The sequence below is a fragment of the Hipposideros armiger genome, unplaced genomic scaffold, assembly GCF_001890085.2.
Source record: "Hipposideros armiger isolate ML-2016 unplaced genomic scaffold, ASM189008v1 scaffold_640, whole genome shotgun sequence".
NCBI lineage: Eukaryota > Metazoa > Chordata > Mammalia > Chiroptera > Hipposideridae > Hipposideros > Hipposideros armiger.
Genome location: NW_017731990.1, coordinates 178200 through 250288, shown reverse-complemented (window position 1 = coordinate 250288; position 72089 = coordinate 178200). Strand labels below are relative to the sequence as shown.

At 39.3% G+C, this 72089-nt stretch overlaps 1 protein-coding gene across 4 annotated transcripts; it reads right to left on the bottom strand.

Annotated features, from left to right (window-relative positions):
- Window positions 1–13425: 13425 nt before the first annotated feature.
- Window positions 13426–63134, bottom strand: SENP1 (SUMO specific peptidase 1). 4 transcript variants are annotated; one of them, XM_019625846.1, is made up of 18 exons: window positions 62639–63134; window positions 58888–58935; window positions 57319–57449; window positions 56058–56142; window positions 50805–50964; window positions 46576–46747; window positions 39485–39588; window positions 39120–39403; window positions 37181–37235; window positions 31877–31915; window positions 30937–31021; window positions 30554–30709; window positions 29552–29683; window positions 18676–18879; window positions 17682–17761; window positions 16673–16757; window positions 16078–16173; window positions 13426–15100 (listed from the first exon to the last, which is right to left on the bottom strand). In XM_019625846.1, the coding sequence occupies exons 2-18, from the start codon at window positions 58889–58891 to the stop codon at window positions 15038–15040; spliced, it is 1935 nt and encodes a 644-aa protein (XP_019481391.1). In that variant the 5' UTR covers window positions 58892–58935; window positions 62639–63134; the 3' UTR covers window positions 13426–15037. The 4 variants fall into 4 exon arrangements, with proteins under 4 accessions (XP_019481391.1, XP_019481390.1, XP_019481392.1 ...); XM_019625845.1 differs by lacking the exon at window positions 62639–63134 and adding an exon at window positions 62009–62626; XM_019625847.1 differs by lacking the exon at window positions 62639–63134 and adding an exon at window positions 62064–62626.
- Between the last annotated feature and the right edge of the window lie 8955 nt (window positions 63135–72089).

Here is a 72089-nt window from a genome sequence, read left to right as displayed (position 1 = left end):
CTTTGAGCTGATGGGTCCTAGAAAAAACACACACTGTTCTCCAATTAAAAAAAAAATTCTTAAAAAACAAAGGTAAATTTAAAAAAAAATTAAAATATGGAGAGACTATAAACGAAGCTGTACTATGGGGATAGACAGCCAGGTAGCACAGCTATCCATCGAAGCTAGGAGAGGGCTAGGGAACTATAAGAGCCATGATCAAAAGCAGGTTGTTGGTACTATAGAGCCTAAAGTGTCCCCAGTGGCCTGAGGCTAAACAGAGGCCCAAGAGAGAAAGAAACAGGGAGTGGGGCTGCTGTGAAATAGAAAGGAGTAAGCTTGGTGATGCTATGGGGACTGTACCCCAAACCAGCCCTCAGCACTGCATTTGGATATGGATTCATGGTATGCGCTCAGGATACTAATGACATACAATAATAGTTACTGAAAAATGGTTAACACTTACTGTGAGTCAGGCACGTTTTAAACACTTTGCATGCATTATTGCGTTTAGCCCTTATAAGTGTCCTCTGTAGAGGACATGTGGTTGCCTCCCCCAGCATCTATCGCACCCCACCCCACTGTGTAGCTGATTTGCACTTTGGTTGGGTTGGTCTCAGTCCCAGTTCCAAGGGTAGGCCCTATAGATCTGGGCCAATGAGGGTAATCTCATCACTTGTGCCAAAGGAACCTCTGCAGGTTGGTCCAAACACAGTGTAGAACAGAACTTGATTTAATGATAAGGGAAGAAGGGACCTCTCTTTCCTTTTTGTGTGAGACTGTGATATATGCAGGTGTGAGGCCTGGAACTGCTGGCAGTCATCTTAGGGTCATAGGTGAACTATATTGAGGATGAACCATCATGTCAGGAAGGCAAAGCAAAAAGAATCACAGAAAACAAGCTGAAGCCCTGATCAAACTGTTCCTGAAACCTTCGTGATCTTGGGATTTTCAATTATGTGAATTAATAAAGTCCATTATTGTTTAAGAGAGTTGAGTTGAATTTTGTTTGTCTGTTTGTTTGGTAACTTGCAATTAAAAGTATGCAGAATATGAGGCCCAGGGAAGTTAAGTAACTTGTCCAAAGTCAAACAATATACATAAGTAAAAGAGCTGGGAATCAAATGAAGGCAACATGAAAATCTAGAGCTTATGCTCTTACAACAGCATCAGCAAAACCAACAGTGGCTGCATACTGACCATATACCTGCTCTATGCTTAATCACTTTTCATACTGTTTCACTGCATCCTCACAAAAGCCTTCAGAGATGGAAACTGCTGTTATCCTTATTTTTACAGATGAGGGAACTAAGGCTTAAACAGTTGTAACATGTAACGGTGACGCCACATAGCTCTTAAGCAATAGAGCGCAATTTGAATCCAGGTCCTTGTGATCAGGCTACTGGTCCTTCTCTCCAATCTGGTGGGCAAAGGCTGCCCAAGGAGGACCCAGGACGGTCTGCTCCACTCTCTTTGAGGATGAATTGATTTCAATTGCTCTATACTGGCTGGTCCTATCTCTCCACGGAGATTGCACAAATAGGTAAGCACTAAGAGAGGCAGGAAGTCAAGTTTTGCCCAATATTAGGAACAGAGTTCCTATTGTTCCAGCAATGGGGTGGGCTGCCTAGGACAGGCCGAGTTCTCCATGGCTGAGAGGCCAGCAGCAGACCAGGAGACAACTGTTTCCTGTATGAGGCAGAAGCTGGACTCAAAGGAAAGGTCAATGTTCTCTATTCCTGAAAGCCTTTCCCGCTTTGGGCCTCAGTTTCCCCATCTGTACAGCGGTTGGGGCAGGAGTAGGTGAGTGAGGACTGAGGTCTCTTCCAGCTCCAACATTCTTGAATTCTGGAATTCCCGGAGGCAGTACTCCAGGCCCCAGGGTCTGGCCGAGAGAACAGAGACGCCGCTGTTTGGCCAGCTTGGTAGAACAGTGGAGCTTATTGAGCTCGAAGTTCCCTGAAACAGAAACAGCCAAACGGTGCACGCCGAGAAGATAAATTCATCTGTGAGTCTGGTAAGAGCAGCTGAAAAAAAATGCAGTGCTGGAGGGCTGTCCAAGGAGAGCCAATTTTCAACTAATAGGCTGCGACTGTGCCCAAATGATAGAAAGAGCACACTGGGCCACATTCTACCCCAGTCAGAAGCAAGACAGTGAGCTGAAGAGATGACAGTCACCATCGACACCACACGGACCAAGGAGCCTACCTGGTGGGGGCTCCCTAAAGTGGGTTCCACTTCCCCTGGAGGTCTGGGAGAGCTGTGCTTGTAATTAGCAAAGGGAGTCCTTTTGGAAATTTGCCGTGAATTAAACTTAAACCATTGTTGTTCATGTAACCCAGAGGTGTTTATTTCAGCTATATAGAGACCACCCCTCACAAAGTTGTGAGGCCAGAACTACACTGAGGGGGCCTGGATATCTTTGGGTTGGATTAGAGGCCGGGATGTGAATAAGATGCCATCATAAAGCTTTGGGCGGTCTCTTCAGGATGTTCCCTCCACCCTTTGCTCTAAAGATGATTAATGTTGATGTAGTGTTTTCAATGTACTTTGACATCTTCAATTCCATTTGACCTTCAGTACAATCCACTGAAGCAGACAGATGGATAATATTATGCTCATCTGAGAGAGGAGAAAATGGAGGTTGGGAGAGGGTAAGCCTAAAAGTGCCTCGGGAGGCAAATGATGACTCTGGGGCTTGAACCTGAGCCCCTTGGCCCCAAATCCTATGCCCTTTTTCTATGGCACACTGCCATCCCTCCACTCCCATTTTGGGGTCCAGGGAGGGCTGACTTTTCCAGGGTAGGAAGCTACCTGTGCTGGAGTAGAAGGTTGCTCCATGAGTGGGGCCCCGGTCAAGCAGGAGGGACAATGCCTGTCTGGGAACAGCCTCCTGGTTGCCCTTGAGAGAAAAGGTGGGCAAGGAAACAAGGCCACAGGCATGGCGGCTCCTGCAGAGCTCTAAGTCATATTCTTCCCGGGCTTGGGAAATGCAACAACGGCTGCCATGCTTACCCTCAGGAAGGAAATAGAGCCCAAATCCAGAAGGGCCAAGGCAAAAAGAGTGAGAAGGGTGGAGTTTTAGGAGTGTCCATCAAGGGGACTAGGGAAGGAATTGGGGATTCCCTGACTCCCCATTCCCTAGGAGAGTTGGCCCGACCCCATCTTCCAGAATTCCTGTGGGCTAGGGCTCCTTCCTGCTTTCTCTGGTTCCTTCTAGACTCTAGTCTGGGGAAAAGAGGGCTGGAATTAAGTTCAGGGGTATCCATCAATAATCCAACTGGCATGATTTCCCATCTTCCCTGCTCCTCTTGATCCCGCAGAGGCTGACGGGAGAGATGGCAAGAATTATGGGAAGAAGAGAATAGGGGATCCGTATCAACAAATGGTTGGGGGAATTCTGAGCTCTAACAGCACATCAATAAGAATTTGCAAAACTCTTTTAATATAAAAATAAACAGCAAGTAAGCCTTTTGATTTTCCGCCAGAATCAAAGAAGTAAAACGTGTTTGATTGTCTGGGGAGCAGCCAGCATACAGCCTTTCCACTCTCATTCTCCCTGACAGTCCCTCCTGCCCACCCCATCTCCCTAGCTGTCCTGTCCCTGGTCCCTGAGCCACCCTCCCCCTCTTTTAGGGACCCGATGGTATGACGACGGCTGTCTGTTCTCTGGGTGAACAGAGGGTGGGGAGGTCTAGAGATCCTTGTGTGTGGTGGGAGTAGCCCAAGGTCTCTGAGGATGGAGATGGAGGACCCTGGGGTGAAGAATACCTTGTAGAGGTCAGAGCAGTGAACAAACACACCTTTGAGCCAGGCTTTGGAGAAAGCTCTGAAGAGCCTTCGACCCAGCCTCCTTGCTGCCCTCATCCTCCCAAGAACTGGCTCAGGCAGACTGCTGGCTCTGGCTCTTTCTCCCAGAAGGGGATTCCTGATGCAGTTTTGTGCCCCAAATTCTGCAGTGTGGTGACCAATTCATCTGAAATGTCACCAGGGAGGGAGTCATTGCCTCTGTGTCCTCTCAAAGAGTAAAGACTTTGGAGTCAGGCAGACCTCCTTTCACTGTTAGTTTCTATCACTTACTGGTCAAGCGATCCTGAGCAACTGACAATCTCCCTGAGCCTCAGTTTCCTCATCTGTAAAATGGGAATAATGATATTCTTCACTTCTTTGGTTGGTTACACAATGTCTGGCACATAGTAAACACTCAATAGACACCAGTATCATGGTTATTATTCCTAATATCCACCCCATCCTCCATTCTCTCTTGCTCCTTGACCCCTGCTGGGCTTGACCCTCCAACCTGACCCCAGTCTGACCTCATCCCAGCAAACGGGTCCATCAGATGAGAGAGTCTTGGCTGAGCCTGAGCCAGGCTCTTCATGGAGGTGATGAGGTATGCAGTTCCCCAGCCTGGGGGTATAGGAGCGTGGGGTCATGTGGGAGAGCTTCAGGTACTAGGTGCAGTGGAAGGTTGACATTGACCTTAGATGATTCAGAAGACTTAAAACGGCCACACTTGCATCACTTGCAAAGCACTTGACTCATATAGAGTCCTGGAATGTCTAAAAAGTTCACTGGTTCTTAAGTTTTGAGGGAGTTCAAGGGACCTAGGAGAAGCTGGCTAAAGCTATGAAACCTCTTCTCAGCAAAAAGTAGAATTCTACATATTTCACATTAACTTTAGTAGGTTTATCTATGGACCTTGGATTTATCCCTACCCATCTCACAGGTCACAGACTGAAGCCCAGAGAGGCTAAATAACTTGTCTGAGGACCAACAGCTTGCAGGGGGCATAGCTGTGACTCGAACTCAGACTTTAATAAGTCATCTCTCTTTGAAGGAAATGCCTCCATCCTGTTCTTTGGCTGAGTTTGTTTATCTCCCCTCCCAGGCAGCCACTGGGAGGTTTTGCAAGCCCATGGCAGTCTCCCTGGTTTCCCAAGGAGGTTGTTCAAGTGTTAACTCAGGTGTGTCCAAGGTTGGGTAGAAGAGATTAAGAAAGGCAAAGCCAGAGCCCAAGTTAAGAGCCAAGAGCCCCCTGCACATGGTGGTGAAGGGTTAACAGAGCTTGAGTGTGGCTTTGTGTGTGTGTGCTCAACAGCAAGGTTGCATGTGCAAAAGCGCACGTCTCTCACTTGCGCGTGTTGGTGCTACAGGACGAGGACTGCAGGCCAGCCTGGGAGAGAGGTGCCACAGTGTCCTGGTATGAATGGGCCTCTGTCTTCAAGGCTGTGTGAGCCTCTGTGTGCACAGGTCCCATTAACTTGCCCACAGCCACGTGTGGAAAGGGGAGGAGAAGCCCAGAGAAGCCCAAACCACTCAGAGTCCTTCTGATTTGAGAATGAAATAGAAGACACAGAAGAAATTTTACAGACCCAAACTCATATATGAATAGAGTACACACACACCCCCTCTGGTACCATGTATTAACCTTGTCATCTCAACCCTATTGTCAATCTCCTGGTACTCATCTGGGTACTTTGGGGGAAGAATCTTCAACTAATGTCCTAAAACAGATTCTAGAGAGCAAACCCCATTTGCTTTAGTGGCTTTCTCAGTTTTACACTATGTGTGTCTGTCTTCTCCTTGTCTCTGAGTCTGGGTGTGGCTTTTCTTTCCCCTGCCTCACCTGCAGCTCCTGCGACCTGCCAGCAGGCCTCACTGCATGATGCCTGTGATGGACAAGCATGGCTCAAATCCTGTCTTGGGCCCCTGTGTTCCCACTCCCCCTTCTAGTCCCCTCTGGGCCCCTGTTGCCCTTGGCTGTGGTTTGTTTAATGGAGCGACTTCTGTCTGGGAGCAACCCAGAGCTCAGGATACAGGGAGATACTTGTCCAAACTTGCTGTTTTTTTCACCCAAGGAGCCAAACCACAGTGATGGGCTCAGTGGCCTGGCTGGGAGCCTTCCTCGTCCCTCCAAACACTAGCCTGGCCTCCATTCCCTGGTGCTGGCTCTAACTACCAGTGGCCTCTGGTTTAGGACTTTGTTACCCATTGGGAGACCTTCTCAGTTAGAGTCTGGACCCCAGTGTGAAGGGAGAAGGGAGATCTGGGTTCTGAGGAAGTATCTGAAGCTGAGAGAGACACCTTGGTATCAAAGGGTAGGCCCACAGAGACCAGCGAGCATACCACATTCATGCCTCTCTCTGCAATGCCTGGCACAGTAGGTCCTAAAAGAGTAAGTGGGTAAATGGTTGAATGGATGGGTGAGTAGATGGGTAGATAAGTAGAGGGGTTAATGATGGATAAAGAAATGAACACTCTTAGGTCCAAGTAGACATTCTGATAAAAACCTAATCTTGTTCCTTGGTCCAAATTTTGGAACTAAGGAAGGACAGACACAGGTCTAGAAGATGCAGCCATCTTCTCTCTGAATCTAAAGGAAATCCCTTAGCCCAGATCCTTTCTAGTGTGTCTTTGAGACTCCCCTGAAGTTCTGGTTGAATAAAACTGGCCTTTTCTCCATCCTCATGTCTACTCCTCAGGCTCCTTCTTGCAGAGGCGCCTTTGCCTGCTAGAAAAGGTGCTCTGTAGCTGCGCAGAGTAGTACTGAGTCAGGAAACAAGTGGGCAGAAAGAGATGAGCCTCAGGCTGATGAGGAGTGCCATGGAACAGGGGGATCTGGGGATAGAATGGTTTGGGCTGAGCGAGAGCAAAGTGCTGTGTGCTTGGACCAGAAGATGGAGGGCATTCCCTGCACCTGACACAGGGGCTTGGCATAAAGTAGGCACTTAGTATTTATTGAATGAATGAATGAATAAAACATTTCTATAGCCTCTTCTCTATACCTTATACCCCCAAATCCTTTTCTAAGGGGTATAAAGATTCTCAAGAGCTCTGGACCACTAAGGACCTCCCTCTGGGGGTAGAATGAATCAGGGTCAACAGCCCTGCTGAGGGAAAAAGGGACAACATATGCATCTCCACCTCCACTACCCATGGTGTGTGTGTGTGTGTGTGTGTGTGTGTGTGTGTGTGTGTGTGTGTGTGTGTGTGTGTGAGGGTCTCAAGCTTTGGCAAAAGGCCTCCTCACCCCATTGACCAGGGCATAGGATGAGGTATGGAGCTGGGGGGTTGGTGGGTGGAGACTGTTCCTCTGGTGGAGAGAGGGGTGGCTTATCTTAATGAAATAGGCAGCTCCATGCCACCAGGGCCAGAGCTATGGGGCTCGGAGACCCCATTTAGGAGTCCTGTCCCCCAGGCCAGACCCAACCCATCTTCTCTGGTGTTAAGATCTTTGTGAAAGGAAATGCTCAGAGCTCCTGAGGACCCTGCTGCTGGGAAGTGCTCCTGAAGTTTGATCACTATTCCTCGCTACAATCTGCCACGGGCGAGTCCCAGTGGATGTCTTTGCTTAAAGCTTATCCACGGGCAAAGCTGAATTACACCTAGAAAGCCTGGATTTGGAGGCCCAAAGCGGCTTGCTTCTGGTCTGAGTTGAGTTCATTTTCTGAGTAGACAGAACTGTTGGCTCAGGGCAGGCAAGGAAAAGCCTTGTGAGCCAAGGGAAAACAATTAGGAGTAATTACCATCAAGAGAGGCTTCAGAGAGGGTGAGGGTGGGAAAGGCTTTCTGTTAAGAGGAAGCTGAAAGCGGCAGACTAATTTTGGGGGAAGAAATCGGAGAGAGGGTGGCAGGGTTGAGAGTGTGTATTGTCTTTCTTCTCCAGTAAGAGAGCAGGACCCCTTCCCCCTCGCCTCTAGCTTGAACTAAGCTCACCTCTCCAGGGGCACTTTGTATGGAGATGGAGGGGGGAGCAGCAGGGCACAGGGCTGTGCATTCCTGAGATTCTCAAACCAGTTGGAATGGAATGGCAAAGGGAACTCCACACGGAGGGGACAGAGCATGAGATGCAGAAGTGAAAAGATCAAATGGAACACTGTGGAGCAGCAGCAATGTCTCCACATCCCCGCAAACACCCCCTTGATTTCTGAGACTCTGCATGCGGGGCTGAGCTTGGTGCCTCCCTACTCCCCACCCTACAATCCTTAGCCCTGCCCCCTTTCTGGGTTAGAACCAGAGGCCTCAAAGAAAAAGTTTTGCTAATGTAGGCAGCCTAGAGCTGGGCAGGACAGTGAGGGAAAGGGTAGTTGTGGGAGGGGTGAGGGGAATTCCTTGGTACCCCTTTTAAGGAAGCCAAGAGGAAATAAACCCAAAGGCAGAGGGACCCCGCCATTCCCCTTGGCCTTCCAAACGCAGGTGAGGAAGCAAGGACCTCAATCCTGCTCAAAAGAGCAAAGAAGGAGGGCTGTACTCTGAAGGTTCCCTTCTCTGGTTTCTCGGTAGAGCCCAGTGATGTCAGGTCAGGGGCACTTGCCCTGCGGACGTGAACATGCCAGCTGTGCGAAGCAGCAGAGCACAGGGCTGTTAAGGGCTCTGGAGACTTGCTCTTGGCTTGAAGTTCCCACTTCCGTCACTGACAATCTGTGAGACTTTGGGCAAATTATTCAATCTCTGTGCTCGTTTTCTCATCTGAGAAATGAGGATAATAATAGTACCAACATCATATACTTGTGAGGATTAAATGAGGTAATGTATATAAAGTGTTTGGCACATAAGGCTGGGGCCTAGGAGTACATATTATTATTATTATTATTATTATTATTATTATTATTATTATTACTGGAAGAAGACAGCTCTGTTAAGTGGATGATGAATTTAAAGCCAGAGACCCTGGAGGAGGATGCCCTGTAAACCAGACACGAGGAGGTGAGGACTGGAATAGGGTGGAAGCGATTGAGATGGAAGGGAGCAACAGCTCAGAGATGTTGAATAACATTCACTTCTTCAACAATTCTCTCCTCCAACTGCTCTAGGGACCTGGGACACAGCATGAACAGAATAGACATTTTAGTGAGAGACAAAACAAATGAGTAAATAAGACAGTCAGATATTAAATGCTACAGAAAACAAATGAAGGTAAGAGAGCGACGGAGAGTAACAATTGGGGTGTGAGGATGACATTCCACCAGCGCCCGGAAGATGTGAGGGAGTGAGGCAGGGGGGTGTCCGGGGGGAAAAGCCCTCCAGACACATGAAGCAGCAGCTGAGGGGCTGTGAGATGGAAGCAAGCTTGGTTTGTTAGACAAACTCCGAGGAAGGCCTGTGTGGCCAAGACCAGGGAGCCTGGGCAGAGTGGTAGCAGATGGTATTGGAGAGGTGGGGGGTCGACGGCACAGGACCTCCTAGGCCACTGTAGGCATAGATAATTAGCCGGTGATGGGCTGATGGGAAATGGGGCACAGGTACACATGGAAGCAAGGCATTTTTCTTGGGGTTCAGGAAGTGTCTAGAACACAAGTTCCTTAAGGAACACGAGCCCCGCCCCCCCCTTGTCTATCTATATCTTTCTGCAGCACCCAAGACCAAACCAGGTACCCCGGGAGCAGTTGGGGATAGAGGCTGACTCTGGCTCATGACAGGGCTGAGGTCCACATGGTGAGGGCATTTTCTCCCCGTTCAGTGACAGCCATGCAGATCCAAGGCAATCACATTCTGGAACCAGAAAATAAGGGTGGCTTGAAGGTTCCCCACTCACTCCATTTTCAAATGGCTGAAAATCTTAGCCAGGCCTAGGAAAAGGTGAGAACTCAAAAATGTCCTGGAGACTACGAGGGGCTGCTCTAACTCAACACGGATAAAACACCGTTTCATCAACACAGTGGGAGATTTTCTCAAACGTTGGTGCTTTCTTATTTTTAATTTTTGGAGCTTTATAGGTAAAGCACGAGACAGCCCTTCTTTGAGGTTAGATTGTGAGGAGAAGGGGTGTAAGACAGAGGCAAGGAGACAAGGGGTGCTGTGAGCAGGGCGGGTTGGAGTCCCGACTGGTGTGTTTGGCTCAGGAGGGCTCTCTGGCCAACTCCACAGACAGACCTGGTTTTGAGAAGTGCCAGGGAGCCATGGATTTGCATGTTATTTGTGTTCAGGATTCAATTCCAGGTATGTGGAATGAAATGAATGAATGAATAGTATTCAGACTCCTGGTTCAGGGGTGGACTCAGGAATCCAGACCACACTGAGGATCCAATCACTGGTTCAGCTTGGATCAGGAGACACAGACACAGGCAGAGACAGAACAAACAGTCAAAGAGACAGAGAGACAGTCTTAAGAGAGACAAACACCATCGAGTCTTTTTTACCAGGGAGTTTCCAGTCAAAGCGAGAAAGCAAAATCCACAAAATTTATTTTAAATAAATTGCCTTTTAAAAACTAGGGAGTCACACATAGATTGGCAGATAAAGGCAACATCATCCCTGCCGTATCTCCACCTCGGCCTCTCCGTCACCCACGTCCAGCTTCACACTTTACCATGTGCTAGGGGTCTGCCTTCCTGATAAGGTACTTTGCTTGGTGTCTGCCTGGCCTCCCAAATAAGGACCATAAGGTCCCTGAGGACCGGTGACTTTATTTCCTAGGCCAAACCATCTCTTAATTCCACTCTTCAGGGCACCCGAGCCGTGCTTAAACCACATGCTTATTAAACACTTAGCATAAGGGGCTCCCCATAAGTATAAGGCAAATGCCCCCCAGGAACTTAATAGGCAAGGCCCAGGCAGCATGTAAAACAGTCCATTTAAAGGACAAGGCAGACAGAAAGGGACCCACAGTCTCGATCTACAAGTGATGTGCAGTATCACTGGAAATAAAAAAGATGGAGAAAAGTGTACATAATAGAAATATGTGTGGTTAAAAGAAATACTTTGATTAGTCCCTTAATAGAGAGCAAGACCCCCGAAGGGCATGAACTGCTGAAGAAGGTGTTTTTGTTAAGGGCAGAGTGGGGCATTAGGTTTGGGATCAGAGATAAACTGTTGGGAACCACGAAGGAGGTACAGCCTTACCACAGGCTGCCATGAGCGGTCCTTCTCCCCGCAAGCCCTGCAATACTGTCTTTCTACAATGTTTAACCGAGTTACCCCATAACTCCTCCCCAGCAGGCCAGCGGGACAGCTTACACTCCTGGCTTCCAAAAAGAAGGCACCAAATCATTCACCTGCCCTCAGTGGTGACACTTCTCAGTTCATCCCTGACGTAAAAAGGCAGATTACAATACAAATACCATGTGGAGTTACCTTATTTTCTGATAAGGGCTGCAGATGTCCAGATAAGAAATGTTAATGTGATCATGGAAGGCTTCAAGGAGGTGGGATGTGGGGGGGTGTGCTCTGTAGGTATTTGTGAAAGGAATCAAAGAGTAACTGAGGGAGGGGGCATCCAGCAGACTGAAGATTTTGGGCTCCTTATGCGCCTCTCGGCCGCACACTTTCCCTTTCCAGAACTTATGTTCCGCGTAGGGTGGAAGGAGAGTCTCCAGAAGTCAAGCAGTTGACGACTCCTCCTCAGCTGAGAATGGAGAAAAGTCAGCAGCAATGATACGTTCCGTTAGGATAGGACTGACCTGGGCCTTAACGCTAAGACCAAGCCAGTAATAACACTGGCCTTAAACTTTGAATCTCTACTTTGACCGATTTCTATTCCAAACAGCAGAGTGGCCCTAACATTTCAGAACCTCAGACTTTGACAAGACCCTGGAATCTGGCCCAACCCCTTACACCTGGAATTATCCCTACCCTGTGACAGGCCAGAGAGGCAGCTCATGCTAGCTAACATTTCCTCGAGGTTTACCTTCTAGTCCAAGCTTCCTAGTTTCTCTTTTCTCTCCCACAGGGGATTCATGTATAAGTTCTCTTATCTTAGTGGGTGACAGCATGACATGTGCTCATGTCCTTTCCTACCTCCAAAGCTGGGAATGGTAGTTGTGGGCTCTTAATAGACAGATGCTAGGATCCAGGGCAGATGAAGTTAAGGCCCTGGACTGTAAGGAAGGAACTGGGCTGAGCCTTATCTCTTCCAAAATTTTAGAATGAATTTGAAATTCTGGATTGTTGCTGGGAAATATGGCAACTTTCCTAGCTCAGCATGTAGCCTGTTTGAGTCAACAGGGCCTGATAGCATTTCACCCCCTTTTCTGATTCTCTTGGGTATGTCAAGTCACAGGGTGAAAGCATATTCCACTTCACCTTGGCCCGTCCCGGTGGTGTAAGGGAGAGGACAAAGCCCAAGTGTCAGTCAGCAAGACACATCTGAGAGCTGCAGGGACAGCACAGAAGCTGAAACATTAAAAACACTGGGCTCGTAAGTGAACCTCTCCCTCTCTGCCCATGAGAGCCGTTATGGGCATGAAAACCCGATGGTGATGGACAGGCAATGGGATGGGGTTACTGGAAGCGCTCTGCTGGGTTGCCTTTCTCTATCCCAAGACCACTAGAACACGGGGCTAATGTCGCCAGGGACAGTGGGTAGATGCTAGCATGACGACAGGGGCTGAAGAAGACAGAAGTTCGTATCCCAGAGAAGTGTGAAGAGCTTCATATACAGAGCGCCCAATTTCCACAGTCTCCAGGCTGGATGAGGAAGAAGTACTTCCATTCAACCCTAAACAGGAAGCTCAGGAGCAACAGTGGGTCCCAGCTGACAAACAGGATGGAACTAGCCGCTGTGCCTTCACCATGTATTTTCAAATGCACAGAAACAGTCTCTCGGACTTTCTCTACACAGGGCCCAGGAGTGACTGTTGGCACTGTGGTTTCTGTTGAAGGCTCTGTATCTGACATCTGGAGCTTATCAACCCTGAAGTGTTCCTTTTTCAGGGCATGTAGGTGACTATGAGCACTGAGCACAGGGGAGAGGAGGGGGGAAATAGGATAAAAGCAAGAGGCTTCTTTAGTTTAAAGCAGGTTAAACGAGATATTGGTTAACGTGCCCTTGGCCATGGAATACAGGAATGTCTCTCTCCTGGGCATCAAAGCCCACCCTTAAATAAAGGAAGGCATAAGTAAGTTTCCAGATGTTGGCTAGCCTTCTGGAAAGAATGGCCCACTCTAACAGTCTATATTTGGTTCCCACTGAGCCACCTAGGCCATACCCTAGGTCTCAGCTTAGCTCACTCCCATCATGAAGGGTGGTCTCAGGAACACTAACTCTAACGTTGCATAAAACCGCATTGGACAGAAAGGGGGGCCGTGTTCAGACAGGCTCAACAATTCCTTATGTATTTTTCAAAGTGCTTTTGTTCCGTGTTTCATTTTCTGCTATACATGGCAATAAATATTTGTTGCTTTGGTCAGTACAAAAAGTGTGAGGGAGGAAAGACAGATGTTACCTAAACGGACAATCAGCACAGAGAACTATCTTGTTCTGAGTCCCCCAGACAATAGAGAGACTGAAAAACTCAGGTCTTTTGACTGATAGTCCAGTACCTATACCATATTGCCACCTTTCAAGTTGCCACTGAAATATATTAAGCACCAAGAGTCAATGTTTAGGAGTCCTACAATAAACCTGCATGCCATTGCTTTCTAAAAGAGAATGTGAAAGGTCCCAGCAACTCATATATAGGAAGCTATTTATTTCCTACAGAAAACACCAAAAAAAAAAAAAAAAAAAAAAAAAGCAAAGAAAAAACAAACAAAAGCTGGTCTTCCCCCAAAAGGCAGGCAGTTATGAAAAAGGTAAGACATCTAGTTGCTGGAGTGGAAACAGTAACATTCAGTTAACAATGGAATATTTAAAAAAAATAGTTTTCTTTTCAAATTGTAACCTGTGGTAAAACATAGAAAAATGTACTAAACAAGCTTGGTATAAAACAGAGTAAAATTTTCAAATAAGCCCAGGGAGAAAGCACAATGCTGGAAAGGATGGGGTAACAAGGGAATAGGAGAAAAGATTTCATACAAAACTACCTATTACAATACAGAAAAAAGTATAAAACGTTCCTATTCTGGAACTTAAGTACAAAAATGACACTGGTATTGGATCATTTTTACTATCTAGCCTGAGGAATGCTCAGAGGGTGGGGGAGATGCTAGAAAGAACACAATGAATAGCAGTTTTTAAATCTCAAGTTCATCAGTCCAAATTCCACCCGTTTTCCAGTTGAAAATCTCACCTCCCTCTGTAACCTCTACCCCTAAGCCAAAGTTCATCCAGGCCTCAAAATATTGTTAGGAAGTCCACAAACACCCTACACATAGGGCTGGGATCTGTGAGTGCTGGAGCTAAATTTAGAAAATGGAAATAAATCTACAGGCTAAAATGGTGAACACATTCAGCCTTAAAAAAAAAAAAAAAGCATATCCTTGTGAAATATATATATATGTATATATATTAAATTCTCTGTGGTTAGAAACATATTTAAACTAACTAGCCACAGACCAAACTAGACTCGCATTCATCCAACGCTGGAATTTTATGCTAAAGACTGAGGTCCTTCTTCTTCTTGGTCAGAAGTAGGCGGCAGTAAAAGTGGTGCCTTGTTGCTCCACTAAACCGCTCCCTGGGTGGGTCTTCCCCATATCATGAGTGTGGCACATGCAAACCCCTGCTTGTACGGAAAGGACTGCCTGGGACTGGGGGCCCACCCAGGGCTCATGTGTTGTGCCTCAGGATGGGAGGAAGCTTAGATGACAGAACAGCCTGTATAGAACCAGACGGATTTCACAAAGGGGAATATAAATAGGAAAAGTCCCGGAGGGACTTACGTGTGCGCCCCAAAGCCCAGTTTACAGTCACTTTCCTGATGACACATCTTAAAGATCATGTGTGCATGTATATGTGCGTGTATATGCTGGTGGTTTTTATCCCTACCTTTTCACCCATGCCCTTTCCTACCTCTTAGTAAGGCCTAACAACAAGAGTTTAAATAAAACCAAGAGTCTTTCCAAGCTTCTCTCAGCCCCCTAATTAGGGACTGAGTGAGGCTGGAGCCCTTTGCAAGCATGATGGCAGAACTGAAGAAGTGAAAAGCAGTCTCTCTCTTCAGCTTAGGGATGTCCCTCACCCCTTTCACAGCACCAAAGTTTCTTTGCAAAAATAGTATCTGAGATACAAAAGGAAAGGCAGATGTGCTTGTGAATGCATCTCGCCAGGGCCTGGTCCAGGATCAAGGGCTTTATAAGAACAGAGGGCTGGGAGCAGCTGTTTCCAAGGTCTCTGGCTGTAGACAACAAAGAGCTGGTCCCCCACAATGTCAATGTCTGCTAATTGAGACAATCTTCACAAGAGCTTTCGGTGGAGGATCTCCCAGACCATCCGCTTCCGGAAGTATGGCATGTGTTGCTGTAGGAACACAGAGACACCTTAATTTTCATTTCTTATCCACACCCAGTACTCCTTCCCCCATACTCCTTTCCCTCTTGAGGTTTTCAACTAAAATAATCTCAGTTGCATTTCTGGCCTTTCAAATTTCTCATTCTTGATTACAAGTGATTTTTTTTTCTTTCTATTCCTTTTTTCTATTGCTATCTCTATTGCTATTTTCCATTGTTGTAGCTTTAGACATTTTACTGGGTACTGCCAGGTGTCCCAGGGGATACCCAAATGTCTCTAAGTCTCAGAATTGAGTCTATCATATCTTCTACATTGAAATCTTAATAGGGTGTGAGATCTGAGGCCTGAAAATCAAAAAGTCACTTTTTAGGTAAAGAGTGATGGGAACTGCAAGAGTCAGTTTCACCCAAGGATTATGGTGCAAAAATCCGGTAAAGCCATTAATTCAAACGGAAGAGTTAAAGTGGAGGACACAGAGTAAACCATAACGTTTAGCCTCAATCCATTTTGGTCTCTGAAGGACCACGTGGACAGAAATAACCAATCAAAAACTAAGAGAAGCCTGATCAGCTGCCATCAAATGAGGGGCCGGGGAGGAGGGCAGCATAACAAATTACACTAGGAGATCTAGGGGTGGCATGTTCCAAAACCTGACTGCTAACCAAATAAAGGGAAACAAGAAAATGTGCTCCTGTGCCAGTTCTTTGTTTCTTATAGGATTTTGAGGTAGGTGCGGGAGATGGGCAGAGAAGAAGGCTCTGCTATTGACCAGGATTCCTTGACTTCAATATGTAATATATGAGAACCCAGGATGTGGCCGATTATTCTTCTTCTTTTTCTTGTGATGCGGCAGTCAGTAACCATCAGTGTTATAAGCTCTAGGCTGAAAAAGAGTCCTCTAAGCAGAGCAAGTAGAGAGAAAGACACCTATCGGGCAGCCTAGAGACAGGGTGGTCACAGAGCTCCCTCCTGAATGCTCAGCTCACCTGTGTGAAGTTGATTGGTCTATCTTTGGTAATGCAGTCAGCATATTTGCAGGCAAACATCCCACAATCACTTCCATTCATCTGCTGTGGAATTTCCTAAAAGACCAAAAACAACAAAAAGGTGACATCTTTCCAAGATTCCTTCCTTCTTATTAGGTTATAAATAAGAACCAAAGGATATAAATGTTACAGAAAGAGATGACCCTTATTCCCCACTCAGAACACAGGCTCAGAGGAAACAAAAAAATACAGCATCTTAGTCGCGTCTATGTACTTTATATTAATCACACAGGAAGCTATCTTAGACTTCCGTGGCACCTAAGGGTATAAAAACTGGTCCCTCCCACAAGGGCCAAACAATCAGCAAACATGTCCCACAGGAGTGAAAAGCTTGGAAAAATAGCTGGGCATTGAGGAAATCTAGTTCTAAGTAAGAAGCACCGTACCAGTTTCCCCACAAATAGCTTGCTCTATCTTCCCCAAGGAACCAAACAACCAAGTCAAAGTCAGGCTAGACTCTAGGATAGAAGGTCCCAGGGAATCAAGCAGTAAAATCCTTTCCTTCCAAATACTGTATCGTCGTGATAAAATGTACCTGGCTTTTCTTGCTGAAGAGCTGCCAGCCATTGGCATCAAACTCTTTCCTTTTCTTGTCAATGCTTTCTTGCTTTAAGTATTGCCTAAAAGTATTGGGAGAGAAGGAGATGAGCTGTGGGGAACACTGATGACAGCTGCCACCCAAAGAATGGGGATGACAATCCTTAGGAAGAGTCTTCATATGCACTTCTGAGGAAAATAGCATATAATGCTGGGCCGGGTATCTTTGGACTGTTAGGCTTCCTTCTATACTCTCACAATTCATGCCCACCTTGTCAACCCAAGAGAAATATGACCTCTGCCTCTGATATCTAGGTCCCTTCTACCTACTGTTACTCCTGAGGAAGGAGTTTTGATTCTTGTCCTTGGTTTATATGATCCTTTAGAACTCAATCTAATGGAAGAAGAATGTTTCTCTAGCAATATCAAAGTATTTATTTCCCATTTTTAGTCTTGAAGTCCTGTGCAAAAATTCAATCCAAATCAACAATCTGTTGAGTGCATACCTCATACAGAGCACTCTTCTTAAGTGCAAACTGCTCACCATTTTGGAACCTACCTCCTCCTGGCCACCAGGGTGGTACAGTGAGGAATAAGCATTTTGGAAAGAGAAACAGAGGAGGTATAAAGAGATTTGCATTCTGGTTCCCAGTTGAGCCACTAACTAGTAAGACCTGGGCAAATCAAAGTCACTCTGTGGGTCTTGGTATCTTCATCTGAAAAATTAGGAGGTTGGGTTAGATGATTTCTAAGTAGTTTCTATATCTATATGTATATATCCACTCTATATTTTAGAGCACTAGGATAGCAATTGTCCCCATTAGGGTATATTTAGTATTATTATATTATCATTAAACTTACTTAGATGTAAAATATCCATTCTTACTTAATATGATGATTTCCTTTATTAATTGCTCCACTTAAGTTATAAAAGAACTGAGGGCAATAGCTTGAAAACACAACATTTTTCTGACACCAAACTCTTCTGTCTTCAACTCCCTACTTACAAGAGGATCCTGCAGGCTTCGTTGTTTATCCCACCCATAGAATCGTAATAGGTAATATTCTTCTTTCTAAAGTCCACAACCTGGGAATTAAAAAAAAAAAAAAATCTGTGTGTTTATAAAATGAAGAAGACTGGTTTCTAGCTTTTCCCTTCCCTGGATCTTAGAACCTTTTGCCAGATTTCCTGTGAAATCATGACAAGTTGATGGGTATTTTGCATCATACCATGCTTAATTTGCAGAGTACAGAAGAAGAACAGGGTGATTATTTACATAGAACTATGGGGGGGGGGGCTGATCAACTGGTATCCCCATTAATAGTCCTGAACTCTTTTGCTGTACTCAGGTTCCCACCTACAGTGTGGGCAACAGTGAAGACACAACATTTTCTTCAGAGAATGTAAGATGACTGAGATCATTTCCACAGTTTCAGAAAGATAGTAACAGATTCTGGGTTTTGTTTTTTTACCTGGAGAATTACTTTCTGGCTTTGTTTTTCAAATCTATCGATAATTCAAAATAGACTGTGAAATAACTTTTACATTTTTATTAGTACATTAAGCTAATATATCCATGTTCTCAGAGTCATAAAAACATTAAATTACCAAGTATGCAAGGCAAGTCATGATTAAGCAGAAAATAAATCACAGAATCTGAGTTGGCAGCATCATTAAGAAGTCACTTTTTCTTCCCATGTCTTGCCTTGAGGCTGCTTAGACTTATAACCCCTTTTGAAATATTTCCAGAAAAGGAAATTCCACAGCTTTCTCAAAGTCTAAGTATCTTCCACTCTTGACAGGAAATTCATTGATCTATCCAATTTTTAGCCAACTAAACACTACTCTTGTCTCAATCATCCAATGAAGATATAGAACTAATTACTCACTACTCTCTGTGTATTCTAAAATTATAGATTTATTTTAAATTTTATTTAGGGCCCTAAATATAATTTTTAAATTGTTGGACTTTAGAAAGAAGAAAACAAAAGGGTACTCACAGCAAGACACCAGTGCACTCCCAGGTGAATGGGCACCAAAAGAATGTCAACAGAAAATACATCCACTTTCTTTGTCCAACGTTTCACTGCTTGATAACCAGCCGTTTTTAACTTAGTGAAAAAAAAGGTATTAAATGCATGTACACTTGGAAATCCCTTCTCTTTACTCCGCTCCATCAGCATATTCATGTAAAAATTGATGATCTGTGGGAAGAAATTCCATGTATTAAAATAGATACTCAGGCTTTTCAAAGTTGTTAGATGAAGGAAACCAGTGGCTGTATTATACAGCATAAGTATTGTTTCCTAATCAATTCAGTTAAGACTCTAACATCCAACATCCTCATGTCCCTATATCAAATTCTGACTAGAAGGAAGAAGGATTGAGGTGGTTATAAACAATGAAAACAGAAAAAGCCGAGATATACATATAATGGGGTTGGGTACACATATGGGCAGAAGCTGGCCAGAAGACTGAGGATTAGGTCAAAAGACTGCAGAAGGTGAGACCTAGAGAAAAGGAAAGGAAGGAGTATAGCAGTTTAAGGAGGCACATTAGCAGTTAATTTAACTTATTGGGACTGTGTGAACAATTTAAATAAATCCTGAGCTCAGAGTCTAGCATTAACAAGGTTAAGACCAAGAGTTCAATCCTTATATGTGGGTCACCTGGTTTTACACAAAGATAGAAAACTGTGCTCCATGGCTAAAGACAGTTTTTTCAGCTGAATAAGCCATCTTGCAAACTGTTTTGGACCCAAGCAGACCTGAGTGACAAGATAAACCATCAATTGCACTGGGAAAAATCCCTCTAAACTGATAGTAGCTCAGCAACGTCTCCTTTTATAGAGGCAGATATGGGTGTGGTATAAAAAACCTGTATTACATGAGACTTAAAGGAAAGTCACAAAGAGTCAAGTTCTTCCCAGAATCTGTATGGTTAGCTTTCTCATTTTTGTTGATTCCATTTATGCCTTCAATATCAAGTATGAGTGAAAAGAAATTAAAATGCTTGATAGAGGAAATCTGTGATTCTTTCTGTTAATGAAACAATGTATTCTCTAATAATGACTATGTTGTCTAGGTTCCTTTAGGTCGAGGACTCTTTGGTATTAAAGCTTGAAAGTTACTGGGCCGGAAGTTGCTGCATACTTACTTTATGTGGTCAGATGAGGCCAGGCCAGTGTCTGTCAACTGCAAGGAATGAATGGGCTAACTGATCCACGGCTTGGAAATATGACTAAGAAAACAGGCACATTTTTCAGAATGCTTTTTGGGGAATGGGAAAATGCCCCCATCCTTTGACAAATATTTACACACTAGGATGCCAGAGCAATGAGCTACTGCCCAACAGTAGGCAACTACATACTAGGCAGGCAGCAGGGACCACTGCCAGGAACACACCGGTGCATGGTCTAGACTAGAGAAAGGGCCTATAGATGAGGATGCCTAGGCAGTTGCAGGGAAACCACAATCGCCGTGAGGCAGAGCGCTGAGGAGGGCAGGGAGAAGCTAGGGTTGAAGAAAGACACTGTTCTGCCTGCTTCTCTGAAGCCTGAGCAAAGGCCCAGCAGGCCCAGAGGATTTGGGCTGTGGCTCATTCTCTGCCTAGTGTGATGCCCAATACATAATTTCAGCTCAGACATTTTAAACAATGATGATGAATCAACACACAATTAGGATTATACATTTCTCAACCTAGGTTTCTAATCTAACTGCCCCCGAGAATAATGGTGCTAAAGATGCTTCTAGGAATCAAACAGGCAGGAATACAGGGGGGTCTGCCCAGCAAGCACAGATTTCTAGGCTATAAACTACATTCTCTAGTGAGAGAAAGTCAGCAAAAAGGGACAGATTCCTCTGGTATTCTACCCATCCCACAGTATTAGCCATGTTATGAGGCTAAGCCATTCAATCAAGGGGGTGAAGTGAATAGGCAGATGACCTGCCAGTCACCATAAACCAAACCTTCCATGGCAGACAAGTTATATAACAGGCAATAAGGACTCAAGGGAGAGGTAGAAGGAATCAGGCAGACAGATAAGAACAGGCAAGTACATGAAAGCTATCAAGATATTTCTCCTCCAGGTGCCGATAAAGGCAATTATGACCTTTGGGATAATTATCCTGAAGTAAAATAGAATGACATAAATGAGTGTCATGCTACACATGACTATCCTATTTTTTTCAGGGGGAAAGAATTCTAGAAACCAATAAAGTTTAGCTGGACTTACACAGCCTGCATGCGCTATTTGGTTTTTTATTTTTATTTATTTTGAGAGACTGGACTATAAAGCTAAAGACCAACCCAGCTGAACAGAACAGAAACCTAGCGATCAGGATACCACACTTTCTGTTTCCTTTGAGAATCCCTCTTCCATTGCTTTTTAGCTCTGTCTCCAACCAAGATGTCTCCACTGAAAGGAAAATGGCCTCCTCCAAAGTCAGCTCATTAATTAGCTCTAAGGAGTAATGTGGGTTCTTTTTCATTTCCCCTATATCCTAGTAGGAGGGAGCTTGGTGACCTCAACGTTCCCTCCCATTAGCTGAGGATGTGTAATCTGACATCTGAGGCAGAATTTAGATCCAAGTTTCTCTCCTCAGTTTTTCAGCTGTTACTCTGCCCAAATGAGGAAAAGTGCCATAGTTCAGCCAAAACACAATCACACCAAAAATACAAGCTAGGAGCTAGAGAACAAAAAGAATTCTACATGTCATCTCACAGAGGGCGAAAGATGAAGGAAAAAGAAATGAGAGACGGGATCACAGCGCTTAAGATGAAAGAGAAGCAGTGATGGTCAGAGCATTTGCTTGTATTTTGTGCAGACAAGGGTCCCTTCCCTCCTATGGTGAGAGCCTTTCTGCCCACAAGACTCTCTTAGCCCCAGAAGATCTTGAACTCCCTTTGAAATAGGGGGCTAAAAGTAATAAATCAGCCCTGGGCCTACTGTTTGTCTGGCCAATATATCAGCATCTGAGGATGATTGCCAGCGTTGGTCCACTTGTCACTCTTTTGGGGCTCACACAGCCTGTTTGCTTGCTGCAGCTCCTGGTGCCTAAGGAGCTGCCCTTCCTGCTGCCTTCACAGCCTTGGCCATGAGCGCCTGCTTGTCTATGCAGTCCTGTCTGGGGGTGGGACGGTTGTTTATAGTGTCTTGTTCCTTTGTGATTTTATTTGAAGAGCTGCCAGGCTGAAGCTGAAAAAAAAGCTTCTCTTTAAAAGAAAACCCTACAATGTTTTCAAACTGAGGACTCAATCCTTTTCCTGTATGTTACCACAATGACAGAAATGACCACTGCTATTTGTATCTTCCTTCTTGCCCAGTACACCAGCCTAACTATTGTTTTCTCATGCATTTAGAAGTAAAACATTCTACTAACAGTAAAATATTGACTTGTCTGAACCCTTCTAATTAGCTTAGGAAAAAAATGTTCTAAAAGTCCTGGGCATGACAGAGCTCCTGAGCAGAGACAAAGGCAACTTTTACAGGAGGTGGGGGAGGCGGGGGCCGGGGGGAGCTGGTTTTTTCCTATTTTACCTCTGGATTTTCACCCTGATCTCCCATTCTGGGTTCTTAAATTCAATCTGTCCTAGTCAACCACAAAGCTCAAAAGACCAACCACGCAGCAGCACTTGAATATCATGAGTCAGAAAGTCATTCACTTCTAAGCTTTAGCCTAATAATATTACAAAAACCAAGAAGGCAGACTCCAGGTAAGCTCTGTGTATTGCATTCCTCGTTATAAACACGTACCCAGGATTTTTCTTGCATGCAAATTCAAGCAACAAATTATTAGAATTACTGCTAAAGTTTTAGAGAAAGATAGGCAGGCAACACCCATTTTTATGGAGTCATGACAACTGTAATAACTATTCTCTCTGTGACTCCATATAAATCCCTGGGTAATCAAAAGGACTACTACATTTACTAAGAAACACTTTAAAGAAGTAAACTACAATGATGTGGAATCTACCCAACGTGTCACGTTAGAAATGCTACAACTTCCATTCTGATCATTTTATTCCACATGTAAGAGTGCATAGCATACGGTAGACCTACCACATTCCCTTTACTAATTTATCTCATTTTGTCTAGTTTTTTCCCTTAAGCAGTTTTTATTCCCTAAGGAAAATCTACCGCCTGTGCGAGCTTTGTCTAGTTGGACTTAATGTTTTGTAAGTTGTTTTCTTTATTAAGTATCACTTAAACTTAACTGTTCCTTGGAAACAATTAGAAAGCTTTATCATTATTAAATATCACTGGTATTATTCCTTGCTCTGAAATCTACTTGGTGTGATATTAATATAGTTACTTCCTCTTTCATTGGATTAGTGTTTCTATCATTCTTTTTTTTTTTTTAAGATTTTTATTGGGGAATTGGGGGATGGGAACAGTGCTGGGGAATTGGGGGAAGGGGGACAGACAAGTTGCTGTCCTTTTGTTCTTCAGTCTAGTTGTGGAGGACGTTGCTTCACTGGCCCATGTTGGTATTATCATTGCGCTCTTCTCAGGTGAGGCAGATTGGTCGCTGGCCTCTGGACGGCTGCTCACACTAGCTGCTGGCCACACACGGTAGCCCATGGCAACCCACTGCAGCAGGGGCTGCAGCCTACACTGTTGCCAGCGACTCACTGCAGCCCAGCTCCAGGTTGAGCTGTTGTTCAGCATCTTAGCTGTAGAGGGCAGTGTCACTGGCCCTCATATGTCGGATCTGAACCGGGGTCCTCTGGCGTCCCAAGCCAACTCTTAACCAATGTGCCACTCGGCCGGCCTGCATCATTCTTTTCCATCCTTTTACTTTTTTGTTTGTTTTTGTTTTTTGTTTTTTGTTTTTTTTTTTTAGCTGAGCCATCCTGCTACCTATTGGCAGCTTAGCGGCTGCTCAGCTCGGGCTGGCCTCGAACCGCTGTTGCTCAGAGCTCAAACTCTTGAGCGAGCTCTTAACCAACTGAGCCATTCGGCCGGCCCTTCCATCCTTTTACTTTTAACCTATCTGTGTCTTCACACTTAAAATGGGTTTCTTGTAGACAATTTTTTTTTTTTTTACTCTATCTGACAATCTCTGACTTTTAACTGGATGTTTAGTCTATACTGTCCAATATGGTAGCCACTAGTCAAATGTGACTATGGAGCACTTGAAATATGACAAATCCAAATTGTGCTGTAAGTATAAAATGCATACCATATTTTAAAGTGGTAAAATATCTCATTTATGTTTTAATATTTATTACATGACAAAATGACATATTTTGGATATACTGGGTTAAATAAAATATATTAAAATTAATTTTACCTGTTTCTTTTTACTTTTTGTAATGTTACTAGAAAATTTTAAATTACATAGATGGCTCACATTATATTTCCATTGGATATGCTGGGTTAGATCATTTACATTTAATGTGATTATTGATATGGCTGAGTTTAAATCTACCATGATGCTCTTTTTTTCTATTTGTCTCATCTGTTCTTTGTATCATTTTTCTTTTCCTGCCTTCCTTTGGATTTTTTAATTCCATTTTATCTTCATTACTGGCTTATTAACTACTCTTTGTTTTTTGGGGGGTTGTTCTAGGCTGTATAATATGTCTTTAACTTATAACAGCCTATCTTCATATAACATCATACCACCTCATGTATTGTGTAAGAATCTTCCATTTCTAGTACATACTTCCATTTCACTTCTCCTTTGTGTTGATTGTCATATATTTTACTTCTACATGTTATAAATCCTGCAGTACCTTGTTTTATTTATGCAAGAATTAGTCAGCTGTCTTCCAGAGATATTAAAAAAGAAGAGCATTGGGCCGGCCGAGTGGCGCGATGGTTAAGAACTGGCTTGGGATGCCAGAGGGCCCTGGTTCGGATCCCACATATGAGGGCCAGTAACACTGCCCTCCACAGCTAAGATGCTGAACAACAGCTCAACCTGGAGCTGGGCTGCCTTGAGCGCCGGCGGCGGCATAGACTGCAGCCCCTGCTGTAGTGGGTTGCCATGGGCTACCGTGTGTAGCCAGCAGCCAGTGTGAGCAGCCAGCAACCACAGTGAGCGGCCGTCCAGAAGCTGGCGACTGATCTGCCTCGCCTGGGAAGAGCGCAATGATGGTGCCAACTTGGGCCAGTGAAGCAACGTCCTCCACAACTAGACTGAAGACCAAAACGACAGCAACTTGTCTGTTTCCCTTCCCCCAATTCCCCAGCACTGTTCCCATCCCCCCCAACTCCCCAATAAAAATCTTTAAAAAAGAAGAGCATTTCCATTGCTCTTCATTCCTTTGTGTAGATTGAAATTTCCACTTCATATTTTCCTTCTTCCTGAAGAACATCCTCTAATATTTCTTATAGTATAGATCTGCCAGTGGTGAATTCTCTCAGAATTTGTCTAAAAACGTAGTTTGCTTTTTGAAAGATTATTTGCTGGGTATAGAATCTAGTTTGCCAATTTTTTTTTCCCTTCAGTACTTTAAAGATGTAACTAAGTATATTTTCTTCTGACCTACATGGTTTCTGGCAGATCTTTGTTCCTTTGTACATAATGTGTCTCTTTTCCTCTGGTTGCTTTTATTATTTTTCTCTTCATCACTGGTTTTCAGCAATTTGATTATTATATACTTTAGTGTAGTGTTTCTTTTACTTGGGGTATGCTGAATTTCTTGGATCTGTTGCTGTAAGTTTTCAAATTTAAAAAATCTTCCACCATTGTTTCTTAATTTTTTCTGACACCACTTACACTCCACCTTTCCTTCTGGGACTCCATTTACATGCTTAAACTGCTTGATATTGTCCCACAGTTCACTGATGCTCTGGTCATCTTTCTTCAGCCCTTTTTCTGTGTTTCACTTGGTTCCTTTGCTGTATATTCAAATTCATTTTCTTTTCCCTTTTGCAGTGTCTAATCTACTGTTAATCCCATCTCATGTATGTTTCAATTCAGATACTGTATTTTTTTATCTCTACAAGTTCATTTGGGTCTTTTTTTATATCTTCCATATTTCTTCTCATAATGTCCATTTTTCTTTACCTTCCTGAACATATGAAATATATTTAGAATATCTGTTTCAATACCCTTATCTGCTAATGCTATCATTTTTGTCATTTCTAGGTATTTCTAGTGGTGGGATTTTCCCCTTTGAAGGGAAGTTACATTTCCCTTCCAATTTGCATGCCTGGTAATTTTTTATTGCATACCAGATATTGTGAATTTCATGTTGCTGAGTTTTGCAGTTACTAGAATTTGTTGTATTCCTTTAAATATTGCTGGGGTTTGTTCTTTGATATAGCTAAGTTACTTGTATCAGTTTCAAACTTTTAAGACTTGTATTTAAGCTTTGTTACCATGAGTCTAGAGCAGCTTTTATTCTAGGGCCAGTTTGGCCCTATTCCTGGGGCAATACCCTTTTGAGGACTCTAGTCAATCATGACTTTTCCACTCTAGCTGGTCGAAACATGAACTATTCCTGGCACCTGTGTTAGCTCTGAGGCTTGTTCTGATTCTTTCTTTCTGGTGGTTCCCAGCCTCTGGTAGTTTCTTCCCAAATATGTACAAATGAGTACTCAGGCAAAGATTTAAGACAGGGGAGGCTCTGTACATTTCTGGAGTTTTCTCTTTATGCAGCAACCTCCCTCCAGTATTTTACCTCACAAATCTTAGCCACTTTAGCCTCCCCGAACTAAACTCTGTCTCCTCCATGCAGCAAGACTGTCAGGCACTGCTAAGTTCTACCAGTTCTCCACCCTCAACACACAAACCCAGTAAGCTGGGGCAATCATAGGCTCATCCTTTTCATTTCCCTTCTTTCAGGGATCACTGTTATTCAATATCTAAAAATAGCTGTTTCATGTTTTATCTAGTTTTCTAGTTAAGCTGTAAGGGTAAATCTGATCTGTTTTATTCTATCATGACCAGAAGCAGAAGTCAGATCCATTTACTTCTATGCCTAAACAGTTTCCATGTATTTCTAAATTTATCTAATGTCTTAAAAAACAACTCTCAGGCCCTCTACACAGAACCATCAAGCCATAAAAAGAAACACAAAGCCCAAAGCAGTCCTCTCCTTAGGATCATTAACCTAGAATCTTAGAGTTGGATTCCAGAAGTTATCCAAGTCAATCTCCAGTGATTAATAAATAATTTCTAGTATTGATATCCATTTAAAAATATTTCCATTTGTTTCTTGATTGACTTTCAATCTACTTTTGCACCTAATTCCTCGTCTTTAACCCTGTCCTCCTTTCCTTAAATATTTCTACTAATAACTAATCACCAGACCCAGTATAGAAACCCCATCTATAATGTCCCTGATGCTGTTACTCTGCCAGCCTTCTTTTGTATTCTTTACAAGGCAGCCAGTTCCCATATTCCACTTTTGAAAAGTTTTCATTTTCTTATAGTAAGGTAAAATGTGAGTTCTGTCAATCATTAGTCTTTTAAAGCTATACAGAATTTAACTATTCACCCACATAAAAATCCATTCATGAAAACATGTTTGAAAGCCTACTGGATGAACAGGCACTGTGGCCCACTCTTCTTTTAGGAAAGAGACCAGACAAAAGGTAGCCTAATGGCTTTCTATACATATCCCAAATACAGAACTTCTGGATTTTATTTTCCTTATAGGCTAAATCTGATCCCTTTCACTTCTACAATCTTATATTCTTTTTCTACAAAACGTTAAGAAAAATTTGTCAGTCACCTTATTTTGGAGAAAGTTTTACTAAAGTCTATAAAACTGACAGGAGATACAAAAAGGAAGAGAAATTGTTATTAATGAAAATATGTATTTGAGGGAAGAGGAACAGGGTTGAAGAGATGACAAATTAACTTGCAAAAGACAACTGAGAGTTCACAATTGAGAAACAGAATTAAGTATTTTTAAATGAGTACAAATACTTAAGGATAACTACTAATTCCCCATCAGAAGTTAGCTTTTCAAGGGCAATAACTTTGAAAGCCTAAGAAGTATGGTACTTTGAAAATGGTTCTCATCATCATGGACATGTGAATTGGCACCTGCTTTCAAGGTTACCATTATTCTGAACTCAGAAGACAAACAATCCCTACAAAAGTTATGGGTAGGTGTGGTAGAGATGCAGTAGACCAGGAATCTTTCCTTCCCCTCATCTTTTCTAAATAATGTAACTTCCATTAACTTTGCTTGCTAAAAATCCAGCCTCTGATGGGCCTAGGGAATGGAAAATATGTCCTGATGAATGCTGCCTCTGTAAGGGATCTCACTGAGGTAACTGGCACAGTACATAACTACCAAGAACTCAGCTCATATCCTACTCATTGCTGCCCCCTAGGAGGTTTTGCATAATTCACAACACACAGGCTACAATCCCTGTAGAATAACTAACCCTCTCCCTTTTAGCAGTGGCAGGCAAAAAAACGGCAAGGGACCTCAGATTAATGTCTCCAAATCAAAAACATTTAATTGGTAGATACTTCTGACTGTCCTTGATTTTCATTTTGCCCTTTGATTTGGTAAGCTCTTTTTTTCCTGTTATTTGATCCACTGTCCTAATATCACTATTCTGAGCCAAAAGAAGCAAGGGTGTTTTCCCCTAAAGCAAGGCAGTACCGAAACATACCTTCCTTGCTATTCTTGGTCAGGGAGTGACGAACTTCTGAAATTTATATCTTATAAACTCACCAGTGGCAAAGAGAACGGGGTAGTTGAGCTGGCCCTAGAGAAAATCAACAAATTGGGCGTGACATACGCCTCTCAAATTCTATACACCAGGATCCAATTTAAGATTCTGAGGCAGTATGATATAACATATAAGAGCCAATGCTTGGGTCTGAATCCAGGCTCTGCTACTTAACTAGCCATGTATCCTTGCGAGTTTCTTAATCTTTCTGTGCCTTGTTTCTTCATCTATAAAATGGAGATGATAAAATTATAGTATCTACCTCCAAGGGTTGTGGTGACCATTACAGGTGTAGAAAACATAAAACACTTAGAACAATGCCTAACATGAGGTAAATGCTCAACAGATGTTAGATGAAGGTCCTAAGCATATAAGACCAAAACATAGGTATCTAGACTATCTAGTGCTTACTATACTGAGTATCTAAAAATCCTCCATAGCTGTAAAGCTTGATCAAGCAGGGATGCCCCTAGTGGGCCTAAGATAGGAAGCAGGTACTTAGAAAACAAAACCAAAACAAAAAAAACAACCCACCCCAGTTTTCTTCTTTTGCTGTGAAAATATCCATCTGAAATAAAACAGGCTCCTGTCCAGATTTAGGAATAGGACAGATCAGTTTAAAGACTACAGTGTAATCAATTTACTTAAAATAATTAGAACTCTTGGGGGCTGAGGACCATAACTTTTTTTTAACCCAATACATCAAATATTTAATAATATAGCTTTTTAATGTCAGTTTTTAAAATGCCATGTATAAATGTAGGCTATTTTAAAAAGTCATTACCTGAGACCTAGAACAAGTAGAGAGAGAAGGGGAAGTAGAAATGGATTCCTATATGGAAAGTATTCCTTCATGCTACAACATAGTCAGCTATTAAGTATCTGCTCAGAAATGTGAACTGCAGGGTAGGTGCCTTAACAAGAGTGAGAATACCAACGAGTAAATGTCCTCTCCCTTAGCGTCCAAATCGTCAATACATAAAAAGGTAAATCAGCAGTTCTTAGACTTTAAGATATATAAAAATCTCCTGAGATGTTTTTTTTAAAATGCATATCTTTACCACACTGCCTCATACTTATTGAGGAGAACTGAGAGGCCTATGAGAGCTGATTCTGATTCAAGTCATTCAAGGACCACGCTTTGAGAAATAGTGAGATAATGCCTTAACTTAATTTCCACTTAATGTTCACCCACTATCTGAATATAAAAATGGGTGCAAGATTACCTCATCATTGAGCCAGTTCAGATGGTTTAGAGTTTGAATATCTTTCCGTGTAATGGTTAAGCGGAATGCTTCACTCAGAACTTCATCCTGGTTCCCATTACGAAATACATTCTTTATTTCTTTCTCCATTTCCTAGTGAAACAAGAAGAGGTGTCAGAGATCAAGTATACATGGCTTCAGACACACCAGATTTCTCACTACACCCCTTATGATCCCCAGACTATTTATCATTAATCAACTGTTTACTTCTAACGTCTTGGTTTCTATTCTTTCTAGTAACCTTCCTGATTACCTTCTTCCATCCCATCTTGTCCTCTCTTCTCTTTTTCAGCACATTTCAGCCCTTGTTTCATATTATTCCTACTAAAGTCTGAAATAACTTTCTGCTTTCAAATTTTCTAAGCCCATAAGACCTAATTATATTTTATATTTCTGGCCCAAACAATTTCCTGAGAAATAGAATGTTTCCTAAAATACAGTCAGGGAGTAAAGGTAGTCTCTTTTAGACACATTTTCCTAGAAAAATTTCAATTTTTTAATGTAAAATATGGAATAGTGCATAACTATAACAAATGTGCTATACTCACCAGCTATATGATAGTTTTTCAAACAGAAGACTGGATTAAGAAACAGATTATTTTAAAACGTACACAGGCTTTTATAATGAGTTTTTATTACGTAAAAAAAAGTAACCCTCAAAATACTGTATCAAAATACTGTACACATGCATAAAAAATGCACATGAAATGAAACAAGTTTATATATTTTTTAAATGCTTTTTCACTTAAGTCACTAAATGCCACCCACCCATAATTTTTTCCTCAATTTTCAATAATCCTTTAAAAATAAAGCCAATATTGGGATATAATAAAAATGAAAGCAGGAGCGTGCAATACAATTTAAGTATCAGGTGTTCTATTACTTTTATGTTTTCAATTCCTCCAAAGTATTCTTTCTAAATACATTACTTGCTAGTGCAGGAATTTATATTATGCAATTTACCTCTGTGATTTCAGGAAACTCATCTTCACTATCAGTTAACTTATGACCTTTTTTTTCTGTTTCTTGGGTGATTGTGACAGGGATCTCCTTTTCAAGAGGTACACGAAGATGTAGTTCTACTGAATCATGTACTGAATGTTCCTGTTCCTGCAATCTCTGAAAGACAGAACTTCAGATAAGTGGGATAAATAAATATGCTCTCTCACTACATTGAGTGGTACTAGCTGGATAGACGAAGAACATATACCACTTATCATACAATGCTATGATATCATACAATCTTGCACTACAACAGCTTTGACGCCAAATCCAGGTAACCTTCCAAATTAGTTTCAACTTGGATATGCTATTTATTTATAATCTTACCCCATTTTTTTTTTTACCTGGTTTTGAAGCTGTAATGCCAGTGCTTTCTGCTCTTCAATCTGGCGCAATCTTTCCCGTGCTCGAGAATCATAAACACTAGTTCTAGGGAATGAAAAATGTGACAAATGCAGACCACTCTCTTAGCATCAAGCACATTGTTGACGCACAATGAGCATTAAATATAAAACCCTCCTACAGAAAGTCTAAATAAAATCCTTACACTAACTTATCACTGTACTTATATTTTAAGACAGAGTGAAACCATGTAGTGTTATTAAAATCATCCTACTATTTTATTGAAATGATGAAAATTATTAGCTTGTGACCAAATGTGAACAGGTGACTTTTGTGGATACTTGTAAACGTGTTGTCCTTTTTAAAAACATGTTTCTAAGATTCTAGAAAAAAATGAAGCTCTATTTTAGAAATTCAAAAATAAGACTGAATCCCAAAGAAAAAAATAATGCAAGATATCATTGAGGTTTTAATTCAAATATTGTATTTATTAACCAAAAGAAGCAATATTGGTTTATTTTTTTCTTTAAAAATAATTAACAGGAGCAGGGGGTTTGGATAACTCAAAGTGAGTTCTTAAAACCGGAGACCAAAGGCTTTCAGTGATTTTGTAAACTCCAGAAATAGAAATTAGTCAATAAATTAGTTTTATCAATGTGAAAATAAGGGCATTTATTTTCCTTTCTATATAATTGCTACCTTTGAAATATTTTTCCAATTCAAGTTAGCTTTGACAACTGTTATAGATTTAATAAACCTGTGTATAGAAATGTCCTAACACCAACAAAATTTAAAAACCTAACAACTTAAAAGTTGTTTTATAAATAGCTATAAATAGAGCATTTTTACTCACTTAAAATAGGATGATTGGCTAATTGATTTCTTCTAACTGAAAAGGAAATGACAGAAAAGGAAAAAATGATACCAAAAATAGTAACTTACAATTCTTTGATCCACAGCTCTGCCTGGAAAAAAGTAGGACTATGGGTGGGAAAAGAAAAATGTGACAAGTGAGCAGGAGGCTTATGAGAAAATTCAAATATCTTCACTAGCAAAACTGATCACTTAAATAATTTACAAGTATGGAATAAATAAAAGAACCTAAGTTACATAAAATAATTGTAACAGGTAACTAAAGAAATACACGAGTCATTTGCATATACATTAGTTAAAAAAAAAGACCCAAAGTTCAACACAGAAATTAAGTTTAATATAGCTCCTTACTTACATGAGACCAACATTATGTGAAAGAGTACATTACTTGTCAAGATAATATATTAAGCTAGAACATTATTCTTCCCAAACGGTTCAGACTGACAGATTTATTAATAATTTAATCAAACCTTATAGGTTCTTGAACTTGTCAGTCTACTTGAATCAAAATACATTCAACCATATGACAATATGGATGGACTAGAAGGTATTATGCTAAGTGAAATAAGTCAGACTGAGAAAGACAAATACCATATAATCTCACTTATAGGTAGACTATAAAGAACAAAATAAACGAACAAACAAAACAGAAACAGACTCATAGATACAGAGAACAAACTGATGGCTACCAGATGGTAGGAGAGTTGGGGGGCTGGGTGAAAAAGGTGAAGGGATTAAGAAGTACAAATTGGTATTGGTAGTCACAGAACAGTCACAGGGATGTGAAGTACAGCATGGGAAATATAGTCAATAATATTGTAAAAACTATGTATAGTGTTAGATGGGTACTAGATTTATCAGGGGGATCATTTCATAAATTATATAAATGTCTAACCACTACACTGTACACTTGAAACTAATATAAAGTAATATTGAATGTCAACTATAATTGAAAAAAAAATAGTCACAGGGATGTAAAGTACAGCATAGGGGATATAGTCAATAATATTGTAATAACTATGTACAATGTCAGACGGGTAATAGACTTATTGGGTTTATCACTGTGAGGTATATAAATGTCTAATCACTACGTTGTTTTGTACACCTGAAACTAATATAATATTGTATGCCAATGGTAATTGAAAAATAAATTTTTAAAAATTAAAAAAAAAGTCATAACAAAAAAAATATATTCAACCAAATCATAGTAGATACTGAAAATCCCCACCCACAGAACAGTCCATATCAAACAGCTAATGAGTCAATGAATGAATCAAAGTGGAGAATCGGCAATACAATTCCATTTCAAAGATGAGAGATCAATTCTATTCTGTGAAGCTCTTGCTGACAACCCGAATGAATAATGCTTAGCAGAGTTGCAGGCATGTTAAGTGTAAGCCCTAGAGTCTCTTGCTGTTCTCAAACTTCCTCATCTCCTTGCCAAGCTCTAACTGAAGGATCTCTTACAGAAACAAATGGAAGAAGAGTGAATACTTTTACAAAGAAAACTTTTAGATACATAGTACAAGTAAACATAGCATCAAATTGGGAGTTAAGAGACCAGGATCTCCTGGAGCTGTCCCTGATTAGCTTTGTGACTTTGAGCAAGTCACTTCATTCCCATGAGCCTTAATTTCTGGATTTGTAAAACATGGAGGTTAGAGTCCCTTTCGGTTCTTAATCTCTACAATCTGTCCTAGTGAAAGCAAGAGCAAAGGCTCAGAAGGTAGCCTTGCTCCTTAGCCTATCTTTTGAGAATTAGTATTCCCAATCCTCCTTAGGCTAGGGTTTGGCAATGAAAATGCTCTTCTACTGCCTCCCCACCGGCACGGAGGTTCATAAGGGGAGAACATAGCAGGAGGTGGTCTATCCCCTTGGTGCAGTGAACAACTGACATAACAACCAAAACAGAAGGCCACAGAGATCAGTGGTAGTAGTTAGGTCTACTTAGTGATACTAAAACAAATTGACATGAACACATTTATTGCACAATATAAAAAGCTGAAAAGAACCACCCAGAATTGCCCAGTATTGGGTCATGCTATTCAAATTTGTCTACTTCCCTTATTAGAATATAAACCTGATAAGGACAGACATGTTTGTCTTTTGTATTTACTACTGTATCCTCTGCACCAAGAACAGTGCCTGACACATAGCAGACACTCAGTATTTATTAAATAAATGAATAATACAAGGGACAAGCACTTCTCTTCAATGGATGGAGGTATCTCCTGGCTTAGGAAAACAAAATGCAGGGGGAAAAGTAAAATCTCTTTGCTTTTCAAAGAGATTATATATTATTTCTTATATAACTGAAGCACACAGTAATAACTACAATAACTACTGAATACCTACTTAGTGCTCCATGTGTACAATTCTGTTCTAGGTGCATACTAGTTAAGCCTCATGATAATCCTCATATATCAATTAAACCTCAATACACGTAAAATAGCTAATAAGGAATTATTACTCACACTATACAGAAAAGGAAATTTGAGGTTCAGAAGGATAATTTGTCTTGGAAGGGCCAGGATTAGAAACAGTGTCCAATTCCAAAGACTGTGTTCTTCTACAATTATAAAGTACCTTTTAATAAACCAAAGCATTAGACCAAAACGAAGATGCTGAGTACTTGAGTTACTCAAGAGAGCACTGCAGGCCTTTTAGGAAATTCATTTATATAACAAAGATTTATTTACTAAGTACCCATCATGTGATTGGTCCCAAAGTACAGGGATAGAAGTTCTAGAGCAGCAGTTCTCAACCTGGGGGTCGCGACCCCTTTGGGGGTCGAATGACCCTTTCACAGGGGTCGCCGGGTACTCGTATGTGGGTGTATCTGCATGTGGGCATGGAGACGGATAGAGGAGCAGTGTCTCAGTTCCTAAGACCATTGAAAATATGTGTTTTCCGATGGTCTTAGGTGACCCCTGTGAAAGGTTGAGAACCGCTGTTCTAGAGGGAAAGACTAATGCTATCTTGAGAAGTCAGAGAAAAAACAACACCTGAATCAGATTTCAAAAAGCAAAATAAGAGTTTAACAAGTGGACAAGGAAAGAAAGGGAATTCCAGGCGGAAGGATCAGAATGTACAATGACACAGAGGCATGAAACGACAAGGCATAGTCTGGGAAATAAGGGCAAATCTTCATTGCTGGTAGGAGATTAAGAATAAAAAGCCAATCAGTCAAGCCTTGGGAGAGTAGCCTCCAATTTCGATAAACAGCATTCTCCAATCAGCCTTACTCAAGAGACGATTTCTCCTCCTATCTCATTCTTCAGTCATCACTAGGAGAACTCCTTCATAAGGGAAAGGTAGATTTAGTCAAGAACAATTACAGAACTAAAAGCAATCTTCACATGAAATTAACTATTTCCCAAGGGAGAATACCTTTTTTTGTGCACTACCTGTGAAACACCTTTCTAAGTGCTTTATCTGAAAGTTAATCTTCACAACAATTCAATAGTAAGGTATTAATACTGGCATTTTATTGACAAGAAAACTGAGGCTGAGAAGAGTAACTTGTCCAAAGTTTATGTGAAGCCTGGAAAAGGCAAGGGGAGAACCAAGGTCTGATTAAAAAAAAAAAAGGTATGTATAAAGAATCCAAACTGTAAAGTCTCCTTGAGAAACTATTAACAAATGGAGAATATTTTTTAAATATCTAAAGTTTGGAACATATAGGAGAGCTGAAAAGAAGTAGTGGAACTGAGATGAGAAAGAACGTTTTATTATCATCCCTAACCTTCTCAATGGAAACCTGATACTATCAGCATCCTAGCAATTGAATTGCTAAGGCCATATATAGGAAAAATATAGCAATCTAAATAGTACCCTACTGAATTACACAGGAAGAAGTATTTGATACCTCCCAGGGGGTCAAGTTTCATACAGAAGATCACATTGGAATTGAGGCTTAAGAGATAAGAAAGCAACTATTGTCAGATAGACAAGTTGAGGTGGGGGGACATATCAGGCAGAAAGAATGTTGAATGTAAAGGTAAAGAAAGTATATATCATATTATAGTAGAGCATATAATAAACACATGAAAGAGTCCTATATTTCCATATGACTCCTTCACTCACCTCGATCATGCCTCTCAACTGTCACCTTATCAGGCTTCCTGTGACCATCCTTGATAAATAGCATCCCCTTCTTCAATCGATATATTACCCTGCTTTATTATATTTCTTCACAGAACTTATCACCACCAGGTATATGTTTATTTGTTCACTATTTGTCCCTACCCCTCCCCTTACACTCCTTACAACTAGAAGGTAAGCTCCTTTTTTATTAAATGCCAATTTTATTAGTGCACTTTAAAGCAAAAATGCTGTGCACTTTGAATTAGTATTGTAGGTATTTTTAACTACTTAATTATTTTTTAATTATATTCCAATATTTTTAACTATGTTCAGTTGAGTGTACTTAAATATTTGCGGCACTCTGTATTAGTATTTATATTAGAGAAAACACAGCCTAAATCAACTTGCTCTGGCATTCCATAATTTGTGCTGGCACATCTCTAACAGATTTATACATGCCTATCAAATGGTTCCTCTGGCTATGCTATAATTTTAAATCTTTATCTGAATTTGATTTTAATGTACCACAAAAATAAAATGTATTGGTTTCTTTATATTGGTTTCTATATAGTAACTATCTTATCTGATTATTCATAGTCCACATTTGCAGACTAACTGGAATTGCACACTCTTGAATTAAATATAAGTGTGCAGCTTTCAAGTTACCCATCGGAACCTCCAGCTCACTCCATCCCTGCCGCATTCCTGGAAATATTCTAGATTTGGATGAGTCAAATTCTCTAGCAGCTAACGGGTAAAGAGTAAGGAAAACTGTATCAACTTAGAGCAACACCATGAATGTAAGCTTCTTGAGAGCAGGGATTTCATTTTGATCACTGGTGTTATCCCCAATGTCTGGGCTTGTATCTGGAACACAGTAGACTATTAGTAAATACTTGTTAAAGGAAAGAATGTGTGATAGGAAGCGAGGTTTATGGAGGAAGTGCTTTGCATAACATACTAAAAAGTTTGGTTCTGTCTGATAAGCCATCCTTGAGGGAATTTAATGAATGATCACATATGCATGTTAGATCACTCTGGTTGAAGAATGAAAGATGGACTAAAGAATAATACAAAGAATGGATCAGAGAACATGGGGGAAGATGGAATGAAGAACAAAATGGAGGCTGCAGAAAAGACCAATTAGAAAGTCACTGAAATAATTCAAACACATATGAGAGAGGTCTGAATTGAGGCAGTTTTAGTTTTATATTATGTAACTCTTAGTGGGGGGAAAAAAAATGTAGTTAAACACTATGTTAATAATGTCCTTTTTCCAAAGTTTACCTGGGAGTTGGAGTCTGGGACTCTTTCACTTTGAGTAAAATCACAGAGTCTGATCCTAAACAAAGAAACACAAGAGCCTATCATTATTAATAGAATTCCACACAGTTATACATTCTAGATGTCTGTAGTTTAAGTTCCCATACTTTGTTATGTTCCATTTCCATAAAAATAACATAGTATAAGGATAAAGGGAAGATGGAAGAAAAAGAAAGGCGTATCCATTTTCACTAAGCCAAGAATAGGGCTTACTGAAGTGTCTGCCTCACTAATAAAGCAGTGACTCTAACATACAAGTATATACACCCTTCAGCATCTATTCCCGGGCTCCGCTTGTTCCTTGTGCTTCCTCTTTCTGTTCCTGGGGAATAAGAACATGCCAAGATATCCCAAAAATCTTCAGCTCGTGAACTACCATAAGACTGCATACGGTGAAAGAGCAAAGGGGAAGGGGAAGGAGAAAGAAGAGCTAACGATAGAAACAGCTACAGGAGAAGCAGCAGCACAAAAAGTTCAAATTCTGTAACATTCTATCATTTATTTTCTGTATCGATAAAAGCAAGAATCACGTCGTTTTAAAGCACTGTGATTAAAACCTTATTTAGAATATTTATTAAATAGGAAAGCAGTTAAACAGGTTGATGTAGTATATCTGTCCCAGTTTAGTTGTATCTAAGCATCTGCCATACAATGTATGTTTCTGAGGTTAAAGGCTTTAAAAAAAAATGATAGCTCTCAGTAAGTCACCTCACTAGTTTAATACAAGTTTTCATGAATATGTGTAGCTATATAATGATGCCACCAACAATTTTAATTCCCAAGAAAGAATTTTAACAAAGTGAGGAATAGAGTAAAAAAAAATAAATAAATAAATAAATAAAAAATCCAATGACCCAAGGAAGGAGAGCCTTAGAAATCCATCTGTCAGAAGATTCCCAATGTCTAACCATTTAATGTAAAACTTGTTTTAAGTTACATACCTAAATACATACCAGAATTATACACATAACACATACCTAAAGAAGGGGAAACTAAGCAGAGAAAGAAAATAATCATGACAAAACCTTAATTAACTGGAATGCTAACAGACAGAATATTTTGGTTAGCTGAAAGTCAGGTAGAAAATTCTTTTTGTTTCAAAAACTTGCTGATGACCATTCTAAAATGCATAAAGCCGTTATACAGGTTTTGTAAGTATTACCTGATTAAGAGCTTATACTTCAATACTTAATTGATATTCTAAAACTCCTAGAACATCAGAGTACAGATGACCTTTCAACAACATGGGTTTAAACTGCATGATCTACTTAGATGCAAATTTTTTTTCAATAAATACTGTAGATGTATGTTCTCTTCCTTATGATTTTCTTAATAACATTTTCCTTTCTCTAGCTTACTTTATTGTAAGAGTACAATATATAATACATACAACATGCACAATATGTTTTAATTCATTGTTTATATTATTCGTAAGGCTTCTGGTCAACAATAGGCTATTAGCAGTTAAGCTTTTGGGGAGTTAAGTTATACATGGATTTTTGACTGCACGAGGGTAAGGGGACAAGCGGTGCCCCTAATGCCTGCATTGTTCAAGAGTCAACTGTACTTAATTTTCATTGTAAAGTACTAGAACAGGGAAAGTACTGAAGTGATTGAGCTGATCATACTATGACGTTAGACTCTGCTTAGGAAGTTAATCTTTTAAATAAAATACTATATGAAATCACTAGCATCTCCATGTAAGAAAAATGTTACCTGTAGGTTTAGTGTACTCGTAGCACGGCTAACTAAATTAAATGTATTTAAGTTATTTATGTGTTAATTAAGTTACATGTGAATTACAACCTTGTGTGTAATTCACATATATCCCATAAACAATGAAGTGGCTGCTAATAAATACAGTTGAATTATAGCAAAAATACAGTTATAACAGCATTTTTACCTTCAGATTGTGTATTTGAAGCTGATAAGTTATCTAGCTGATGTAGAAGGGAGTGGTGACGTTGGGGTGGGTAGAGAGGGTCGGAATCTTTGGATCCGAAGGAAGCATCTGGAGTATAAGATGACAAGGAACATGCGCTGTGTGACAGCTGCTCCTGGGTAGTTAAAATGCCGGCAGATCCAGAAGATGAAGTGTCAGAGCCAGTGATATGAGCTGCACAAGAGTTTCCATTTTTAAATAGTGGGTCTTTCAAAGCATTCTTACCGGAACTAAGACATCGAGAACTAGCAAGGGAAAAACACAGTTTCAATATCATGTAACATAATGTAGAATTAAATTCTCTGAAATATGTTTCTGTGACTCACAGGTGTAAAGGAAAATGGGTGGTGGGTTTGGCTACAGAAAACTGTTTTCCTGTGACCATCTGAAGCAGCTGTCTATAAATCTCTCTTTCTTCTTCTTGAACTGTCTATAAAAGAAAAACAAAAATATTAAATACATTCAATGAGGCAAGTGTTTCCCAAAGTAGCATCTAGATTCCCACACGCCCTGCCAAAGCTCAAGCAGAGTCCTCAAGACAATTAAGAATTATGGCTCATTAAGGATATTCTACAAAATTATAAAGTATATGTAAGAGGAGCCTAGTGAAGTAAATATCAGATAGTATATTTTGGAAAATTATAGGGCATACACATAAATAATAGTGCAGAGAAGCTATAGGATATGAAACCAGAAGGCCAGCAGGCAATCACTTCTGAGTCAACTGATAAGAGTTCCAGAAATAAAACATTTGAGGACCTCTAAATTAAGTTTCCAAAAAACCCCTTGATTCCTGATACTAGCTAGAAAAATCATAAGGAAGTAGCCAGAACAGTCAAGATCTGAGTGCAATATCTTGCTAACAGTTTTCTATTCTATTCAATCTTTAAGAGTGTAAGTATTTTCCAGAGATGGTTTTCATCTCCAACATTTATTTTACTTTTCTTAAGTCCCAATACTGAATTTAGGGGAAAGTACATGCTCCATAATATTCATTCGTTTATTGACTTGAATATCTACTATGTTCCAGTCACTAGAAATACTGCACTGAAGAAAATAAAGTTCTTGCCCTTGTGGAGCTTACATTACAGTTAAAGGATTGACAAACAAAAAATAGTCAGGTAGAATGAACAAAAATAAAGATAAGGGAACAACAGAAAGTGAAGGAAGGGAACAGAGGAAACAGGTTAAGACCTCTCTAACAAGGTGATATTTCAATAGAAACCTAAATCAAGGGAGGAAGTAAGTCATAGAAATTTATAAAAGAGTATTCCAGACAAAGGAACAGCAAAAGCAAAGGCCCTGAGACAGGAATGTGCTTGATGTGCTCAAGGAATAGTAAGGTCAGTCTGAATCAGAAGAGTAGTAAGAAATGAGGTCACTTAGCAGAGAACCAGATTACACAGGACTTGTAACCATGGTAAAGCATCTACTCCATATAGATCCCCTAAAGCAATGGGCTGCATTCACTAAACAATACACGCAGTACTTTTATTTCTTTAACTCTCACATACAGCTTAATACAACCACCAACTTCACAAAATAATTATACTTTGTGGCAGGACTAGCAGCATTTTGTATCGTGACATTTCAATATGCGCATAAGTGTTTTATTCAGTTACAAATGTTTGTTAGAGGCAGAATAAATTAAACAATGATGAATTTAAAAGTAAAGAGATACTAAATTTTCTTTTTGAGTCCTTTTTTGCTACATAGTAAATTTCAATTACATTGTCAGTATAATGTTACTGATCTAACAAGATACACCTGAACTGTGATGCATGACAATTATTAATGAGAAAGAGCTATCCTTAAATTTGAATAGTTGAGTGGTACCAAAAGTTAGAATTAGTTGAGTCCATTTGGTGGAAAAATAGACCCAAGAGAAAAAACAAATTTGTAATGTTCTAGTGAAGAAAATAAACCCAATATTTTATCCTTAGACATTAATATTTTATTCAAGTTGATGGCAGTCCTGTTTTCTACTGTTTGTGAAGCAAGTGTCTACGGTATTGGGCAGGCACATCAGTGACAGCACAAAAATTATGTTTAGAAAAACACAATTACCAGGTGTAAATTAATATCAGTGACCAAATCTGCACTTTAGGGCTATTCTACTGGAAAGGATATGAGTATTTGAGAAGCAAACTTAAAAACCATAATTAAAATAAATGCCTCTTTATTAAAACCTAAATTTGCTATGATGAAGATTCTTTAAGAAAACAGTCTGAAGAATAAAGCATCATTACAGGTTATTAGATTCTAAGAGAGATCTTTGCCAACCAACTCCATAGTGATCTATCTATATATAGATAAGAAAGCTGTGTTATCTTACACTTTAATAATTGGAAATTTTTAATACAACCCCCCCATCCCCACCCTCAGCCCCATGTAAATCTTGATTTCACTTTCCCACTACACCAAATAACCTAATCCACAATACAATGGAGTTAACTGTTCTGCTTTCAGGGCCAGTAAAACAGAGGGAGGGAAGGAAAATCAGAAGAGGAATACCATGGGGTCATGAATATTAACTCTTAATTAACTAGTCATAGTTCATTTACACTGTCCTACCAAATTAGATTTTAAAAGGCTTTGATGGCATTATCACATCATAGGAAAGAAAGTGAAGCAGTAACTGGTGTAAGAGGTTACTTTGCATACCCAGGGAATGTAAAAAAATATTCTCAACTCATAAAGACTTCAAGAGAACAGTGCGACAGAAAGGACCTTTGTTTGTGGTACCCTAATGACTTCAACCATAAAATTAAAAACACTTCCCTCCTCCCTCACATCACAGAGCAAAATGTTTCCTTAGAAAAAAATTTTTATACTTATAAATAAAACATGAAGAACCAAGGTGCCATTAAGTGACACAACTAATGCAAATTATGAAAAATCTAGATTCATTCAATACAAAGAACTGATTTTTAAAAATCAATTTACCACACACAACAGTCCCCCACAAGTCATTTTCCCCAATCAATATATCCTCAAAGAAAAGCTGCCGTCTGAGCCCAAACAACCTCACATTATCTTGAAATAATAGATAATGAAACAACCTGTTCATTATCTAATGAACAGTCAATATAAAATGAACAGGAATACGTATTCCATATTCCAAATAATTATCTGAGGTCTCTTTGAGCCTCATACTTTCAGTTTAAACTAATGTACAGTTTTAAAAAGACATTACAGAAAAAAGGTTAAGAACTTTCCATTGTTCTACATGTTAACTTGTAGGTCACAAGACTTTTAAAAAAAAATAATGCAAGGTACTTTTTGGGGCTTCATTAAAACAAAACACATTGGATATGTTATCCTTTATTTAGAACCATGTCAGACAAAGAAGAGACAGTCTTCTACTCTAAAAAGTACATATATAACATTTGGCTTTACCAAAAGCAAATGTAAAGAGGTAAGTCACTTGAAACTACAAACACAATCCTTTGGAGCATCTGATACTATAAAGTAAATGAAATCATCTTTCTCTGTACATTATTTATTAAACTGTTTTCTATTGAGTAAGCAAATTAGGAAATTAAGATGAAAGGAAGCAATAATTGGATAATATGTTAAAGTAAAGGAAGTTGGCTAATGTTACATTTTAAACCTAATAAAGGATCAAGGAAAGTTCAAAACTGTATAAAGGTAATTAAGATGCGAAATTCTATTAAGAAAAAAATATGGCCGATTCTTGCATTTAGAGGCTTCTGCAACAGGCTCCATCATAAAAATGAATTGTAAAATTATTAAAGTATAATAGGGAACACAAAATAAATTTTAGCAAACCAGTAAATCCTTTTGTTATAAATCGTCCAAATAACTTTATAAATCCCCCAACTTTGATTTTGTCTAAAGTAATAGCTTTATACTATATAAATTCCAACTATAAAAAGTGCATAAATTAACAACTTTCTGTTTTTAAGTCCAAAATGTTTGGTTTATAATAAAATTGTATTTTTTAAAAAAAAAAGCATCAATTAAGGGAGTCCAACACCTTAAAATGTTGCTCAGTATGTTGCAGAGAAGCATGTGTGGAAGCAACATATATTGAAAAGAAACTACTTGTGTACTTACATTTAACATTTTTATTGTCCCTAGTATTTTCTCTTTCCAAAACACAAATTCGCATCTTCTATAACACTAAAAGAACCTTCTGTGATAATGAAAACGTTGAGATATATCTGCACTGTCCAATATAGTAGCTACTAGCCATGTGTGGCTAACAAATACTTGAAATGTAGCTGGTAAGACTAAGAAACTAAATTTTTATTTTATTTAATTTGAATTAATTTAAATAGTGCATGTGGCTAGTTTTTGGGGTTGTTTTTTTTTATTTTTAATTTTTGCCTGTTTTGGGTTGTTTTTAAGATTTTTTTATTGGGGAATTGGGGGAGGGGAACAGCGCTGGGGAACCGGGGAAGGGGAACAGACAAGTTCCTGTCCTTTTGTTCTTCAGTCTAGTTGTGGAGGACGTTGCTTCACTGGCCCATGTTGGTATTGTGATCATTGCGCTCTTCCCGGGTGAGGCAGATCAGTCGCCGGCCTCTGGACGGCCGCTCACGGCAGCTCTTGGCAGCTCACGCTGGCTGCCTGCCACTCACAGTAGCTTATGGCAGCCCACTGCAGCAGGGGCTTCAGCCTACACCATCACCGGCGACTCAACGGCAGCCCAGCTCCAGGTCAAGCCATTGTTCACCATCTTAGCTGTAGAGGGCACAGTGTCACTGGCCCACATGTGGGATCCGAACCGGGGCTCTGCTGCTCAGAGCTAGCGTCCCAAGCCAGCTCTTAACCAACGTGCCACTCGGCCGGCCCATGTGGCTAGTTTTTAAATGTCACCCTTGAATCAGCCATCAGACAAGTGGTAGTATAGCCACCACTTGCTTATTTCCAAATTCTTCTTCATGCATTCTCTTTAAACCCCATCTGTAACACTGAACAATACATTGGTGTCATCATCATGTTAATTTTGTAGATGGCTTCATATTCCTGAAGGTGATGGACAAATCCAGGAGAGGATTAATACATTATTTTCCTTCTTTAACATAAGCAACTGCATCTCCCTTGGAGATCCTAACATTTCCATGGGAAATAACTCTTCCTCCAGTTTGTAAGCTCCCATCAATAAATTCTTTAGTCCTGGGGGCAGGGGGGGATTATTATATTTTAATTAGATTATCTGTAATATCCAAAACTCAATATTGAAATAATCTGTTGAAAGTTTGATTTAATAAAGTTTGGTCCAATATTTTGTTTTATTCATATTATATGGGTTATTCCATGTTTCTGTTCTACCACTTTCCATAGCAGAATACAGACCTAAAATCAATTGAGGCAAAATTTCCTTCATCTCTTGTTTCATAGGATAAGTTCGATCCTTGGAATCTCCTTGACTCTACTGTAGAAGGAAGAGGAACCCTTATTTCATACCCTTCCTTGTCCCAGCCTGTGACCCAGCCAGCCCAAGTCCTCAGGCTAGAAGTGGAGGCAAAAGGAAAAGGGGCTGAGTAGTCCAAAGGACTGGTTGGCTAGTGAGTGAATGGTGGGCTCACAATGAACAGTCAGGACCTAGTGATCCCAGGGCAGTCCATGGGACAGGGGAGTGTAGAAGGCCTGTATCCAGCTGCCGTGCAGTTGCTTTCTTCTCCACAAGTCTCTCTGTACCCCACATGCTGCCTAGGCTCCAGCAGAAGCACAAGCCCCATAACTCCAGTAATTTAAAAAAATTACACGTAATAATAAATACATGGTACTAAATTCAACAGTACAAAAGTACAGTAAAAAATAAGTCTCCTTTTTGTAACTGTTGCTCAGCTCTTATCACCAATTGTTGCCAATTTCTTGTCTATCCTTTTTCTTTTCTTTTTTTTAAGATTTTTTATTGGGGAGTTGGGCGAGGGGAATAGCGCTGGGTATTCAGGAGAGGGGAACAGACAAGCTGCCGTCCCCTTGTCCAACTGCGGAGGACATCGCTTCACTGGCCCATGTTGGCACCATTATTGCGCTCTTCCCGGGTGAGACAGATGGGTCGCTGGCCACTGGACGGCGGCTCATGGCAGCTCACACCAGCTGTCGGCCGCTCACGCTGGCTGCCAGCCACTCACGGTAGCTTATGGCAGCCCACTGCAGCAGGGGCTGCAGCGTACGCCGTCGCCAGCAACCCACGGAGCCCAGCTCCAGGTCGAGCTGTTGTTCACCATCTTAGCTGCAGAGGACAGTGTCACTGGCCCTCATATGGGATCTGAACCGGGGCCCTGCTGCTCACAGCTGGCGTCCCAAGCCAACTCCCAACCATGCGCCAGTAGGCTGGCCCTATCCTTTTTCTTCCTAAATATGATCTACTAGATCTGCCACCCTCTGCTTGAATATTTTAGATTCCATACAAACTTCAAACCAAAAAACTGTACAGCATTTTTACTAACCATGTCACAAATAATCAAGTTTTGCCACTTAAGAGACCTTCATTACCAAATTATATAATTATTTCTGACTCCACGATCTGTAAGCTCCAATGGGCAGAAACCACACCACCGGGTTATATAACAGACAGCACACCAGTCTAGACTCCTTCAGAAGACCTGGGTCACAGGCTGGCCAATTACTAGTTGTGTGACCTCTGACCTTTACTTTCCAAATCTGCAAAATGTGGATATTACCTCATTTCTACCTATATCACAGGGTTAAAAGGATTCAAAACAATAATACATGCGGAAAGCACACTGGAAACTCTAATGCTACATAAATGTGAGGTCATTATTATTCATTTTATCTCCACAGCAATTCGTCCAAAGCTGACCAGATGCATAATGAATATTTAAACAGGTATAAACACATTTGCTATTGTATAGATTATAGGCTATATTATATTGACAGAATTTATTTTTTCCTTTACATTTACTGAATGAATATAATAACCCAGTGTCAACAGAGCATCTTTCTTTTGGGGAAAAATCTACTATCTCAAAGATCTTACTCATAAAAAAGGATGTAAATTATTTAGCTGACTTCTTGATTTTTCTTTTTTTTGAGGAAAAATTGTCCTAGTAAGAAGTAACGGTGGGTATTTTATCAAATCCAGCAAGGTTAACAATTTTGCCACATGAAACAAGAGTTTAGAAAGGGTCCAAAAAAGGGAGAAGAGAGTTTGATGTGTGAGAAGCCCTTCAGACAACACTGAAGATTAAGTCTTCTGTCCAACAGAAATAGAAGATGGTAAGAAAAATAAAGAAGTTCTACTAAAAATATCTCCAATTTCTTTAGAACAGACAATAGCACTCAAAAAGAGTAAGAAAAACACAGAAAGGATTAAGTAAATGGAATAGTTAACAGACATCTAAATTGGGGGGAACAAATGGCTAACTGTAGGGAAAGATTCTAATCTTTAATAGCTTTCGTTGCATGTTTTCCTTACCTCTTCTGCTGTACTAACATGTCGCCTCTGAGTTTTCTTGGGGCTCAAAAGGTTTCGACGACATGAACCACTCCAAGATGGACTTGGAACAGATTTAATAGGGAAAGATTTTTCATATGCAGACACATGGCAGTGATGGTTCGACTTTCCCATAAAAGAGTTTGATAATCCACTAAAAACAAAAAAAAATTGTAAGAAAAGGTAAGAACAGTAAGAAAATCTAACCTAGTGATTTTCACTTTCAAGAAATAACAAACACAAAAATTAACAGGTAGAATGATAGATGTACCATTTGAGGGAAATATACAAGAAATCATACATGGATTGCTGCATCAGATTCTGTCACTTAAGAGGTCTTAGATCGCCAAACTATATAATTATCAAACACCTAAAATTGTATGTCTTAGCTTCACAAAGTTCCCTTGGTCAGGAACCACAGACATGTGGTATGGCAGAAAGCTTATCAGATTAGACTTCTTCAGAAAACCTGGGTTCTAGTATGCTAATGTACACATACACTTTCTATTTACTCCCCACAGCCTCCTACCCCAAGCCCTTTGGAGGGAATTATTTTAAGATTCAATATGCAAAGATGGATCAAACTGAAACCTCTCAGCTAAGCTTTTAAACTAAATTTTTAAAATTTCCTAAAACACCAACAGAGGGCTCCCATCCTTCATTAAAAACAACCAGAAGGCTTTTTATTAGGCTGCATCACTCTGTAAACTCTCCTGGCCTCATTGTTTACCTCCTCTGAAAGAGAATTTTGTTTTTATTTATACAATTTGTGCCCCAATAATAATGAGAAAAATTGGAAGAAAAAATATTTTTATAAACTCAAAACCTAGTCTTACCTCTAAGACTAGGTAAACAATTTAAAGTTTGTTCTGTGTGCTTTCTCATCATTACCCAGCAAGTTTGAGGTACTTGCTATCAACATAATGAATTTTTTCTTTCTTTTTTTTTTTTTCTGAGAATGCAAAATAGAGCTACATAGCTGACTAAACTGAATTCAATAAAATTAACTCTTTAAATCAGTACATGTGGTCTGGATCCAAATGAAATCAGACTAGGTCTAAGCAAATAAAAAAGCACATATACTCTCTAACTTTTCAAACTCTAATGGTTTCTGTGTGTGTAAGAATGGGAAAAGGAGCAAGGACTCAGAATTTTAGGAAGAGGCTTATTTTCTTAGGATGGGTGGATGCAGCTAGGAAAAGATGGCAAGGGCAATATAATTTGTTTGCTAAAGATATAATGAATTCCCCACAATGTCTTTTGTACTTATGCTTCATAGAGAGTGTGTGTTGTATTTGTGTTTTTAATGCAAAAGATTCTTTTTTCTAAGGAAACAGTGTGAAGGCATCTTGCCATGCTGGGGAGCAAAGGTGCTACCAACAATGAACAAATTTGGACCAGACACAGAAGTAAGCTTGACCAGTAAGCTTCCCACTGGTCAAAGTTGTGAGAATGTAAGTATTAAAAAACTAATGATTGTAGTGGATTGAAACATACTGAATCCATAATGACACTAAAAAAAAGAATAGGAAAATTCATTTGAACCACATGAAGTGGCTATTTAAAAAAAGCTTACTTTAAAAATTGGTAATGAAAAAGAAAGATCTAATCATATATCCTGCCTTCTCAGTAGGAAATACATTTCAGGGTAACCAAATAGCCCCAGCTAATGAGGGAAAAAAGCCTTCCTTTATAGCAGAGTTCCAATTAATGAGTGAAGAAAAAAATGATAAAATTACAAAAGTATTATTTCATTAACTCTAATAAAATTATTATCAGGTCAGAGGGAGTCAAAAGTACAAACTTCCAGCTATAACATAAATAAGTCATGGGGATGCAATGTACAGCATGATGCATACAGTTAATAATACTACATTGCATATTTGAAAGTTGCTAAGAGAGAAGACCTTAAAAGTTCTCACAAGAAAAAAAGAATTTTGTAACTATGTATAGTGCTGGATGTTATTATGGTGATTTTTTTGCAATGTATACAAATATCAAATCATTATGTTCTATACCTGAAGCTAATGTTATATGTCAATTATACCTCAGTTTTAAAAAATTTGATAATTTTTTATCAAATCCTTATCTGATATAAGGATTATCAATTGATATTAATAACTATTAGGCTGATGTGAAACTGGTCATTCATATAATGCCAAAGTAACATCATTTAGATTACTTTGTTGACACGGGGCAAAACCTAACTATACAAATAAGGACCTGACTGTTATCTCCCCAATCCAGAGGTCAATCCAGCATCACTCATGATAGGAGAACCAGATTTGCAGGTTTCCTAATGTGATATAATACAGCATCAGCTTTTATTAAAGTCAAAAATCTAGTTTACAAAAAATACAGAAGAGGACAAAATAATGATACTTTGAGGCAGAAATCTGTCAAATCCAAAAGGTGAAAAACTGCAGAAAAAAGTCACAATATTAAAAAAAGGTGCTGTTCTACATCGTAAAGAGACTTAAGAGGTGCAATCCTAGAATGGATCCCGGTTTGGACAAATTAGCTGAAATGATACTTTTGGGTCAACTAGAAAAATTTTAACATAATTTAATGAGTGTACAGAATAAAATTTACTGACTGGAAAAGATAATTTACTGCAAAAGCAGATTACAAAAGCATGTGCACAGCATAAACTCATTTTTGAAAAATGTGTGTCATTTCAGAGAAAAATATCTGGAAAGATATATACTAAGATATTATAGAGGTGATCTCTGACTGGTGGAAATGCAATGTTTTTATTTTTGCTTATCAGTATTTTCCAATTTTTTACAAAGCACATGTACTGTTCCTATAATAATGTTACCTTAAAAAAATAACAGCATGGCATTGTTGAATAAAAAAAGCAACTTGCCAACTGACATGTATAAAATATCTTTAATAAAGAGAAAATATTGTACATTTCATAGTATACATAGCATATATATCATGCTATGTACCGAGGGTGCCCAAAAATATATATATATAAGTGGACACTTTAGTCAATGTTGCTCAAGCAGTAGCTTGCCATAATCAGAAGTGTCTGGACACTGATGGTAACCACGTTGAGCACCTCTTGTAATTGCAGAAGTCAAACATGACTTGTATTCATCTTTTGTTGAAGTCATATGAATACATGACTTGTATTCATATATATATATATATATATACATATATATATATAGGTATATATTGAGTATTACAATTTCAATAGTTTTTTTCCTTTCTCAAAATGTGTATACATTTTTTTGGCACCCTCTGTATAAGTAAGAGAAAGTGAAAGAGAAACAAGCATAGGAAAAGGTTTGGAAGGAAACACAACAAGGGGAGGGGAGTAAGATTGTGTATTATTAGTGGTCAAGGGCTCTTTAGCTTTATCAGCAATGTTTTAATTTTTACAACGTGAATGTATTAATGAATTCTGGTATAATTTTTAAAAATATTTACAAGTGGGAAGATGACCCCTGGAAGTACTGACACATGTTTACAGTCTATGTACTGATAATCATAAAATGAAATAAAATAAAATAAAAGCCATCTTATTGGTTTCAGTCAACAACAGAAAGCTTCACTAAGCAGGAAATTAAACGATACCACATTTCTAAAATCCATCATGAGAGTAAGATTTAAGAAGTCATAAGTACTATTTTAAAAAAGAAATATTTTACTAATATATTAAAGTGCCTAAGGGAAAACTTTCTAAGCCAAACTTCATCTGCCTTTAATAATCACTATAAGCTTGGTGAGGGAATAGGTAGAGCTTATGAAGTTGGGCTAAATAGGATAAAGTTCTTTGTGACTCTACTTTCTAACAGAAGTAGGTTAGGTCTAGTTGACTAAGGTCATGAGGTGCAGAGCTGCTTTGGCTTAAGTCAGGTCTCTGTTCATGTAAGAGCCCACAAAATGTGCTACTTTCTTTGCTACCAAAGTTATAGAAATTGAGTGATTTTCACTTTGAGATTCTTAATAGCCATACTGATCCTAAAGGGTAGTAATATACTTACTCAACATCCACAAAGATTTCAAAACTCTCTAATGATAAGATTTGGCTGTCACCAAAATTCAGCACCAAGGAAATGAAAAGTTGAAAGTTTAAAATGGACTTGTCCATATCTCCATGGTTTAAAGTTCAAAAATGCCAATGTAACAACTATCTTATAGCCATTTTCTCTTATATGGCAGGAAGGACTTGTGAACGAGGCAGCCAGAATATCTACCTTGAGGTCTTTCGGGTTTCGAGGTAAAGACTTCGGCTGTTTCTTGATTTCTGTAAAGTTGAACCTGATGCTGGAGTGGAATTTCTCCACTGACCATTTGCACTCTGGCCAAAGGTTCTTACATCTCCTGAGCCAAGAAAACAGTCTGAGGAAGGGTTATCTAAAAGAATAAAAGTTTCAATAAATTAAACAAATACCTACAGTGGTTCTCCATATGACTGCAACCACGTCCAACATTGTATTCCAAAGTAATGTGGCATATTACCATGTCTCTCATGGAAGATCCCAGTCTCAACTGCCAGTAAAATCTGCAGTAAGGGAACTTCTACAAACTATAATTGATTCAGCCATACTAACCTGAAAATTGTTGAAGGAGCTGAATCCTGCCACAGCCATGTGCCTTATCTGCATCAATGTGACTCCGTGGTGTCCACCAAAAGTCAACATTTTACCCCAACTATATCTTGCAAGCACTCCCAGGCCTGGGCCTGAAAGAAGGTAGGCCAGACCAGTAAGAAAGCAGGTGGAGGGCCAAGGAGAATTGTAATTCAAATGAACAACAGTTATTGTTTAATAAGCAGCTGGTGTCTCTTGTTTTTAATTACCATGTTCACAACTCAGGGGCTCTAAGAGCAGAGATAACCTAAAGGCTGCTTATTCTGGCCAGCTTATGGCAGGAATGACCCATCATATGCATCTGGTTCTGGTACGACAACCTTCAGTCACTTAGTGCCATAATCAATGGACATCAATACTCCACAATGTTGGCTACTGCAATCAGACTAAGTGAGGACTTTTTGTTCATTATTTGAATTTCCTAACTTGTGGCTTACAAGTTGGGGTGATAAGAAATCTCTTGAAGTTTCAGCTAGGCGTAGAATAATTTATATGCCCTCTTCTTAGCAGCAGGATTGGACAATTTAAAACAGCGTCTTCAAAAATAACTTCAGATGTTAGGCTATGGCACTCTGAGGAGCACCAGTAGAAAAACAAGAATGATAATTCTCTACTTCTTGAATTTTTGTCTAATGTCAACATCATTGTAAAAGTCCTCTTTCAAAGCATATTACTATAGAACTTTGCACAATATTATATATTTATGTTATTTAAAATATTTAATGTAGCTTTTGATACTCTATCCAAAAAGTAAGGCAACCAACAAAAATATGTTTTGTGGTTTTTGTTGTGTTTTGTTTTTCAGTTGATCAGGATTATCAGGATTCAGGGTAAATAAGACACAAAAAAGCAGCAGTGGTATTAGTACCAGTTGATTTCCCAGTGGGTGAACCTAATCTAATAACTAAATTTACTCTCAAAATTAATTGTAACTTTTTTCCGTTGTAATCGTTACCTATGCTTAGCATCTATTACCATTACTGTGAGGATACAGACATGAGGCTAATGAAAATGAGTCTCATTTATGATCAGAAAATTATCTTTAAATGTGAAGTAATAACAATAGAAATTTTTGTCTCTTACACTTTTTTGCTAAAATTTGATTAGAGAATGATCCAACTAGAGATGTCTACAAAAAATACAAATTACCCTGACAGGTGTGAAATTTAAGACTAAGGATAAGCCAGAGTAGCCTTCTCAATGGCATGTGACAGAGACTTCTGCTTTAAAACGCAAGGGAAAAGCACAGGATCAAGCAGTCTGTTTAACCAGAATAAGGTGGTTCCATCCCCACTCAATGAAATCACTGAATAGTCCTCTCCTGCTGATGTGATCAAGCAAAGCTAGAGGGGATCAACAGGGTGTTGCAGACACTCTTTTTTAGTAATGGTTTAACCTGGTATTCTGTCATCATTAAGAAATGAGACTGCAAATGCCACAAATAAGATTACTTATTATGTGCACATAAACACACACAAAACTATAAGGAAATACACCAAAATTTTAATTTTGATTGTGTTCTAATAGAATGATGGGTATTTTTTTACTTTTCTCTGTAAATTTTCTACGAGGATAGGCAATACTTTTATGGACATAATTAAGTAAACTTTATATCTTAAAAAAAGTGTATCAGCCAATCACTTACTATGAAAGTAACCAACAGTTGTTCCTATTAACTTAAGGATTTATTTAGTTATTATGAACAGCAGGATGCTTTAAATCATCTTACCTACTAAATGCCAGTTTGGCAGCCTAATTTAACTAATTTAACATACTCACATTTTCTGAAGAGAAGGCATTGCTAAAGATTCTAAGCATGAGCAAAATCATTTCTTTTCATCTTAATCTATTTTTTTTTGTTTAGGGTTTAAAATGTTTTAATTTTCTTTTCAATTGTACTCTTAATATAACATCAAGAGGTCTTGAAGTCTGACCAGCACTAAGTTATTAAAGTGAAAGTGTTGCATTTTCTCTACTTGCTACATTTTTTTAAAAAATCAATGTTTTTAATAGTCTAATCTTAAATGGATTAAGAAGCAGATATTTTAAAAGCTTGGTATAGTGAGGCAGATCCAGTAAAACAGTAAATAGGAAGCTCCTGACCCTAGATACTAAAGTTTGGGGCTTTCCTGTGTTTGTTTTCATGTTAGTAAAGGAAAGGATAGCAAGGTGAAAGAGGAGACAAATACCAACCGAGTCAGAGTGAGAAGACTAAGGCAGGTAAACTGGGGACCCAGGTCTGCCCAATCAAAAGGTAAGGCTTGAGGTAACAGACCACAGACATCAATGTGGGGATTATCAGAAAAGAGTGATAGCAGAGACAAAATTCTGTAGGACATGCAATGAATTGGAATGGGTGTGGCAAAGGAACAAAGTTTTTAAAAGTAGATTTGAATTAAAGACTTTATTGTAAGAAAAAAGTATAAATACCCTATAGATCCTTGGCATTCAAGATTTAAAATTCTGACTGTTAGGGAGTAAGTGACCTTGAAGGTCTGTGACATGCCATATTTGGTCAGGAACTAGATGAAATTCGATAGAGGCACAAATATGAATCCTCTGCTTCAGGCTGTAATTTAAAGAATAAATCTAGTAGCTAAGTATCCCCATTTCAATGCAGCTTTACTAGTCCCTGTTGTTATTCTCTTTTCATCATCATGTATTCAGTAACAGTTATAAAGTAATATTTTTTCTTTTCCTAAAATGATGGCCTTCAAGTGAGAAATAAAACTTCAGTGTAAGATTTTGATAAGGGAATCAACTTATGGTATGAGGACAAACGTAGAAAAAAATGTAACTCTCAAGAATCACGTAACTGAGTAGAAAGCCAAGAATCTGATCAAGTATCACCATAGTCAAGAATATGATGATTTGAGATGACCTCATATATATCCTTTGTGAATATCAAGGGTCTACTGAAATTTAAAAGAAAAAGTGCTATATATACAAATGTTTTTAAGTTATTTATAATAGCTGAAAATGGCAAGGGTGAAGGGGACCTAAACTGTAGGAAAAATAATGAAGCAAATAAAGACACAGACCCATTATTCTAAATCATAGCCCTTGGGTTCAGCTGTTTGAGTTAAAAATTCTGAAATTTTAGAAAGATAACCTGGAATATACTATGTAACACTTCCAAGTATAATCTGATGCAGCATGCTATAATCAAACATTGATATATATGCAGTAAAATGTAAGTACTCATACTTACAGAGATAGATGAAAGACAAAATATAAATAGTTTCATTTCAGTTCATGTAGGTTTTGCCAAGGAATGAATTTAGGTCAAATTTTGATACCAAATGAATTACCAAAAAAAATGTTTGGTTTTCAGAGCCTTTTGGATTTTGGAATTTCACATAAAGGATCGTGTGAAATCAACAGAAAAAGGTAAATATGAAGAATAACATGTAAACAGATGGAAAGTAAAAATATTGGGCTAAAAACAGATTATATGTATCAAATCATATAATGTGTACTATGTATGTACACACAGGTAAAATCAGAAAAGACCACAAAGAGTTGAGTTATGGTCAAGAGATTTTGGGTACAATTGTTTATTATTGAGCAATTATTTTAAACTAAAAGCAAATATTCTGTCCAATGGCAAATTAGCATATGAAATTACAAGGAAACACAACCTGAGTTCAAATGGAAATATTAATCACCTGATTTCATTACCCACTCAACTGTCCTTCCCCTAGGATTAATAATGAGCTATCAAAACAGATGTCTGGCTCTCTGCTCACCAGGAAGGCCTTTTCAATAATAATTATGGCAGAGTTACTTTTGGAGCAAAGTAACAGATTTTTCTGTACAAATTATGCACATACTATGTAGAGACCATTTTCCATCCCAGGAGAGGAAATCCAGTGTCCAGGGTAAAGTACCACCCACCTAAATGACATTTAAATAAAACATAAATCTAAAAGAGCATCATACTAATGCCTTTTTAGGGGAGGAGATCTCATCTTGCTGACAAAGAATCCTGAGGAAGCCAAACAACAACAATAATTATTATTTACATTTCATATTTATTATCTCAGTTTATCTTCATAAAAATCCACTGAAGCAGGTTCAGTGGTATTGCTAATATTTCCTTATGTGTGGTAAGGTGAGGAGATTGAAACAGGAGGAGTGAAAAGACATGGGAAGACACTGTAATCTTCCTGGGGCATACCACCAGGAGGCTAACAAACAAAAAACTCTTAAATTTCCCCAAGACAGAGCCAGAAGATCATTGAAATTCCAAACCTTAAGGAGGGGAGATGAAAAGTCAGGCAGGACAGGGGCTAGAATAGCCTACAGAACGCTGACTTCTGTCATGGATCACAAGTTGAATAGGCAAGTCCTTGAATATGCAAGCATGGCTGTGGCAGGTGCTAGATAGAGACATGTAGTTAACATCTCCTGCCCTTATAGAGGGATAAACTTGGGCAGAAATAAATTTTCAGGATTCATGGTTTCAAGCGGAATACACATAGGCTAGCTCTGTGCTTTATATCAATACGAAACTATTATCCTTTACATCACATACGCATATCTAAAAACCAAGCTGTAGTGCTTTTCACAATGGTATAATGAACAAGTAAGAGAATGGATTTCAAAAACACTTTTCCATTAAAAAATACTTGGTTTAGACTAGATTAGTAAAGTGTCATAGCAAACACACACACACACACACACACACACACACACACACACACACACACACACACAGAGCTTATTAAAATGTATTAGTGGAGAAAATACTATTTTGACAATGCTTTTATACTTTTAGAGATGGTAAACACAAATGATTTGGTAGGAAGAAATCTGAAAGGTATAAATGTCATGACTCCAAGTAATGTGTCATACCTGAATAATAATTTGGACTATAAGCTGCACTTCTTGTAGAACATGTATAGGATCGGTCCAAATTTCCTTGCCTGGAAGGTAGTATCTAAACGAAGCAGAAGATTTTTATTAAATCATATTTTTGACAATGAAATGGATTAAAAATTTATACTAGGAAAAATCATTAAACAAGATTATGACATATTTCAGAACTCAATATAATTAATTGTATTTATATATATTATAAATTAAACAGCATACTAATAATAAAGGAAAACACATAGACAATCTGATGAAATGACTGAGGCTTCAAGAAGAAAATGGGCAAAAAATATCTGTTATACAATTTAATTCAAAGAATGTTCAACAGAAGGCAAATATGCACTTAGTATAACCTGTTCTGAAAGCCAGTTGTATCATATATCAAAAAAATAGACAAAATCGACCCAGTTTTGATTCTTTTGGAAACTTTACAGAGTTTTTAATCAGGGGTAGTGCTGCACCCCAGTATAAACCTGGAAATGTGTAAATATATGTTCAGTTATCAAAATAATTACTGGGGCAGATTCTATAGGTATTTAGTATCCAGGGGCCAAAGATGTTAAACATTCTGTTATGCTTAGGCCAGATTCACACAGCAAAGGATGGCCTCATTCAAGTTAATAATGGCTTTCCTACTGAGAAAGACTGCTTCATTAATAGTGCTCCTCACTATTAATGTGCATATACATCAGCTGGCGATGTTTTAAAACATAGATTCTGATTCAGCAGGTAGGGGGTGAAGCCTGAGATTCTGCATTTCTAACAAGCTCCCAGGTGCTGCTGCTGCTGCTGATCCTTTAAGAACCTAAGCTGTACAGCAGAGAAATCTCAGAGCTGCTATATATTGGACTGTCGGAAAAGTCGTGATGTATTTTTCTATGTTTTTCGTTGCAAAAATGCATCATGACTTTTCCGACAACCCAATATTTACACACACACACTCCATTTAATGATCAGCAATTTCAAGATACTAGTTTAAATGACCACAGATCTGGGTATTGGTAATTAATATTGAGAGAAATAATAAGGAGTTTTCTCAAAAGTACTGTTCTCAAAGAACTCATACATAGCTTGGTTCTTGTCTTAACTTTAAATATATCAAACAGAATTCCAAACACTAGATTTATTGTAAAAAGTTTATATATATATGCTTGTACTTTTGAGTGTGGCATTTAAACTATATCAGATGAAAACTTAAGCCAAAATAATTCATTAGTTAAGGAAGAAAACTATTCCTAACCTGATGGTCAGAAAGTGAAAGCTGGTCCTCTGGAAAACCTGTCTGTGACAGGAGATGGGTTTTGAATACCGAGTTGTGGTTCACTAAAGTTACTTCTCCAGCATCCATTCTCATCCTATCAGCAATATCATCTGGGGAAAGAGTCCGGATTAGTTCAAGTCACATAATTATTTAATAACTACTTTCCTATGAACCAATCTTTTCACCTAGCAAAAATTATTCCCAAAGAATACCTCTACAGTTAAATAAAAGCTCTCATTCATAAATAACCATTAGCAAAAAAGCCTCAAAATGTCATTGTCAAAAAAAGAGGCCCACATACAGAAGAAAATGGTTCATTTGGAAGTGACTGAGATCATCTACTAAATAGTTCAAAGCTTGTACAAGTATAACAAGAGCTTAATTTAAAGCTTTAAAAACAATGAAATTTTCCCAAAAGAAATTTTTGAATGTTTTAACAGTAGAAAAAATTTTAACTATTAAAAAAATAGGGAAAAATATTTACCATTCAAAAACAAACACTTGCTAACATTGGTTTATTGTTTTAATTTTAAAAGGTGCTTTAAAAATTAATCCACCTGAAAATATTTTTCTGCAAAAAGCATAATTTATTCATATGACTCTTAACAGACATCAACTCAATCACTGTAATATTGTGACAGAACCTTACTTTATAACCATTTTTGAGACTTTGTTACTTTGTTATAAAAGAGCCGGAATAGGAACAAATGAGAGTAAGGGAATTCAATGACTTACAATGATATCAGCAATGAGAAAAAAGAAAAACAAGAGGGGGGGGAAGAAGGGAGAGGGGGAGGAGGAGGAGGAGGAGGAGGAGGAGGAAGGAAGGGAGGGAGGGAGGAAGGGAGGGAGAGGCGGATAAAGTAAAGGAAAAAACAAAGTAGAGAGAAGACTAATGTGAATTAGATAGATTTTCAACCTATTCCTAATTTGGCTACTAGTCTTTACCTTATATTGATCCCCTTTACAGAGAATAAAGTACTATGAATAGTGGAAAATGTTCCAATCATAATTGTCAGTGCCACTAAATATTATAAAATTTAAAACTTACCTTAATCAAATTATTATGGATCATATAGAAGTATAACAAAGTACTAAAGAACAAGGACTCTGGAACCAGGTCAAAGTTAAAATCCTGACTCTGACAGTTACAGTTCTGTGACCCTGCGCAAGTTTCTTAACCTCTGTGTCTAAGTTTTCTAGTTGATATAATAGGGATAATAAGGTACCCTTCAAAGGTGACTGTAAAAAATTAAATGAATATATTTTCAGTACTCAGAACAGGGCCTGGCACATAGTAAATGTCTGCTAATGTGTATCTGGCTTTTTCAACACAATGAATGAGAAATGCTTCCAAACAATGCTTTAAATGATGTCTCAACCAAAACAAAATTGTTTGGGATACAGTAATAGGACAAGATCTCCCTTAACATTATTAAGCACAAAGATGCAAATATTAAAAATTTTAGGAAAACCCATTCTTTCACTCCAGCTTAACTAAGCAGGGTAACTAAAAGGAGTGAAGGACTACTTCATAGTCAGTCTTACCCATGTCAGGTCTTTTCACATCACTGACTTCAGCAGAGATACAAAGTCCTATAAAAGAAGACAGAAAACAGAAGTGTTACAAACTGAAACATCTTCATACCATTATAAAACAGGAAGCCACTGAGAAGTGACATTTGTGTTTCTAGTGGAGAAAAATATAAGGTGATAAGGAGAGTTGACTTGATGGCAAGAGAATAAAAACTAAAATTAGCCTGAGGTAGTTCCAAACATTTCTGCAATCTGTGCTATACTAAACAGCAATTATGGACTAACCACAGAATCACAGAATATTACAGCAAGAAGCAAGTTGGGAGAGCCAACCCTTTGGAGATTAATTTGCATATGGTCATAAAGTGTTTAGTGACTACACTGAAATTACAACCTTTTAGAAATTCTTCCGAATTCATTGCTCTATTACCTCAGGTTAAATCATTTTATAAACAAGTGACAGATCTTGTGGTGGTCCTATTAACACTTCTCTTCCATGCACAGCTTACTCAATGGCCAAACATAAAGCTATGAATATTCTGAGGACAATGAAGGAATACTTCACAGTTGTATTAAGTACTTTCTCCCCCATCATTAATCAAACTGCTAAAAACCAAAGCCCTTTTGCCTATATTAAATTATTTTCTCCTCTGATGTATCTAATTTTCCCAGAAAAAGGAAGTTAAAAGCCTAACTGCTTAGAATTAGGTTAATAAACATACCCTCAGCACACATGCTTCTTGGCAGGTTTCCAAGAGAAGAGTAGGGATGATAATAGTCACACTTATATTACTCCTAATCTTATCACCATGTTTTTTAAAAGATTGAATACTTCATCAACTACATGGCAATATCAGGGCTTCAATCTACTAAGACTGGTTGATGCTAATAGGTATTCTTTATGGTCACAACAACAAAGTGCATTAAAAAAAGTCTGCTTTAGCTTTTCTTAGTGTAACTACAAACTACGCAGAGTAATCATCTGATTACCTACATTATCTTGCCAGGGAGGAGTCCCAAAAATATTTAATCCTTATGTTTAGGCTTCAAATGTTTCTAAATGCTCAATTTAACAAAAGGCTTCTATCTGGAAATTCTCCAGGTACTCTTTCCCCTTCTTTCTTTTTTAATAAAGCAGAATTCCCTGGGTCTCAGATTAAGGAGGGAAAAAAATTCCATCAACAAATAAATTAGCAGTAGCCTTTTCACATTTCACTCTATCAGGCCATTTCATAATTGTCGTCACCAGCTTTTTTTGTTGTATTAAGACTGCCAATTTAAACACTTGGTGCCCAGTAGAACAGTCCCATGTTAATTTCTTTTGCATTGCTGAGATAGATGTAAGGAGGGAAGCAAACAAGAAATCAAAGAATTTTAGAGATTGTGTCCAAAAAGGTTTAAGTGACTTCCCTAAAATCATACGGATGGGGCAAAGGGGAAACAAAAATCCAGGTATCCTGACTCCTAAGCTAATGTGCTTTCAATAAACATCACAAAACTTTAAATCCTTTAACATATCCTTATTCAAGGATTCACACATTTAACAAGATAAAAGTAACTCCAGCTAACTCTGGGGAATGTTTTATACTTTAAATAATTAAAGCCCTACATTTACACTTTAATGTAAATACATCCAGCTTCTTCAGGGTGCTTATGGTAATTTTTGTCACTTTGCAAATTACATTGGGAGAAGGGATATTTTACCCCAAGATTCAACATGAAATGCTGATGTGGAACCACTGATGCCACCAAATTCTTGCAAGCATAAAATTTTTTTCCTTTTAAGAAAAGTATTCTAATAATTCATTTTCTAGTTTACATTGGTCATTTAATTTACATTAACATCAGCAGTTACAGATATTTATGTGAAGACAGGTTAGTAGCTGAACACAATAGGAAATCTGAAAGGAAAAAAAATAGCAAATCCCTGACAGTAACGGAATGTAACAAGTATGGTAAAACATTTGTAAGCTTACATACATGCAAAGAGGTGGTTATAAAAAAGAATGTTTAGAGCTGTGATAAAGTTACCAGAAAGTATATACTGTGGAGAAACACTGCACAATTAGCTTTATTCAGGAACAAGATGTGGTTAGAACAATTTATGATATGAAAAGGGTGTGGAAGTGATCACGTGAATCACCCTACCCTGAACTCTGGGAAACTATGTATATGATACAGTTTGTACTATATTATCACGTTTGTTTCTGTTTTTCATATTTTCACACTATTCTCTCCCAATTAGACTCTTTAACACCTTAAACACTAAGTATTCAACTTCTTTCATACACAAACATTTACTGTACACCAATTACATGCAGGTTACTGAGGATAAAAAGAATAAGAACTGGTCCCTGCTGCTGAGGGAAGTCAGACCCATAAATGGATATTTACAGCAAGAAGACAGGTGTGCAATTTGGTAGGTGTGGGAGTCAGGTAGAGAAAAGGAAAGACTTCCAAAGCAGTAGTTAAGAATTACATCACCTTAGCCTGAAGTAGCAGAACCTGTTTTTTAATCCATTTGCTCCCTCTAGATTTTAAACTCATCAGACAGGTGATATGAAGACCATCTTTGCAGTGGGGACAATTAATTGGAATCAGGTAAAAATGAATGAGGCTTCTGAAGAAGATAAAACGAAGGAGGCTTCCAAAACGGAACCGGATCTGAGAAGGGTTAAGGAAGGGAATCTCTAAATAGGAAGAAAGCTAAGGGATCATGCTTAAAGAGATGATTACAGTTTCCGTGTAATTGTAATTCAAATTTAGTGTAATCTATCTTTCAGTATGCGTCCTTAACACAAATTATCTTTATCAAGATTTAAGAGATGATGCGATCTATTCCATCCAGAATATCCAACTAGAACATGGGCCCTAAGTCACATAGTTGGTAGCTTTATATAAATTTTATAAGAATCACCACCACCCCAAATATAATAAGTGTACCAAACGTGAAGTGAAACAACTTTAACAAGGCTGACTTGAAAGTGATAAAGGAGCAAGTTATTGCCAATAAGATAGTGCAAATACTGCAGAGGCACCGATAAACAGAAATCACCAAGCTCAAGAGAAACTGGGCATATATCCAGAGACCACGTTAGGGCACACCAAGAAAGAGACGGTTCAAGGGAATTACCAGGAGGCGATGAGCCAGGTAAGCAAACTGTGGCAGTTAAGGGGATTTTCATAACCTGGGCAGGAGGTCCAGACGTTTCTTTCTGGTGGTGGCACTAGCGATTATCGCATCGCAGGGGGATACCACAGAGTAAAAGAGTTGGAGAAATGTTTACGTGAGACGCAGAAGTAGTCGAGAAATGTCATTCAGGTCTCAAGGAAGGCGGGAGGTGAAGCAGGTGTTAACAGAAAGCAGAGAGCTTCCCGGTGAAAGCAGCTTTCTCTTGAGACGACCCCGGCTCTGCCGGGAAAGCCCCGAAATCCCAGCCGGCCTGTTCCCCACAAGGAGGGCTGGGCGCTGAGATGGGGACTGCCGTAACGGCAGGGAGACGGCCTCTCCACCACCCAAGAGAACGAGGCCTGAGGAACCGGCCTCTGGAAGCCTAACGGCCGCCGGCCAGTTCGGCGCCCGCGGACAGCAGTGGGGAGGGGAGGTGGTCCCAGGGGGCGGGGCAGAGGGAAAAGCGCCGTCCCCACAGACGTCCCTGCTTCCGCCCAGCCCAGCCCAGGCTGCCCGGTCCGGAGCAGCACTGCCTCCGGGCCCGGGCTCCCTCCATCCTCACCCCTCCCCCAGCTTCCCGCCGCCACTCACCGAACCGGAACCGGCTGCTATACGACGGGGCTTCCGGTCGGGCGCGGAAAGCAAAACCCGGGAACCGCCGCGAACCGGAACCGCCTCCACAATACCGGAAGAGCCGCTCGGTGACTGACGAGGAGGGGGTTGGGGCGGGAGGTCAAAGAGCAGCGATGACCTGCAGAAACGCCTGCGCAGTGTGGCGAGGCCCGAGAAGTCAAGGGAGCGCCTAGGGCCGTAGTCATAATTTTCCCGTTCCCCTTTCAGTTTGGGCTTTTTCTTGTTCTCCGAGTACTGTTAGTGTGCCTTTCGTCCTTCGCTTTTCTCTGCTCCCTCGGTCCCCTAACCCGCCGCCTTCTGGTTCCGCTTGGCGATTTTTTGCTTACGCTGTGGTTTCCATGGCAGCTTTCTCTCTTGCCCTCCATCTGCGGGAACCTCTGGTCACCTTGACAGATGTAGATCTGAGAGCCAAATGAGCTCAAGCTATATCATGTTTTATTGAGAATCACAAAACGTTAGTGCTTGGAGAGATTATTGGAGATATTTTAGTCTAACAGTTTCAGAGAAGTGAAGTCATTTCCCAACGTTATAAAAGTTCATAGCAGGCCTGGGATTAGGAAACAAGTTTCTTAACTAGCAGTCCTGTACTTTTTGCACTGCATCAAGCTTAATTAGCCATTTGGGAAAAGAAAAGGGGGAAAAAACGCAGCTTTGGATTGGCATAGGTTAGACTATAAGCATGTCCAATCTTCCACAACTCTGAAGGAGTTTGAAAACCGGGCATAGACGTGGGGGAAAGCTGTTCACCAGAGTTCTACTTTTCTGAGTAAAAAATAGGAAAGACCTAGGAGTCTGCCCTCTGAAGAACTAAATGGCCCAGGTGTTATTCCTAGGACCAAATTGATCCATGCTATACTTTTTAAGAGAAAATAGTGGGAAGAAATATGGTCATTTCAGACTTTTTACCAAGCCCCTCAACTTGGTGGGCCTCTGGACCCAGGCCCTGTTTAGAAGACTTGGAGAAATGCTTCTAAGTAGGTGCTCTAAACCCAGGTGACAGCCACAGTCTGAGTTCAGACTTGGAGAATGGAAGCTTCTGGAAGCCCCCAGCCTTTTAAGGCTACTCTTGCAGCGGGGGAAAGGAGATGCTTGCTGAGTTCAGGGGATCCTGACCTGTCAATTGTATAAAAGTAGGTTATTTATGTCACTTCATATGCTGATTTTTAGATCATTAGGTCCTAAGGCCTGTTAGTATTGAGCATCCTGGTCCATGTCACTTTTGTCCATCTTAGTCATTTCACAAATCTGTTCATTTAAATTAAACTCTGTCTCTATTTCTAGGAGACAGCCATGCGTAAAGAGGAATTGCATCTGAAATTTTTCATGTGTGCGATTCAATCTCGCCAGTTAGTCAGGACTCCTCAGAGACCAGGTACTGTTATCTCCTGATCATGCTCCAGTGACAGAATGGGTTCTCTTACAGGGAGTCTCAATATAGGCTGTGGAACTTATTAGTGTAAATTCAGGCTTTAGGCGTCAACTGACATTGTTTATTCCATCCTCACTACGATAAAATATTTGTCACTGAGTCATGTTTTTTCATAGTACAAGTATCAGGAGAGATTATGGCCTGATATATGGGAAAAAGCCCTAGGCAAATAAGAAGGACTTGGGAACTGAGGGAGAGCAAGATGTATAGCACATGAGCTAATAGTTAATTTCTCTGTTCTTTGTGAATCATTTCAACCTTTTCTGTGGGAGTCTTTGTTGCCATTATAATTGATACTCCAAAACTTGTAAAATAGAGTCCCAAAGAAAACTGCCTTTCTCTTCTACCCCAGTCTCAAAGAATCTAGTTACGTGTTCTGCTTTTCCCTATTTATGTCAAAGGAATAGAACCTTTTTAAGGTAAGATAATTGTTGAGAAGAGTCATCACTTCTCTAGGTTTCTACTGGATTTATGGAGAGAAGGCCCTGGACAGGTGAGAATCATAGAGAAAATGAAAGAGAATAAGGAGCACTCCCTTTCCTGAATCCCACTTTGAGGGTGACCTAAACCTATTGCTTCTCAGATGGGGAAGCTTCAACTTCCAGCATGCGCATACAAAAGCCACCACCTGAGACAGACGCCTTGAAGAGTCTAGATACTATGGGTGATCCAGACACCGTGGAAAACACACCTATTTTGGAAAATGGTGAGGCATGTGGTTAAATGAGTGGGAGGAACATGGAAAGGAGTATTGGAAAGTTTATGCATAGCATTATAATTTAGGATAGACCTACCAAATTTGAAATATGAGTTAAGACATAAGGGAGAATGGGGGGGTGGGGGGAGAGGAGATTATCTGGGAAATGGTAGAAAGAGGGACAATTCTCTCTGAAGAACAGTTTGATTTACTCAATAGTAAGTCAGTTGGTGCCTTCATAACTGTAAGCTCCTAATCTGGTTTATCCTGTTATCAGCAACCTGGATATGTAAAAATGTGAGACTTAAAATTGATTAAATTTAAGAGTTATTATGTTGGGGAATTGGGGGGATGGGAACAGCACTGGGGAATTGGGGAAGGGGAATGGACAAGTTGCTGTCCTTTTGTTCTTCAGTCTAGTTGTGGAGGACGTTGCTTCACTGGCCCAAGTTGGCACCATCATTGCTCTCTTTCTGGGCGAGGCAGATCAGTCGCTGGCTTCTGGACAGCCGCTCACTGCGGCTGCTGGCCGCTCACGCTGGCTGCTGGCTACACACGGTAGCCCATGGCAACCCACTGCAGCAGGGGCTGCAGCCTACGCTGTCGCCAGCGACTCCCGGCAGCCCAGCTCCAGGTTGAGCTGTTGTTCAGCATCTTAGCTGTGGAGGGCAGTGTCACTGGCCCTCATCTGTGGGATCCGAACTGGAGCCCTCTGGCGTCCCAAGCCAGCTCTTAACCAACGCGCCACTCGACTGACCCAGAATTTGCATTTCTAATAAGTATCCAGGTTATGCTGAATCTACTGGACTGGAACTCAGAACCATTGTCTTAAGCTAGTGCTGTGAGTCAGAAACTTTAATATATGGTTGGTAGAGGCTGTTCTGTCTCCAGGGGTCATCCTATTTTAGCTAGTGCAAAAGATGATTTCCCCAGTGCAGCCAATGGTTTCACGCCTATGCCCAGAGCCTGTCCTCATGGAGCTTATATTCTAGTGGAGGAAGACAGACAATAGTGCATTAGTCAGGTAATGACTTGATAAGATTATAGGGCTTGTATGTAAGTCAGAATGTGTAAGACCATTCTTATGGTCTTAATGTAAGACCACATGTGTATTTGTTTCAATCAAGAGAGAGGCCCATACTTAATTGCTGCATATTCACAACATCAACTTGCCGCGTCATAATTACCTATTTACAATTCTGATTGTAGTCCAAAGGAAACCTTGGTGATCCTCTGATGTGACACTCTTAATTTGTTCCTGCCTCAGAACCTTTGCAATCGCTATTCTCCCTATCCAAAAGCTGTTCCCCCAAATGGTATCATGGTTTTCTCTCTCATTTGTTCAGACCTCTTCTTAGAATGTCATCTCAGCTAGATTTTTCTAGTCCAGCCTAATATAGTACCCTTGTACTCTGCTTCTTTGCCCTGCTTTATTTTTCTTCAAAGCACTCATCACTACTAACTAATTTGTTTCTTATCTGCTTTCCTCACTAGAATGTAAGTTCCATGAGGACAGACAGGGCTTTTATTTTTCTAATCCTGGATCCCCTTGAGTCTAGAATCATGTCCAACATGTAATAGGTGTTCAGTATTTGTTGAATGAATACATGAAACCTATAGTGTGCTATTTTCTGTTCTCCTGGGTTAGAGTCACACCTGGATGACTGCCATGCCTACTCCTCATTTCTAAATGTTCTGGTACACCAAAACTACTATCATCAACATCACCTTCACCGTCTCATCACAGTGGTCTAAATATAGATCTGTACCCATCCATAGTCATGATACCATCCTAGTGGCAATGAATGGATTCATCAGTATGGCATACAACATCCTCTTTACTGCCCTCCATCTATGCCAGCCTTTGGTAATCATTGTCAAAGAGATATTCTGTCCTCATGAACTACTCAACTTCCTGGTAGTAATGTCTAGTTTTATTTTGGTTTGGAGGATACTGTCTAAAGCTCTCTACATCTTCATTTACCTATCGACTACTTACAGGGCTAATGGTCAGAGCATATGAATCAGGTACTTTAGAATACCTAAGCTGGTTTACTCAAGTGCTCTTCCTCTCTAGCTGCTGCAGAATTCTCTTTAAACATATTCTTATACTTCTCCTCCAGAGTGCCTTCTTTCATAATATTACAATTTTCATCCCTACTTTTGCCTGGACTTCATGCCAGCACCCTAATAGCTGACTGATACCTAGAGAGCTCTGGGAAGCCTAAGAGGACCTTCTAAATGCCTTCCTATATACTGAGGATCAATAGAAAGAATATGCCTTTCATTGCTGGGTACCGGGTTATGACATATAAGGAAAATGTCATTTGGCTCTCCTCTGTGCACATTAGCTTTACCTGCCATGCGGAAAACAGGAAGACCACCAGCAGCTAGTACAAGACAGAAGGAAAGATGGCCTTTAATCACATGGCCTTCTGGGTCCAACTGACCTTCTTCTTATGGGTTCAGGTCTTTTTTTCCCCTTCATTCTCTGCCAAGTTCCCTAAACCTGAATTCTAGCTACTAACCTCAACAACTGAAGAAAGTTGATTATATTTGGGACAAAATTCTAGATTCCCGGCAGTACCCTAGCTAATTCCTATACTTGAGCCATTAGAATGGACCTAAGTCCTTTTGAGAGGTCTATCAGAAGGCCCCTTCTTTTCCAGTGCAGACCCAGAACATTTCAGCTTTCTCCTCTGGAGGAGGGGTTCAGGGAGTCCCGTTTCTGGCCCCATTAAATAGTAACAGCAATAAAAATAGTCTTGGAATGAGTACAAATTCAGCTACTGGCTTAGTTTGATTGCCGCTGGAATTTGTTGGCACCATCTCTTGTTTGACTATCTAACTTACTGCTTTGCTTTTGAGGATATTTGTTGCCAGTAGACCTGCCTTGCACAAAATGTTAATAGAAGTTCTATAGAGAGAAGGAAAATAGAAATTTGGAGCTACATAAAGAAAAGAGCATCAAAAATGGAATAAGTGAAGATAAAAACTTTTATTTTTCTTATTCTTAATTGATCTTACATAACAGTTCAAAATAATAACAAGATGTTTGATTATGTATACTCAGATGTATATTACATGCATATGCTTATGTATGTTTATATATAACTGAAACAAAAGACAATAATGATACAAGGGACAGGAGGGAGGAATTGGGATTATTTTTGTTATTTTAAGGTACTTACACTACCTGTGAAGTGGTATGGTGTTATTTGAAAGTGAATTTACATTACATGTAAATGTTTATTTCAAACTCTAGGGAAACCACTAAAAAAAGTGGTTTTCTTTTAGTAAATAAGTAAATAAGCATTTAAAAATTTTTTTAAAAAAGTAAATAAGCATTACTAATATGCTAAGAAAGGAGAGAATATGGAATCATATAAAATGCTCAATTAAAACCACAAAAGGCAGAAAAAAGAATTGAAGACAAAAAGAGGAACAAAGAGAAGGGGCAACAAATAGAAAACAATAATGAATATGGTAGATTTAATCCAACTATTTCAATAATCACTTTGAATGTCAATGGTCTAAATACACCAGTTAAAAGACAGATTGTCAGAGTGGATGAAAAAACATAACCCAACTATGTATTGTCTATAAGAAACCCACTTTAAATATAAAGACACATTTAGACTAAAAGTAAATGGATGGAGAAAAACATACCATGTTAACACTAATCAAAAGAAACCAGGAGTAGTTATATTAACTTTAGACAGAACAGACCTCAAAGTAAGGAAATTTATCAGGCATGAAGGGCATTACATAATGGTAAATGGGTTCATTTTCCAAGAAGACATAACAGTTCTTGATGTGTATGAACTTAACAACACACCATCAAACTACATGAGGCAAAAATGGATAGAGCTACAAGGATAAATAAATGGACTTGCTAACAAAGCAGGAAGTTTCAACATCCCTCTCTCAGAAATGGACAGATCCATCCAGCAGGCAGAAAATAGTAAGAACATAATTGAACTCAACAATATTACCAATCAACTGGATATAATTGAGATAAACAATTCATCCAACAATAGCAGAATACACATGTTTCTCAATGCACATTTTACATAGAACATTCACCATGCTAGACCACATTCTGGGCTATAAAACACAGCTTAAAAAATTGAAGAGAACGGAAATTATACAGTGCCCACTTTCAGGCCACAATGCAACTAAACTAAAAATCAATAACAAAAAGATAACTGAAAAATCCCCAAATATGTAGGGATTAAGCACACACTTTTAAATAATGCATGGGTCAAAGAAGAAATCCCAAGAGAAAATTTTAAGTATTTTGAATTAAATGAAAATGAAAATTTATTGAAATTTGTAGCAGAAGCAGTGCTTAGAGGGAAATTTATATCATTGAATGCATATATTAGTAAAGAAAAAAGATCTCAAATCAGGAATCTAAGTTTTCACTTTAAGAAACCAGAAAAAGAAGAGTAAGCACAGAAAATAAATAAGAATTAGAGCAGAAATCAATAAAATTAAAAACAGGAAACTACTAAAGAAAATCAATGAAGCCAAAAGCTGGTTCTTTAAAAAGATCAATAAACTCTATAAGACTCTAGCCAGGCTAACAAAGGGAAAAAAAGAGAGGACACAATTACTTTAATATTAGAAATGAAAAGAGGTGACATCACTACAGATACCATGGAAATTAATAGGATAATAAAGGAATACTATAAACTCCATGAAATGGATCAATTCTTTGAAAAACACAATCTGCCAAAATTCACATGAGAAATAGACAATATGACTAGGTCTATATTTATTAAAGAAATTGAATCAATAATTCATACTTTCCCCAAAAAGAAAGCACCAGGTCTGGGTAGGTTCACTGGTGAATTTTACCAAATATTTAAGGGAGAAATTTTACCAATTCTCTCCAATCTCTTTCAGAAGATAAGAGCAGAGGAAATACTTCCTAACATACTATGAGGCCAGCATTACCATAGCACCAAATCCAGACAAAAACATTACAAGAAAACTACAGATCAATATCTCCTATGAACATAGATGCAAAAATTCTTAACAAAATATTAGTAAATGAAGTCCAAAATAGTAGAAAAAGAATTATACATCATAACCAAGGAGATTTATCCCAGGTATGTATGGCTGGTTCAACTTTCAAAAATCAATTAATATAATCCATCATATAAGCAGACCAAAATAGCAAAATCACATGATCATATCAATAGATGAAGAAAAAGCATTTGACAAAATCCAACTCCCACTCATGATAAAAATTCTCAGTAAACTAGGAATATAGGGAACTGTCTCAACTTGAGAAAGAGTATCTACAAAATCCTACAGCTAACATAATACCTTATTGTGAGAAAACTTGAAGCTTTCAGTACCTACTGAAATCAGGTACAAGACAAGGATGTACCCTCTCACCATTCCTTTTTATCGTTTTATTGAAAGTCCTTGTTAATTCAATAAGGCAAGAAAAAGCAATAAAAGGTATACAGATTGAGAAGGAAGACATAAAACTATCTTTATTCACAGATGGTATGATCATCTATGTAGAAAATCTGAAAGAATTTACAAAATACTGGAACTAAGTTATTATAGCAAGGTTGTATGACAGATTGACATGCAAAGTCAATTTCCTATACATCAACAATGAACAAGTGAAATTTGAAATAAAAAACACAATACCATTTACATTAGCAACCCAAAAGTGAAATACTTAGCGATAAATCTAATAACATATATACATGATCTTTATGAGGAAAAGTAAAAACTGATGAATGAAATAAAAGAACTAAATAAATGGAGATGTATTCCATGTTCATAGATAGGAGACTCAACATTGTCCAGATGTCAGTTTTTCCCGATTTGATCTATAGATTCAGTACAATCCCAATCAAAATCTTAGCAAGTTATTTTATAAATATCAATAGGCTGATTCTAAAGTTTGTATGGAAAGACAAAAGACCCAGAATAGCCAACATGATATTGAAAGAGAACAAAGTTGGCTGCCTGACACTACCTGACTTCAAGAGTACCATAAAGCTATAGTAATCAAGACACTATGGTATTAGTGAAAAAATAGACAAATGGATCAGTGGAACAAAATAGAAAGCCCAGGACCCGGCCAAGTGACGTGTTGGCTAAGAGTTGGCTTGGGACGCCAGCTCTGAGCAGCAGGGCCCCAGTTTGGATCCCACATTAGGGCCAGTGACGCTGCACCCTCTACAGCTAAGATGGTAAACAACAGCTCGACCTGGAGCTGGGCTGCCCTGAGTTGCAGGCGAAGGCATAGGCTGCAGTGAAGTTGCAGTGGGCTGCCATAAGCTACCATGAGTGGCTGGCAGCCAGCGTGAGTGGCAGTGCAGTGGGCCAGCGACCAATCTGCTCACCCAGGAAGAGTGCAACATGAGCCAGTGAAGCGACGTCCTCCACAACTAGACTGAAGAACAAAAGAACAGCAACTTGTCTGTTTCCCTTCCCCGACTTCCCAGCGCTGTTCGCCTCCCCCAATTTCCCAATAAAATCTTAAAAAAAAAAAAATAGAGAGCCCAGAAATAGATCTGTGACAGAAATGTGATCTGTGACAAAGGAGCCAAGGTAATACAATGGAGCAAAGATAGTCTCTCCAACAAATGGTGATGGAACAACTAGACATCCATGTGCAAAAAACAAAAATCTAGATACAGACCTTACTTCACAAAAGCTAACTCAAAATGAATCATAGACTTAAATGTAAAATGCAAAACTATACAACTCCTAGAAGATAACGTAGGAGAAACCCTAGATGACCTTGGGTATGGTAATGCCTTTTTAAATACGACACCAAAGCCTTGATCCATGAAAGAAATAATTGATAAGCTTGACTTTATTAAAATTAAAGTATACAATTCAATAGTTTTTAAGCATATTTATAGATTTATGTAGTCACTCCAAGTATAGGAGTGACTACATAAATCACACACACACACACACACACACACACACACACACACAACACAAAAAAAATCCTGTACTCATTGGCAGTCACTCCTCATTTCACTGCATCCCTGAGCAACTGCGACCCTACTTTCTGTCTCCATATATTTGCCTATTCTAGACAGTTCATATAAGTGAAATCATATGATTTGTGGTCTTTTGTGACTAGCTTTTTCCACTAAGCATAATCTTTTCAAAGTTCATCCATGTTGCAGCATGGTTCATTCTTTTTATTGCCAAGTAACATTCTATTGTATGGATACAGCACATTTTATTTATCCATCAGATGATGGACATTTGGACTGTTTCCACTTTTTGCA

Coding starts and splice junctions, on each gene's coding strand:
- SENP1 (XM_019625845.1), bottom strand. CDS start 62,060: ATGAAAATCCCCTTAACTGCCACAGTTTGCTTACCTGGCTCATCGCCT. Junction 29,684..30,553: donor AGTTTCCTGAAATCACAGAG/GTAAATTGCATA, acceptor TTGTTTCACTAG/GAAATGGAGAAAGAAATAAA. Junction 18,880..29,551: donor TGAACTGGCTCAATGATGAG/GTAATCTTGCAC, acceptor TTCTTCCCACAG/ATCATCAATTTTTACATGAA.